The 72,089-nt window shown below is 39.3% G+C and overlaps 1 protein-coding gene across 1 annotated transcript; it reads right to left on the reverse strand.

The window, feature by feature from the left end:
* Positions 1-32,824: 32,824 nt before the first annotated feature.
* LOC148010985 (CDP-diacylglycerol--glycerol-3-phosphate 3-phosphatidyltransferase 2-like) lies at positions 32,825-53,773 on the reverse strand. The gene is made up of 8 exons (XM_087671965.1): positions 52,915-53,773; positions 52,005-52,102; positions 51,844-51,894; positions 33,887-34,000; positions 33,743-33,799; positions 33,566-33,651; positions 33,301-33,463; positions 32,825-33,168 (listed from the first exon to the last, which is right to left on the reverse strand). Exons 1-7 carry the CDS (start codon positions 53,291-53,293, stop codon positions 33,340-33,342), a joined length of 909 nt encoding a protein of 302 aa, XP_087528091.1. The 5' UTR covers positions 53,294-53,773; the 3' UTR covers positions 32,825-33,168; positions 33,301-33,339.
* Positions 53,774-72,089: the final 18,316 nt, after the last annotated feature.

Raw genomic sequence — 72,089 nt, forward strand, 5'->3', positions numbered from 1 at the left:
TTCATGGAGTGCAACGCTTTTTTCCAGCAACTGGTTAGGATTCAGGCTTAACGCAATTCTGGCACAGGCGCCGCACCTTTCCCCTAAGATAATTACTAATCAAGGTTTTAAGACCTGAGTCAATGCTCGACTCTACCTAATTTTTCCTAATTAATGTTTCATTCAATCTATTGAGAGAAGCTCCCAACTTATTGAGACCACCCATCCGTAGGACGGATCCATTAGAGATCTCGCCCACCCACTTCCCCAAAATGGTTTTCTTTAGTTTTATAATTACCTATCACATTAAGTTATGACATATGAAAACAGCTTCGTTAATTAACCTGTTATCACATGTTCCTTCGCATAATTTTACGGCACAACACAAAGACAAAGCAAACAATCTTTTGGCAAAACATATTTCACAAAGTTATTTACAATGCTTTTCCCCTTCTACCTACACAGAAGACAAACCTGTGTTTACCAAAAAATCCCTTTTGTCTGTGTAGAAGAAAACAAACCCTCCAAGATTTCCATCCCTTCACTAATATTGGGGACTCCAGGATCCCATCTTGATTCATGTGAGGGTCAAGCAATTTATAGGAGTGATTGAGAGATTTATGGCCAAAGCCTCCTGGCACTCCTGCCTCCTCTTGTCTAACAGATTCCTCACCAAGCGACCTCTCATTGTCAAGGATGGTCCAAAGCCCATCGTGGTGGTACAAAACAATCCCCCCTTGAAGCAGGGTTCTGTGTCTAGCTGTGGGAAAGGCATAGCGTGATCTTTCCTCTTATTATCTTGATTATATATTTACAATTAGATCTAACTACTACAAACACAATCAATCTTTCTTATACAGCCATCAATGCATGCATAAATCAAAAAAGAAACAATAGCAAGTGTTTTTAGCATAGAAAACAGCCCCACCCAAATCTAAGGTTTCTCTTTTAAGGTCCCACCTTAATCTTAGGGTTTTTCTTCCTACTTGCAACTCTTTTTCGGGATCCGCAATTTATTTCATGAATCTGAAGTCTATTTTATCCATATGAAAAATTTAGTGTTTCGACCCTAAAAGATAATATGGGCATTTATACCTATGGCAGGTAATTCATGCACTGTCCTGCCCTATCCCGCACTTAGCAGGATTTCAAATGCTTTTCCAAGTCTGTTTAGACTTAAGAATTTGTATTGACAAATTCTTATCAATGTCCAACATGTCCTACAGACTTCCAATATTTATGTAATTTCCTGATACTAATAGTTTTAGGATTGTCGAGTATTTCATAGTTGTTTTTGCTTCAACATTCTCGATATTTTAGGTAAGGTTTTCTCTTTGACTCATACATGGGCCAACTCATGATATTAACACTCTTACTAATATAATCATTATTATTAACATTGCATATGTTTTCAACAAGAAAATAATTTTTATTTTATTCTACTCATATTCTATGGTTTAATCGATGATGTCTGACCATCTGTCAAACTTTCAACGTTATCTAGAAAGATCAATTTTCATTTAGCTATATCCTAAGTGCAATGCTAATTGTTTTTCTGAAAACTTTATTCTAAGCAATGTAAAAATCATAAGTGCAATTTTTCTTTCAGCTTTCATACATTGAATTATATTTTCATACACCTAATTTATGCGCATCTAGTATATATTTTCCTATGCAATTTTCTATTGATTTAATGCATTGATTATTTCATGGTATTATCTAAATTATTTTCTATAAATTTTTATAAAACTCATATGCATTTGTTTATCATTAGCAAAATGAAATAGAGATAGTTACTTTCAGGGAAATTTTATAAAACATTCCCTTCCCTTACACCATCTACCTTTTTTACGTTATTATAATCACATGTGTCATTAATGAAATAACAATAAATATCACAAAATAAACCATAATTGAGATATTTTCTTAATGACAAGCATACAATCCTTTTCCAAGTGAAAGAGTATTTTCACTGAATAGTTAATTATTATATTACTTAGGCTATTTTTCTAAGCGGTAGCTCATATGCATTTTTTAAAAAACGTGTTTACAATCATTTAAAGCCAAATATAGTGATAAGCTTATAAAACATTATTTTTTTCCAAACTAACAATATGTTACCTCTATTAGGTTTGTAGTAATGGGGGTTTCGCCAATTCCTACCACGTCATTTTCTCCATCGGCCACGTTTCTTGCTTCGAATGGCCTTCTTGAATTTTGTGACTCGTGGAGCCATGGATATCAGGAGAAATTGACGTGGTAGTTCAGGGAGAGTTTGTGGTCATCTAGAAAAATTTTGCCAGTGTTTTGCTTAGCGATATGGTTGTATGGGAGAAAGGCGTAACAAGGGGTAGAGAAAATGGAAATGAGGTAGAAGAGGGATATTTTCCTCCTTCAAGGCTCAAGTTAGAATGGAAAAGAGAAGTACATAAATTTTTCCATCATCAAGAGGTCTTTCTTCTTGCTTTCTTTATGAAGGAGAGGAGATGTATTTATAACCATGAGGGGGAGCATGCAGTTGACTCATTCTTTTGGCAACTTGTCAAGAGCTAAGCAAGCTTTATAAAAAATAATTTTTGATTGCCTACCTATTGGATGGTGGCATGGGGATGATTTTAAAATACTTTCTCTCCCTCCAGGCATAAAACAGTCATGATTTTTTAAATCTTTTTTTTAATGCATTTTTTCTTCAAAACAACTTCATCTAGTGGTTTTTGGCCAAGTTACTTTATGACTTATCTAGTCTATAAAGTCATGCCATACTCTTTGATACTTAACTTACTCAATAGCATGCCCATTCTTGCTCGTTCTTTGTCTACCGATTAAGGCTTTTGCAATTTATCTTGCGGTTACGAAATCAATGCAATCTTTGACGCATTAAATGGAATCAAGAATGCTAAATCAAATATAATGCGAGAAAATTTATGATCAAGCCATCTAATATTATTTATGAGGCGTCTTTACTTTTTGTTGGCCGAGAACATTGAGGTATCTTCTCATGTTAGATTACAAAATTAAGAAAAATTGCGTGCGGTCACATATGTGATAACTCGACGAGTAATTTTTAAAATGTCTCAAGCTTGAATTTGTTTCTTGATACGAAGTGTTATGGCGGGAACATTACAATATGCTACTGAAAACATATTGTTGAAGATGATGTAAAAGAAAAGATAATTGCAAAAAATGTGGGTCTATAGTCACACACATTGAATGGGCCAAAAGTTTCATCTTCTAGTAGATCTATTGAGAGACCATGGAGTGGTAGGTTGCATGTAAGCAGTACTCCTACAAGTATAGAAAATGTATCACACAATAGAAAAGAAAAGCTGGTTGATTCACTTGGTGTTCCAGATGTTTCTAATTGCTCTTCATATGTAGGTGGTCAGTCTAATGGCTTAGATCAAAGTATGCATGAGAGGTATGGTATTTCAGTTATTTGTATGTGTCATGCAACGAGAACCAAGGCTATTTTAAAGGGATCACAAAGTGCTCCACGAGTGCATAGGTCAATGAGAGTAAGATACACAGATATATGATGGTTATATTACTTGCCATTATGCATATATGGTGAAGGTTATAAAATTTGTTGTGCCCACTTGTTTTGAGGGAGCTATTAGTCATGTGCATTTGAAGAAAGCCATGGATGAAGAAATGTCTAGATTGGATGTAAATTAATAAGCTTGTAATTTGGTACCATTGCCAAAGGAAAAAAAAGCTATAGGTTGTAAGTGGGTTTATAAACTAAAATGTAATGCAGATGGAAGTGTGAGTAGGTATAAAGTGATAGTAGTTGCCAAAGGTTATGCACAAACTTAATGGGATTGATTACAAGGAGACATTTGCTCTAGTAATAAAGATGACAACTATAAGAACTATCATTGCAATGGTTATAGCAAAAGGTTGGGTTTTGTATCAAATGAATATCAAGCATGTATTATTGCATAGTATTACAAGAACAAGTGTACATGGAGCAACCACAAGATAATGAGATTATGATTCACCCCAATTATGTATGTAGTCTATGCAAAGTCTTGTATGAGCTAAAACAAGCACCGAGAGCATGGCGTAACAAGATAGCATAGTATCTTATCTCTATCAGTTTTCATGTTGGAAATACAAGTCACATGCTTTATGGGCATCAAAGTGATAGGGGTATTATTATGATTACCTTATATGTGGATGATTTGATTGTTAGGGGTGATAAACTACAAGAGGTGGAGTATGTGAAGAGTCTTCTCAAGTAGAAATTTGACATGAAAGATTTAGGAGAGTTGAAGTACTTTCTTAGATACGTTGAACTAAGTATTGATGTGGGTGAGATATTGGAGGATCCCACAATGTACATAAACATGGTGGGAATTTTGATCTTCACTACTATTACTAGGCCACATCCTAATTACACAATTGGCTTGGAGAGTCAATCTATGCAGTTGCCTTGTAAGTCTCATTTGGACACTATGAGACATACCTTGTGGTACATTGGATTAAGGTATCTTTTATGAGTCTATCTTAGTGGTGCCATTATTTGGTTATACTGATGTAGATTGGGCAAACATTGTGTCTAATAGGAAATCCACCAGTGGTGGCTATGTATTTTCCTTTGGGAATGGAGCTATGACTTGGAGTAGTAAAAAACAATTGACTATTGCATTATTGAGTATAAAGTCGGCATACAAGAGTGTTGTTATGGTAGCATGTGAGGCAGGTTACAATAGGAAAGCTACTTCATGATTTGGGGATATAGATAGATATGAGAGTTTTCTTTTATTGTGACAATATGAGCATCATGGAGTTGGCTAAGAACCCAATGTTTTGTGCATATACAAAACACATGGAGCGGGTCTTTTCAGGTGGCATAGATCTCATATATGTGAGCATGGAGAAGCAAGTTGTAGATATTTTCACCAAGGCCTTAGGAGCAGAAAAGATTTGGTGTTTTCAAACCTTACTGAGAGTACAGGTCATAGAGTTTTGCTTGAGGGGGAGTGTTGAGATATCAAGCTCAACACGAGCTAACACTCACGCACCTGGATGATCATTTTTGCATTCATGTCATTGATGTGGTTGATACATGTATTAGCATATCATCCCAGTGATACTTTACAGTTGGACATCAATTATTCCACCATCCAAGTTATGGGATATCTATCTAGTCATCTTTCTAGTTAGTGTGATTATACTATGGATTGCATATATATTATGTATGTTGTATTCTCTCTTATTCTTTGTAGATTGCTATAGTGGCGAGGAAGAAGAATAAGAAGAAAGACTACGATTTTTAGCTTCATAACTTGTGTGCACTCTTTGTGTGTTGTGTATCTTGCAAGATCGCAAGCATCCTATCTCTCCCCCATCTTTTCAATGGAGACGTCTTATCAGTCCCACATAGCCTTATAGTTTCCTAGTTGTTCTCTTGAAATTCTTGAATAATACAACTAAATGTTTTCCCTTCATTATAGTATCCCTCTCTTTTTTTTGAAAATCTCAAGTAGTTCAATCAATTACATATCGACATCACATATCTTCTCCCATAACTACCAGGCAATGCCCTTCAAAGACAATATTGTAGAATACCTACTTAGAGAGTGACAAAATGATTATAGATGTACATAACTCATCCAATTTAGTCCAATCCTCTACGTCAAATCATTTGGGCTTTACATCCTCGTGTTGAATGGTTTTAGTATGAGTTATGTGGTTTTGATGCTTTCTGTTGACCTTTCGTAAAACCCTCTATTTTGAGCTTCTATAGAGCCTCTGTTCATGTTCTGTTCTGTTTTGTTCTATATGCCTTTGTAAGTGTTCTCTAGAATATATGTGTGACTTTGGGAAAGTTTTCTAGCCTTGTAAAGAGGTTATATGAGTTCAAAAGAGCTCAAGGAAGTGGAAGAAGCAGTTGTTGAAGACTCAAGAGAAGACTGGGCTGAAGTGACAATGATGAGATGTGAAGAGTCACTGTAGTGGCTCTGGTGACCTTTCATATCAAACACACCTCTTGGAAGGGGCATCCACGATCAAAGAAGGATTATTATGAGTGATTATTGAGTATTGTAGTGAGGAGATGATGTACTATTGATAGAGAGAGAGAGAGAGAGAGAGAGAGAGAGAGAGAGTCCGAGATAGCCAATTCTATGCCAAACAATGTATTGATTTATGAAAGATTGTGAGAGAAAGTTGTGGAAACTTTGAAGATGAATCATATGTGATATTTTTTCATTCAAAGTGGAATATTCTTTTGCGTTTTCTATGTTTATCAAAGAATTCTATGAAGAATATAAAGAGAATGATGGATTTTATTAAAGATAAAGCCGTGGGAGAATTGATTCTATGAAGCTGTGTGAAGATTTCTTGTTCCTAGTGTTGTTTTCTTTGTTGAGATCATATAAAAGATGAAAAAGATGGTTGTTGATGTTACAAGATAGACTTTCTTACAGTAGAAACCCTATTTCCTTGGTGTCTCTTTTGGGGCTCCACTCCCAATATATGTAATTAGTGCCATCCAATTTGTCAATGTTAAATATCCACCCTCCATTTTTGCACAAGATTTGCAAATCAACCACTCTAAGCAAAGAATTAGAAGGAACCTACCAGGCATAGTATCAACTAAAGGTAGCCTTCCCTAGACTACAAAGCAGCATAGATATAGCACTGGCATGAGTAGCTAAAAGTGTGGAAGAGAAAGCATGAAAATGGCTAAATATTATTTGATTTAAAGAATCAACTATTTTGGCAAGTGTGTTGTTAAGAGGAAAAAATTTGAAGCGACAAGCTGAGGTATGTAAGCACATTATAGCCATGCACCAAGAACTCTACAATTAAGCTATATTTACTTGCCATCAAACCATCTATAGAAGAACAGAAGGAGCTAAACTCAAGTATCATTGGTCACATCCTCTCTTCTACATGACTTTGGCCAAGAGATTAAATACTTGTATAAGAGCAAACCAAATGAAATTTGGTGGAGCAACTAAAATTCATAGGAAATGACAACTAAAAAAGATAAAGGAAATTGAATATTAGATGACCACATCCTCTCAAACACCATTAATATCAAGCATCTAGTCCAATCCATATGAGGAGGTTGTTGCAAGAACCATTGTACCACCAAGAGTTGCATCACCATTACTTGTTGACAATGGAGACCCATGGTGAGACGAGTCATCCATGGAAGGAAATGATGAGAAGTCTCATGAACAGCACAACAAAGACCTATGGAGACCCATGGGGAGATGAGTCACCCATGAAAGGAAATGATGAGGAGTCACTTATGGAAGGAAATGAGGAGTCTCATGAACACCATAGCAAAGAGCTATAGGAGGAGCTAGAAATATCCATGTATGATCAAGAGCAGCATGGTAGGATGATTGTACTTTAAGGGCTTAGACACAAAGGGTGCATGATGTTCCATTGCTAGTAGACCTCTTACCATTGCAAGGGTGACAAGACAATGCTAAAGAGGTACTAAAAAAATCTCAAAGTCATAAAAATTTAGAAATTGTTGTCGTGTTTGACATCAAGGTCTCCCAAGGACCAAATCTTAGGAGGATGCAATGCATTTTCACCATAGGTACTCTCATCAAGATTGTTGCAATTATAGGTAGAAAGTGATTGGAGCAGAATAATGTAGCAACTTTTGTTGAGGCATGAAAGAATAAGGGAGACCATAAGGAAAATATTAATATGAATCCCAATGACATATAAAAGTTACAACAAGAGTAGTGCTCCACTCTCCTAGAAACAAGACTTCTTTGCCTTTTGCTACACTACTCCGTTGTAGAGGGTTGATGTGCCCATATCCTGGATAGTGTGGTCTAGACTTGAAGAAGCATTGAAGCTACAACTTCCCCAAGATCCCCAACATGTGTGCCACTAAGGTAGAGAAGATATACTATTCCAACTTAGAGACATTAAGGATTAATTTTCACTTACTAATGAAATTAGCAATTTCCTTTACCCATATTTTATCACCACTTGTAACTGTCTATGACTCCTAATCAAACTACTTGAGAAAAAGCCAACATGGATAGGCTACCAAATCTATTATTCAATGTCATGACTAATGGTATAGCTCCAACTTTGAGCATTATTGTCCCATCACTGCTTGGAACTTCTAGATGATATAGTGAATAGTAGATTTTCCCATTGTTCACATTGATTCTTCTTGCATTCATCTATTCAATTATGGGAGCTTCTCAACAAGGTTTACGTCATCTTAAGTGCAAGCCACCTAAAAAATAGTATTCACTCTAGTTACATCAAAACAAAAGAAGAGAAAAAAATGAAAAATAGTATATTTAAGGGGGGGGGAGGGGGGGGAGAGAGAGAGAGATCAAAAGCTCCAATGTAGAATAAGTGATTCACAATTACTACACTTAGGGGTCCTAAGTTAGAGATACTTAAAGGCTTGACTAGTCAACTCCATCTCTAATCCCCTATCCCTCTTTTCTCCCATAGCCTTTAAGTATCTCTAACTTTCTTGTCAAGCCTATGACCCTTAATTAGACCACGCCATCCAACCATTCCAACAATTGGGTCCCTTACCATCTAAATCGACAATAACTCTTGCTTCCATAAAAAGTGAGGATATTCATGATCAAGAGAAACTTGACACTATCTTATTGTAAGAGATCATGGTCATCCTTGAGAGACTTCTCCTTAATGGGCCATCGAAGGCCTAAGATTGAATAGTTGGGCCACACCTTATCCAATGCAATCTTTTATTAGAAGAATGATCAAAGAGAGTTTGGATGGGGTTTTGTGTGGACAAGTAATCTGAAGTTGCACAAGAGTAGATGGGGGAAGAAAGATAATGGCCCAAATGAATCCCATCACTTATCCTTGCATTCACCTTAGTATACATATATAGCATAACCCATAAGAGTGAAAGACTTAACCTTTACCCTATTTAACATCTCCTCTCCTCTTTCCTTTGACTATCCTCTTCAATAGCATCTTAATGTGTCAGTTATGGACCTCCCTTTTCGAAGAGAGGATCCATATTCTAATTCTTCATCCTTTTGTTACTTGCTTGTTTTCTTGTGACATGCCTATCTAATGAATCCTTGATGCTAAGATTAAGGTAGTAGTCTACTTCATGTTTGTCTAGCCCCAAACTCCAAGCAGGATGTATCCCCACATAACAATGTCTAGTATGCCATACAAACATTGCTTAAGCACCTCCCACTATATGCCATGGCCCCTTATCACGAGCAATCCTTAATCAATTAGGAATTTGACCCGTCGGCCCTCGTATTTACCACAAAACATATCACTTTCACTCCACTCAACCTCACTTATATTCCACTAGAACCACAAACCAAGAGTGAGGAGGGCAAAGAGAGAGTGTGTGTGTGTGTGTGTGTGAGTGAGTGTCTATTGAGTATGAGTGTGTGAGGTTAAGAGTGTGAGGGAGCAATGTAGTGTGTACATAAGAAAAAGTGAGAGGGGCAGAGAGAGAGAGAGAGTGTGTGTGTGTGTGTGTGTGTGTGAGTGAGTGTGTGTGTGTGTGTGTGTGTGTGTGTGTGTGTGTGTGTGTGTGTGTGTGTGTGTGTGTGTGTGTGTGTGTGTGCGCGTGCATGCATGCTTTTGTGTGTGTGTGTGTGTGCGTGCGTGCGTGCGCGTGTGTGTGTGTGTGTGTGTGCGCGTGCGTGGTACGCAGATCGGATGCTATATGCTCGCGTAATGAACGTCGGAAGGTCCCCAAGAACAAAAGAACTCTACTTTTTGCACAAAACTCAAGGTAGAAAGCATGCATGACATGAACAAGAGACCAATTGGGTGCAATCTCCCCCCATGCCTTGTGTGAGCGCTCCACAAAGCATGTATTTTTTGTATTAATCATCTTCAAGCTCAAATAATAGCCCAAATTACAAAATAGCACGCTTTTGGCTTTTGAGTTTGCTTTAGCACAAAATGGAAATAAAGCTAATGGGGACGGGCGGCCAAAGAGTCAGGCATACCCAATACAATGTCCAAATACAAATATCATAATCGTGCGCCCATGCACATACAAAATAATAAATAAATATCCAATGCCTCAATAAATAGGCGCAACAAAATATAGGCGCCATGCCTAAGGTATGCGCCCATCAAAATATAAATGATAACTCAAATACACACTATCCTCCAATGCTTTCCTCTACCACTGCTGCTATCTCTACACATCAATTGAAGCATTCACAATCGTTAGTAAAATAATACAATTAAACCGACAAAAGTGAATATCTAGCAGTCTTCAGTTACATAAATAAATCAACTGGTTAGAAATCAATCCTAACCTTAATTTATCACGAGTGCGCACTCTAAACTCATAAACGTTTAGTAATTTAATATGTATTTTGCGGAATCACCCGCTATTGAATCACCCATGTACACACTAAATTAATGAAATGCCCGAAAAGGATAGGCATCCCCATCAACTTCTCGCACAAAGAATCCACTTTGTGTATGAGCCCCGATCAACAAAGTTTACGAAATCCACCGTAAAACCTCACAGAATCCACCATGGCACGGAATCCACTGTGAAATATGCCTCCTGGCATCATACCCCCGGGGTGGGATAGCAATTGTCCTCAATTGCTATTAGCTCAATGTGGAGCTAACAGAGTGGGAAAAGCATTTAAGTCTTTAGCGTGCATCCATTGGGCCTCTTCAATAGGATGGTTTTTAAACTTGACCAAATATCTAGAATATCTACGGCCAGTTCTAGTGGTCATGAAATCAGTATCTATGATAGCTTCACGTTCAAGTATCTCAGTCTCTTCTTCTAACAAAGGTGGGTTTTCATAAACAGGATGTACAGGTAATTGGCCTCTAAAGGGTCGTAATAAACTAATGTGAAATGTGTTGTGAATTTTCCAGTGAGGTGGTAGTTCTAACTTGAATGCATTGTCATTAATTGTGTGAATGATCTTAAATGGTCCATAGAATCTAGGTGCTAATTTCACAACTAGGTGTTTATCTACACGTTGTAATCTACGTTTTCTATTCTCAACCAAACATAGTCATCAACTTTGAAATTCATGGCCTGTCTTTTCTTATTGGCTTGTTTTGTATACGATTGCTGGGCTTTGGCAATCATGTCTTTAACCTCATCAAAAATAGTAGCGTGCATATTAGCAATATCATCAGCACTCTGAATTCTATTTGATAAAGATGCAACATGTGTAGACAATCTATAACCATAAATCACTTCAATTTGTGCTTTCTTTGTAGATGTGTGTGGTGTATTGTTATATGCAAACTGCAATAAATGTAAATGTGTGTCCCATGTCTATGGCTTAGAAATAGTGTAAGCACGTAAAAGATCTAAAATAGTACTATTAGTGGCTTCTGTTTGTCCATTAGTTTCAGGATGAAATGCAAATGAAAAATCAATCTTCGTTCCTAGGTTAGCAAACAAAGTAATCCAAAAGTTGTTACAAAATCTAGAATCACGGTCAGAAATAATAACTTTTGGTAATCCATGATTAGTGAAAACAGTTTTCAAAAACAATTGTGCTGCCTGAGATGTTGTTAAAGTTTTCTTACATGGAATGAAATATGCTTGTTTACTAAACCTATCTACTATAGTCCAAATCATGTCATGATTAGCTTTAGTATTAGGTAAACCAGTAATAAAATCCATAGAAATCTGTTCCCATGGTCTTGATTGAATAGATAAAGGCATAAGTAAACCATATTGTTTACCATGATGTCTCTTAACTCTTTGACAAACCAAACATTCAAAAAAAAGTTAGATACATCAGTGTCCATATGTGGCCAATAAAAATCTTCAGTCAATGTACGTAAAGTAGATATAATACCTCTATGACCTTGATATGGAGGACAATGAATCTCATTCAAAACAAAGGATCTAAATGGAACTGTAACACATAATCTCTTTTCATAAAACATGAATCCATCATTGTAAGACAGTGAATCAATAGGAATCCAGTTATTTCCAACTAATTTATTCCAATTAGCATGAAAAGTAATGTCCTGACGATAAGTATCTTTCATAGGGATTAAAGAATCAAATGATATAACAGAGATATTATGAATGGTCGGTCTTCTACTTAATGCATCGGCCACTACATTTTCTTTACCTGGTTGATATTGGATAAGGGGATGAAAACTCTGAATAATAGCTGCCCATTTGATATGTCGGTCAGATATTTGAGGTTGACTAAGTAAATGTCTAATACTTTGTTGATCAGTCTTAATCATAAACTCAGAACCCATTAAGTAATGTTTCCATTGTCTTAAAGCTTGTACAACAGCTAATAATTCTTTATCATATGTGGAATATTTAAGTTCGGAGGGTTTCAGTTTACAACTAGAATAGGCTATGGGATGATTATCTTGCATAAGTACGGCTCCTATTCCAGATCCGCTAGCATTAGTAACTACTAAAAAGAATGGTCTATTAAAATCAAGTAGTTGTAATACAGGAGCATGGGTTAATGCATGTTTCAATAAATCAAATGATTTTTGTTGATTATCAGACCAATGATAAATAATGCCTTTCTTTAAAAGTTTAGTCAAAGGCAAAGCAAGTAATGAAAAATTTCGCACAAATTTCCTATAAAAACTAGCAAGACCTAGAAAAAAACGTAACTCATGCACATTTTTAGGTATAGGCCAGTTCAATATTGCTTCTATCTTCTTAGGGTCAACTTTAATACCTTCTGATGACACAATATGACCTAGATATTCAATTTCTATTTGAAAGAACTCACTCTTTTCCGAATTAGCATACAATTGATTATCTTTCAACAACTTGAAAACCAATGACAGATGTTCATAATGTTCTTTCTCATTTTTACTGAATACCAAGATATCATCAAAGAATACTATAACACAATGCTGATATTTCAAAAATATGCGATTCATCATTCTACTAAATGTAGCAGGTGTGTTAGTCAATCCAAAAGGCATCACTAAAAATTCATAATGACCAAATTGTGTTCTAAATGCAGTCTTGAATGTGTTAGATTTATCTAATCTCACCTGATGATAACCAGATTTAAGATCTATTTTACTAAATATGGCAGAACCTTGTAGTTTATCTGTAAGATCATCGACCCTAGGAATTGGATATCTATTCTTTACAGTAATCTTGTTTAGGGCGCGATAATCAATGCACATACAATAAGTATTATTCTTCTTCTTTACCGACAAAACAGGTGCGCCAAATGGAGAACTACTAGGTCTAATCAATCCTCTATTTAATAATTCCTCAACTTGATTTTGAATTTCTTTTTGCTCTATCTGGTTATGCCTATATGGTGCTTTACAAGGTGGTTGTGTACCAAGAATTAAATCTATTTTGTGGTCTTCAGGACGTGAAGGAGGTAATCCAGGTGGTAGATCTTCAGCAAAACAATCTTTAAATTGTGCAACGAATTATTTATGCCTAGGGTGCATATATTTTTCTTTAGCTTGCAGTTCATTTACCCAAATTAGATAAGATATATTACTTTTGCGTAATGCACGTTTAGCTTGAGTATGAGTAAGCAGTGGAAAAGCATTAGATGCATACATACCATACAATGTAATGTGTTTTCCTTGAAAATGAATATTAATTGAATGCGTGGAATAATCTATATCACAATTATGCTGATGACACCAAGGCATACCTAAGATAATATCACTAGACTGTAATGGTACAACTAGAAAATTCCTTCTTTCAGTATATTCACCAATTTGAATTTCTAGATCATGCATCTCTTGTGTTCCATTATACCTTGTGCCTAAGAATGCTGCTTTAATGCGATAGTGTGTAGGAACAGTTTGTAATTTCAATTCTTTCACTAACTTTGCAGAAATAAAATCATGTATACTACCATCATCATGCAAAATAATATTTTTTTTTCCATGCACCAAACATTTCATTGTCAACAAAGAATGTGGAGTTTGCATACCTGGTAAAGTATCCGAAGGAGTAATGTCATCTTCATCTTCCGTAAAGTCAGGCATTTCCTCATGTTCTTCATCTTCCATTGCTCCAAGATAGTTGATATGGACAGGTGGCTTCTTCAATTGGCAATTGGTTGCTAGATGTCCAGGTTGATGGCATTTGTAACACATTATAGGTTTGGCTTTAGATACATTGTTTGCAATGGTAGGAAGTCTAGGAATATTGGGATTTGGCTGTGAAGATGGCTTAGGGTTTTGATTGGTATTTGATGGCAAAGCAGGTGATTTTGTCCAAGACTTACAAAAAGATGATGAAGGAAATCGACTTTGGTTGAATCTTCTAAAATTTGAATTGAATTGCTTAGAACCATGGTTACCATTTGCTTGAAATTGTTGTGGACGCTTGTCTCTTCCTTGAAGCTTGTCTTCAGTGTCATGAGCTAAAGAAATTGCATCTTCAAGAGTTGCAGGCTTGAACATATTGACTTCAGCGTAGTAATGTCCAAGTAATCCAGACATATACTTGCGCTTGTGAGTCGCTTCAGGTACGTCTTCAAGCATGCGTAATTGAAGTAAGGCATTGCAAAAGCGTTCGATGTACTGAAAAATAGGCTCACGATCTCTTTGCTGAAGAAGGTCCCATTGCTTTATGGCTTTTTCATGGAATTGTGGAGGAAGGAAATTCTGCATAAACTTCTTCTTGAAACTCTCCCAGGTAGTGGTACAATCTATACTCTTACGAACCACAGTCCACCAAAGAGATGCTCTATCCACTAAATGATTAGTGACACACTTGATTTTATCTTTTTCAGCGTATGTTCCCTCATAAAAGTAATCATCAAACTGACTGATGAATGCAAGAACAGTTTTTCCATCTCGAGTGCCATTGAAAGTACGAAATTTGAAATTTCTTTTACTTATCTTTGTTTCTTTGCGGATGGATTGAGCTTCGAGAGTCGCATCGATGGTTCGTCGAATAAGATCTTCGGATTGTGGTTCCTCTTTGTCGGTAGTCGATCTTTGTAAATTGGCCAATTGAACTTGCAATGCTTGCCAGGCTCTTCATTCTTCATCCAACTGCATCATAATTAAATCCAACTTTTGTTCCACCGTAGGTTCAAGAAGATCGCCTTCAGCCATTAAATCATCCATATTTTGTTCCATCATCCTGCAAAACTTCAAAAGACCTCACACTCTCAAAATCCAATTAGCGGGATGAGCGTAGCTCAAAGTCGGGTATACAAGGCTTATATATTTTTGTTTGGCTTTCACGGTCTTCATCTTTGGCAACTGCAGGATTTGAAATCTTTGTAAAATCTGTGTTTGACCTTCTGCGTGTGCTGAAACTGGTTCAGCAAGTCTGAGTATGCGAACAGAGTCTTCCAAGGAACAACTTTGCAGTTCGATGCTTCTGCGCAGGAACAGTCCTTATGGGAGTTTTGGGCACAAGTCAGTTTTGACTTTTGATGACTTGTTGGACTTGCAGAGTACCAAAACTTATGAAACTTGAGAAACCTGAAGTTTGTTGTGACTTATGACTTGGGTAACTAAGCTTAAAGCTTAGTGGACTAAAGACGTCAAATTTTAGGGTTGGGGGGGGAGGGCCATTTTCTGACGCGGAAATCACGAATGCTGCCACCCTGCCGTCGTTTTAAAAATTTGAAGCTTATAAAGCTTCTTATTAAGCTCTCTAAGCTTTTGACTTAAGCTTTGAAGCTTGTGAAGTTATAGAGCTTACTGTAGCTCAAAAAAAAAAATGACTTGTTAGAGAATATGCAAGAGTGGTCCTCCGTCGCTTACAGGCCGGTCCTTCACGATCAGAGGCTGTAAACAGAGGTTCTTGACCGCCAGGAATCTACCCGTATCGACCGTTTGCGATGAGACTAACCGTAGAGCTCGATCATTCCAAGAGCTCCGCCTTCGCACAAGATGGGTAGCGATGGCAAGCTCTCGATCTCAGCTTTGCTCTGATACCACTGGTGCACAGACATGCGTGCGTGCATGTGATGAAAATTAACAGTGTAACATTTCAATGGCAATTTAAGGATCTCCTAAGCTATACATGACAAGAAACCTTTGATAATCAACCACATCCATTACCACCTAAATCAACAATATAAGGTTCATTCACATAATTTAACCACGAACACAAAAATAGTAGAAAAGACTCCTTTTGAAAACCACGATCTTTATTTCAAGTTGGATAATCATTATCTTACTACATCGATTGTTAGTCCATATATTGGACTCCACCAAAAGGCAAAGACTACCAAACCACCCTCAACTAGCATCAAGACCTTATGGAAGATCTATTGTAGGCTTGTAGGGGGTTATACTAGTCCTAATATACTCAAGAAATTATGGTCAAAGCCTCGTGTCTCCTTAGCATCTCCTAGCTAACATCTAGCCCCTACAGAGAGACCTCTCACATTCAGAGTTGGTCCTAACATCCGGAGTAGACAAAACAAATCTTCTAGTACATATCCCTCGTCGGCCTGCTTCCCTAAAGCCTTCATCAATCTTGGAGAAACTTGAGAATTCTTGAGTGTGAGGCTTGTAAAGGAAAAAGGACAAGATGAAGGTATAAAATATATCTAGGCAAGGGAGATTCTAACTTTTGGAGGGTGGTTCCTTGGGATAATTTTTCTTTGGCTAATAGAGAATTTGGATTTGAGGTGGTTTTGAATGGATTGAAGATGGAAAGTAAGATTAGAAAGGCCATGGAAAGAATAATTATCAATATAGATATGGAGATTAAGTGATGGGATTCTGGCTGGGGGGTAGATGAGATATTGATAATGGTTTGATGATGAGATAATTGTGAGAGGGGAAGATCAAGATAGGGCCCAATTTGTTGATGCTTCTACCTCTTTGTCCTCAATTTATTACCTTTGGTATACTCTCTCTCTCTCTCTCTCTCTCTCTCTCTCTCTCTCTCTCTCTCTCTCTCTCTCTCTCTCTCTCTCTCTCTCTCTCTCTCTCTCTCTCTCTCTACATTAAAAAAGATTGATTTTTGCTCATCAAAACATTTGAACCATAAGGGGGGAGGCTATTATATAGCTTACCCCTCCCCCTTTGACTAATCATTGAACTCCTTTTCTCTCCCTCAAGACTATCATTGTGTGCTCATCATTTTGTTCGTCATGTCCATGTTAATGGAGGTGTTCAACTTGACAGTGGAGACAATTTGTTTTGTGATAGTTGTAATGATCAATTCAACAGCTTGATGCTAGATTGCAAATTTGTAGGTACTTTTCTTTAGTTAGAAAAAGAAATCATGTGTTATTCTTTTAACCTTAGTGCATTTGGCCCCCATTCACATACAGCATAGGACATTACATTTCTAAATATGGTCTATAACTAGATTATGTTTGTTGTAAACTTGTCCACAAGTCTACACACACACAATGTACATGCAACATAGAGGGATTCAAAAGGTTGTGCCAATTGTACATAGCATTTCATGATTTTATCGAAGTGGAGTTCTTGCTTTATGAGTATTAAGCTTGACCAAAAATTACGTTATGCCATTAAAGATAACAACACCTAATACGAATGTTACCATGTCAACAACAATGGGCCATTCATGGCACTACCAAGTTACGAACGAGAGAACTTTTTATGAAGGAATTTGTTGATTCATTTCAATGCGATTTTTTTTTTCCTCTCCGAAAAGATTTCGGAATCACCGGCAAAGGAAATCTCATCTATCCTGGCGAAAGAGGGGATTCGAACCCCTACGAGTGGCCACACTGCCACCTCAAGGCAGCGCGCGTCTACCGTTCCGCCACATTCGCCAGATGCGTAGATTTTCATTAACATTTATTATATAACTAAACTTATATTCAATCACTACTTGCACGGAGTCGATTGTATCTCTTGGAACCTCTCGAAGGAAAGCCTTCGAAAATGTAAGATTTCCAAAAAGGAAGAACGAAAAGTTTTGTATGTAAAGTTAACTTCAACTCCTCAAGTGAGCTAGTGGCCCATAACACTTGGATTTACATACTCTCATTGAGAAGATCATGTATGAGAAAAGGAATAATGGTTTAGAAAATGGTGTGCGTAGACAATGCATGAATTGTGAGCAAACAAAGGATGCATTGAACAAGACTATGTGTAAGAATCATGCAAGAACACGATGGATCAAGTTTCATGCAAAAGACCACGAATAGCCAAAACATACTTGTAACCAGATCTATAAGTAGAAGTCACCCAACATCTAGAATAGCCATAGTAGCTATGCTAGCTTTAAAAAACTAACTAGCGTTCCATGCACATGCAAGCAACGGTAGGCTACTTCGCATTACCATGTGAAGCAGCTCACTTCTTTCCATGTTCTCTCTCTCTCTCTCTCTCTATATATATATATATATATATATATATCTCTCTCTCTCTCTCTCTTTCTCTCTCTCTCTCTCTCCTTATCTTTTTTCCTCTCCTCTCTTTTTTGTTTTTTTCTCTATCTCCTATTTTTCTCTCTTTTTGTTTTCTCTCTCTCCTCTTTTTCATTGTATTTTCTCTCTCCTCTTTTCTTCCCTCTCTCCTTCTCTCTCCTCTTTTTTCTTTTGTTTTCTCTTTTTTATTCTCTTTTCTCTCTCTTTTTCCCTTCCTTTTTCTTTTCTTTTCTCTCCTCTTTCTATTCTCCCTCCCTCCATTTTCTCTCTCTCTTTCTCTTGTTTTTCTCTTTCCTATTCTCTTTTCTCTTTTTTTCTCTCTCTCTCCCTTTTTTCTTTTATTTTCTCTCATGTTCATTCTTCTCTCTCTCTCTCTCTCTCTCTCTCTCTCTCTCTCTCTCTCTCTCTCTCTCTCTCTCTCTCTCTCTCTCTCTCTCTCGTTTTAGAGAGAGAAAGCATCTCAATTAATGGAGCGAGATTGACCATTATAGTAAAATAAGGGGTTTTCAATTTTGAAATCTATTATTTCATATTTAAATATTTTTGAAATAAAGCATTCGTAGGTATTTTTGGAGCATAAATTTGTGGAGACACAAAATACAATAGGTATTGTTATAATTAAAGATGTTAGGTAGAGACATTTCTTTATCAATCTCATAAAACTTTGCGATTTCTCAATCGTTTTCTCGAAATTCTTAAATGATACACCCAAATGTATTCTCTCCATTGAAATATTCCTCTCTTTTTCTTGAAAATCTCAAACAGTTCAACAAAGTGCATGCCCTCCATTTTTGCACAAGATTTGTTTTTCTCTCTTTTCACTTGACATCATTTTCCCTCAGACTCTACGAGGTGGGTGAGGAGAGGGGGGATATCCCTCATTTTCCTTGCATTATGTGGATCCTGAGGGTGGCCCCCACAACACGAGATGGGAGGCCTCAAGATTTTTGCAAACCCCCCCCCCCTCGCCAACCCCCTCTCATGTTGTGCATCCGTCTTCGAACCCAATGCCCATTGGAGTTTCTTATGTGAGTCATCCTTCAAACCTAATACCCTCACATTACGTGGATCATCCTCCCTTGTGTTGTGTGTCCTAGGGGGTGACTTGTGCGAGAGAGAGAGAGAGAGAGAGAGAGAGAGAGAGAGAGAGAGAGAGAGTGTGTGTGTGTGTGTGTGTGTGTGTGTGTGTGTGTGTGTGTGAGCGGGGGGTTTCACCCCTCCCTCCTTCGCATTGTGTGGATCCCAAAGGTGACCCGCACAATGCAAGGGGAGGGCCTCATGATTTTTGCACCCCATCTCTTCACATTGTGTGGACCCTAGGGGTGACACGCACAATGAGAGGGGAAGCCTCAAGTTTTTGCTTCTATGGGTCCACCTTCAAACCTAATCCCCATTGGAGTTTTTTATGTAGTTATGTATTTGCAAATGGATGCTACTAAATTGCAACATGTGGAGGAGACTCGAGCTTGCAATGAATGAAGGCACTCCTAATGCTCATCTAGAAGAGCCTAGGAGGAGTGAATATAACCCTATTAACATGCTTTTAGATTTCCTTTCTTGAGTGGGACAAGAATATACTTCATACCACCCAAAGACTGACAAGGCATGGGCCCACAGACATCAAAATGCACCAAAGCCAAGGGCTCACTCAAGCATGACATACCAGAATTCTTATGCGTAGACCTAGTCTGCCTGCCATAAAGACAATGGTCACGAGAATCAAAATGAGAAGAGTCATAGGGAGGTAAGTACTGCAAACCAAAAATCATTTTCATTCCCCTAATAGACATATGCCCCAAATGGGCATGCCAAAGAGATACATGAGGTAAAGACCCCATAGACAAAACATGATCAATTGTAGATCTAGAAATAACTAAGGGGTAGAGATTGCCAGCCTTGGCACCTCTCGTAAGCACAAGCCTACCATAAGTAATCTTCCATGCAGAGTATCCAAAAGATACATGATCTCCTACATCATCAAGCTATCCAGCGGATATGAGATTGCGTGTCAATGCAGGTGCATGACGTATATCGTGCATAACAAAATTGCTACCAAAAGGAAACTGTAGCCTGACATCACCAATGCTGACAATCTTAAGAGACCTATCATCACCCAAGCGCACAAAAATCGAAACAGAGCTGTATGAATGGAACCACTCTCGACAAGGTGTTACATGAAAGGACGCACCTGAGTCCAAGAGCCAACATTGTGCATACATAGAGTGTATCTCTGTCATCTGCGAAGCACTAGATAAAGCTATTGCAAGGATATAATCCCCATCACTATCCTCAAGCTGCATAACATTGATCTCTTCAATTTTAACACTTGACTTTGTAGGTACTATGCTGCAATCAGAAGACTTTTTCTACACTTTTTATTTTCCCTTGTCTTTGCACCTTTCATTTTGCAATTCATGACACTGTGGCCTTATGTGGACTTTCTTCCCACAATGATGACAAGTCAGATTTGCATTTCTTCCACAAGACTTATTGCGCGACTTGGACCAAGATTTCTGCGAATCCCGTCCACGGTCATTCTTTGCATTTTTATCATGTCAGCCTCTAATTTTCAAAGCATGAGAAACATCCAAATTCTTAGGGTTTATCTCTTCCTATAGAAGAGAGCTCTCAATATCAGATAGCGTCAGAGTAGTGGCAGAAGCATATAAGGCAGTGCGGAATACATCCCAAGACTCATTAAGAGTTCCAAGCAAGAACAGCAAAGTGACATCCTCTTTGAAATCAATGCCCTACGAAACCAAGCTCTTAAGAATAGCATGAAACTGGCTCAAATGAGTTGACATGGTTACATTCTCTTTCATGAGAAGATTCATAAGCTATTTCAGTCAATAAATTTGACTTGCAGGACTTTGCTTGTCATAGAGGTTCTTGATATTATCCCAAAGCTACCAAGCACTCTGTGCTTCCTCAACCACATTGTAATGCACCTTTTCAGTGAGAGACAAGATGAGGGTGGACTTACATAACTCATCAAGCTCCATCCATTCGTCATTAGTCATAGTTTCAGGCTACTCTCCACTCAACCTTAGTGGATTCATCTGTGATTTCTGCACCAATACCTACCAAACTTGGCTCTTCCAATTGCATAATTCATACCATCAAGCTTAGTGATGTTGAAGATAGCACTATCACTGGAAGAAGATGCCATACTGCAAGCTGAAACAGTGCAAATAGTTCAAAACTATTTATTGTAAAAACTGTAGAAAATGACTAAAAACCCACCAAAACCAAGGCAAAATGGTGAGAAACGAGTATTTAATTATGCTTCCCACCAATTACCATCAAAATTACATCAAACCAGGATGATTGAGCATGAAATATTAATACATGACAGTCCGAATATATATACTTGTTGTAATTTATGACAACAGTGTACAATGAGAGCTGACAGTAGGCAAAACCCAATATTCAAAGTCAATCACTGATTGTCAATGTAAAACCAGCATCAAGCGTGCATAAAAAAGCATGTAACAGTCAACCTGACATGAGCCAACACCCAAGCATATCAGACCAAGTTGGTCAATAAAGTCAGTATACCCCCAATCAACAGGGCAAAATGTACATACCACTGCCAAGACCTAGCACAAGTCTGTGTTTGCTTAGTGAATACAAAGCCGAATAAGCCCAAGTACATCTAGACGGATCTTTTTGGGTATGTTGCTGGTCCACATGGCATTAATGGGATGGAAGGGGGACTCAAGTAGGGCCTAAAGAAGGCCTATACAAAGCCTTGTTAAGCCTAATCAGGCAGGAGCCAAGATATGAAATGGGGAATCTCCAATGGTTGGCTGCCCCTTCCTGTTGTACCTTGCAAACTAAAATAAACACTCAAAATAATGATTCAATACCTCTGAAGGAATGCCTTGAGGGTGCCCAAATGGGTTGGGTAGGTGCTTGAGAAGCCAAGAAAAGATCAGCACAGCAGGGAGTGATCGGAGCTCCGAAGGAGTCAGATATGGTTGCCAAGAGTGAGAACCAATGGTGTAGGGATTCGAATGAATGCTGAAGGAGTCATGGACCAAGCTCGAACGCTCAAGAAACCATGCTCTAACACTAGTTGAAAGGTGAGAAGGATCGAAGCTTGCATGGGAGAGCAAGAGCGAGAGAGAGAGAGAGCCACAATGTGGAAACTCCAACAGTCACAATGTGTGACCAGCCTTCCCTTTATTCATCTGTCACTAAAATAATAAAGAATAAAGTGACAGTGATGGGTGCCCGTCGCCTACAGTGTGCACGCGCGGGATACTATCAGTGTAATAATACACAAGCGACTAGGTGGAGGAGCCTTTGCCCCCAATATTTTCTCGATGGATAACTTTTCTATGGGTCCATTGATGCAATTCTTCCAAACCGTTAGCTTTCTCTACTCCTCCACCATATTTTGTATGATCAAAATAGCTTATACAAGCTTGATCATGGATTTTCTCCATACCTTGAGTTGACCACATTGATAGAGTACCATATTCCTTGGTAAACCAAGGGGTGTGATTATATATCATCTATTGTCAAAGAATTAAAAAATATGCTAGATTAGTACTACACTTTCAATTAAGTAATTATACTTTATCAAGCATTATAAAGACAACATACCATGTAGTGGATAATGTGTTGATTTGTACATGCACTAACCATTGACTTTTTAAACTCCTCCAATGTTGTTTCAAAGGCCTAATAGTCTAAAGACTTCTAAATGTTTGTCTTGCATGATCATACTCTATCAATAACAGCATGGTCAACAACTGCATTATGGATACACTTCCACCTCTATTGAATTGAATTCTTTGAGTGAACTTTGTTAGTTTGATAAGAATTATCTAAGGATTGTACAAATATAAATCTTCATGCTTTCACACCTCCAATGAAAATTTTTCTTGGCATGTCTCGACCATCTTTTGATCTTTTCTCATCCCTTTCAATCTTCACATTTCCACCATAAAAACCAACCTCTAACAATGCCTTCTCAAGCATTGCCATTGCCTTGAGCTATGCCGACTTAGGTCACATTGTCCAAGCAAAAACATATACAATAAAAATAATTTCTCAATGATTCTACACAAACCATTAAATGTATAAGTATGGACTCTAGAGACTAGGGAATATCCAAAATTGCTCAAAAATCTAGATCTTGGATGTGCCTCTCAAGTACCTTTAACCAATTCTTTTTATCAAGTTTCTTCGTTGCAGCACACATGCAGTATATAATGGGCTCTTCAAATTGGATCCTTTTTTGAGAAATTGTGCATACACTTCAAGGTCTTCAAATGATTTGGGGTATACTCCGATTCCTTTGTTCACTAATGATTCTCCTATTCTTTTGTTCACTAATGATTTGGGATATACTTGTCTTATGGAAAATACAATGCAAGGTTTCAAATTTCTCAAACATAACCTGAAATACACATATATTATTACAAGCATATGTCACAACCACACCATTAACATAAGTAGACCTCTAATATAAATGTATTGCTTACCTCAAAGGATCCTACATAGAATATATTGTTCTCAAATTTGATGCTAAACCATTTTGGATTTTGCTTTGAAATTATCAAATCGAGTGCCCTATTCATTAGGGCGATGGTGATCCATTCTAACTTTATATCATTTACAATCTAGCACTCCTTGAGCTTAAGTATAAATCTTAGAACATCATCACATTCATCTAGAAATACCTTGAATAATTGAACAAAGTGTGATTATAAGGCCTCCAAGTTGTAAAATATATTATTGTATTTGTTATAAACCATTGCCCACCCTTTTGCTCCATAGTACATATCTTCGATGTGAAGTGGAGCTCATAGGACCTATATAGAACTTCATCATTCACTTGTTTTGGCATTCTTATGAGTGATGTTAGGTTTGGCAACATTGATCCATACATCTTGGATTCCCTTATCTTCAATTGAAGGGTTTTGTATATAACTATGTATCCCTTACTAAATATACCTATCTCATCCAACAAGGCCTTCATATCACTTGACTTAACTTGATTTCCTTTCAAGAAGGCCTCAATCTCTTTTTTTTTAATCTTTTGGTACATTTGATCCTTCAATATCACTTTGATAGGTTTATTATTGAAAAGCATTTTAATGTGTGCAATCGATACATCCATGATCGCATTCTTTTCTTCATTGGGATGTAGGATATCTTGGCATTCAGAATCAAAATGTTCAACTATTATAAAATACTTCAATGTTACTTATGAAATGGAGAAAGATGTAACAAACAATTTACTTACTTCACTGTGTGTATCCCTTTATTAATGCCACCACTTTGTAACTTCATATCTTGAATATTTTAAATAGCTTCCTTATTGAGAAACATTTTAGCATGTGCAATTGATGCATCCATGCTCGAATTCTTTTTGTCATTAGGTTGTAAGATATCTCTGTATTCAAAATCAAAGTGTTCAATTATTATAAAATACTTCACAAATACTTTATAAAATGGAGAAAGATGTAACAAGTAGCTTACTTGCTTCACTACTTGTATCATTTTCTTAATACCACCACTTTGTAACTTCATATCTTGAATATGTTAAAGTTTTATGCACTATTTGTGAACCCCTAATACTATTTCTTTAAGCCTCAATTTATCTCTTTGTTTCTTTAGATCTAAAATCCTCCCTTTGTTTTGCTATAGTTTGCACTTATATCGCTTTAATATTAGCCTCAAGGAAGCATTTTCCTTCTCTAATAAATGTCTTTCTAACTTATGTACATTGTTAATGGCATCCAAATGTTGTGTGCATCCTAAGAGGCCATTAAAACCAACCCACTCTCAAGCTCAACATGGAGGTGATATACTTCTCTTATGTACCTCTTTGATGAAGAGTGAGCCATCACCTTCTCTATTTGTGACGTTGATTCCACCCCAACCATCTCCATTTGTGATATTGATTCGGCCCTAACCTTCCATGTCGATTCCACCCCATCCATCTCCATTTGTGATGTTGATTCTAGCCCTAGGCATCCCTATTAATTCCACACTAGCCATCTTCATTTGTGATGTTGTTTTGGTCCCTCCCTATTTGTGTTGTTTGTAAAGTTGCTTTAGAACAATGAGATACGTGGAATGTTTCAAAGCGTAATGTAGCAGGTACAACTCAAAGCTTCACACAATCTTTTGTCTCATCTTTTGATAAAATTAAACTATGCAATTAATCCCAATCAATCTAGATACAAGTTGTCAAATGATGAGCATCGAGCACTTAATTCAAATCACTTAATCTAGAGAGAGAGAGAGAGAGAGAGAGAGAGAGAGAGAGGAGGGCAAGGGGGGAGAGAATGCACTATTTGCTTCACTCTACAAGGAAGAGAAAGAAAGAAGCACATATTAAAAAACATTTAAGACATTTAATGGTAATTTTGGAGGGAACTTTCAAATTAGATTTGGAAGTCTTTGTTAGGTTCAACATCATTGTGATGTTACCTTTCCCATAGTCAAATTAATAACGTAGTATAGATGTTGCCAATGCTAACGAAAAATTAAGTAGAATAGAACAAATGAACTACTTATAGGTATATATATCAACAAGTAGATCAATGAGTCAATAATCATAAGGCTCTTCTTACATAGATTCTCAGTGAAATGCCATCACCTCATTTATGCATGTCAATGAAAACTAGGTGTCTAGATTAAGTTCACCAACATAATCAACCCATCTAGATAGCTATCACCTATTCATAGTTTCAAACACCTCTCAAATAATGAGTTCCTATATAGATAAATGCTTTAGCCACATTATTGTAGGCGTGACGATAAGGGATTTGCATGTGAGCAGTCGGATTTTCTATTGAGCATTTAGCATATCCTATATAAGACAAGTATATAATCACCTCAAGTATCTATTTGCTCAATAAAATCTAGGCTTCTCAAGTGCTAATTCTTGCATATCTTATTGGGGGTTAAAGGTCGCCTATGCATGACCCCTACATTTACTTGTACTTACTACTCGTACACATGTATAGTATAGGTGGGAGCTTCCCATCAGTGTTACTTTATTCTTTATTCTTTCTATGACAATAGAATAAGGGAAGGCAGGTCACACGTTATGACTACTAGAGTTCCTACATACCATCTTGCTCTCTCTTGATTGAATCTCCATAGCTCTTGCTTATCTCTTGCTTCTACTTGTGCTTCCACTCTTGCTCCATCTTTCAACTAATTAGTATTAGAGTGGGCATTCAATGAGCTTCACCAACATTCACTTTAGCGCACGAGCACTTAGCTTAGTGGTTGCATCAGCCCCATTGCTTTCAGATGAGCTCCCCACCTTCCTAGACCATTTCTCAGCACCCAAAGGTCTTTGTGAGTGTTGAGAGCCCTAGCACTACCACTAGCAGCTAGGCAGGAGAGCAAGGTACAGAATGCATTTTTCAACACATTTTTAGGGTTGCTCGCTACCTATCTCACCTACCCTAGTTCATCCTATTGCTCTTGTTGGTCATTGCCAAGTACTTTGTGATTCTTCCTGGCTTCCTTCAGCTTCGTATCCCACATCATTCGAAGAGTTTTGGATCAACCATTGCTCTAAGTTCATGGCTGACTACTATACACTATTTGGATAGTAAGCTTTTGACCGGTTAATACTCTACTGATGCTTATGGGGCAATTTTGCAATGCTTAGATGAGATGTATTGATGCCATGAAAGACTTTTGGACGAATTAGAGCTTGTTTAACTCAGCTTTTGAAGGGTCCTTTGCTATAATATCCTATGGGCAACAAGCATTCATTGTTAAAGCTTATGTATTGAATGCCTACACATGCTTTGGGAATGTAAATTGATGTATTGATACTTGGCATTGGTTATTATGCCCAGATATGCTTATATTGAGCTCTAGACTTTGGTTTTAAGCTCTGTTTGTTGCATATTCACAGTGGGCTACTTGAATTGAAGTGTTATTGGTTATGGGCTTGAAGGCTTATTGCAAGTATATTCTCCCAAATGTATTGCTTTATGTCATTGGGCACATGGATGCTATGAGGCATATGTATTGAGCTTTACTTTGCTCTTGGACATTATAGTTTTCTTCCATGGGAGCACTTTGGTTTTTTCTTTGCAAAGCTTGGACTCTTGAGTCAGTGGGAGACTCTACTTGCTTATCTATTTATACTCAATTTTATTATGCTCTATATTGTTTATGCAAATACCAATGATTGTGGGCTGATTTAGCTTTGGTGTGTGCACCCAATACTTCCTCTTGTCAAAGGGTTTGTCAGCTTGGATGCATTTTGGTTATGTACTTGAGCTTCGATGTTCATATGCAATGAGTTAGTTTTGCATATTAGCGAATCTCTATTTCTTTTGTAAGATCTCATATGCACAATTGGGTTATGTATATGCTACTCATCTTCTTGGGATTGCATCTATGTCTCCGATATCTTTAGATCTCTCATAGTATTTGGTATATTAGTGGTTTATACTCTATTTTGCACTGTTAGTTTTGCACTATATATCCTAATTGCTACCTAAAGATTCCTAGCACTGAGAGCTTTGTCTTTTGCTCATTTTCCTACAGTTGTACATTTGCTTACTATAGTTTTATGACCAACCATGCTGAAATTTCATGCTTGAGCAATTCTTTAAGAGCGGACATTTTTTATAAGCACTCTACATCTTTTTTTTTGTGGACAGCTATATCTTGCATTATACCCTACCTCTTGCAATTAGTTTTGGGCTAATTTTGGGGCTATTTTAGTGTTATTACAGCATCCCTTTTACTCTTTGCTTTGCAGTTATCATAGCATTTGTACTCGGGATAGTGCCATCTTTAATATAGACAAGTTGGATGGCAACAACTTCAATTATTGGAAAACTCTGATTTAATAGGTGTTGGTACAAAAGAGGCAAATTTGATTGCTATGCGAGTCCACCATTATCTTGTCATTGTCCAAGTAGGTTTATTTCAATGTTATTGAGAGAGAAGGTGGTGGTTATGATGTATGGCAAAAGATATCTGATCTTTATGACAAGCAAAATCCTACATCTCCATTGTATTGGCTAAAGAAGCTTGTGGACCTTCACTTAAGGGAGGACACTTCTATATCCACCCATTTGAATCAGTTCCACTCCATTATCAGTCGGCTTATCTCATGGGGCATTAAGTTTGGGGATAACATAAAGTCTCTATTCTTGCTTGTTACACTAGCTAAGTCTTGGGATACATTCCATGTACTGCTATTAGTGCTAATCCTCCTAAAGGTGGGTTTAAATGCTCTGATGTAGAGTGAGCTTTCTTTATGGAAGAAGTGAATAGGAAGAATATTGATGCAGCTTGTACGTCTCATGTACTTACAATTAGAGGTATAATGGAAAAGGGAATAATAACTTTGATAGAGACTCACATCCCAACAAAGGAAAGTCTTAAGTCTCGTGGGCAATCACATAGTAAGTTCTGTTATCCTAAGTCCTCACTTGTCATTATTATGGGCAACAAGGTCACATAAGGTTACAATGCCATAAGATGTGCAATGATAGGTGTGAGAAAGGCAAAGGAAAAGTGCAAGATAATGCTAAGTCTTCTTATGATCGCACCATTGTTTCTAAGTCCAATGTTAAGAAAAAAGAGATAAATGCCTTGGAATACATCTCAAATGATTATATACTTGCTATTTCATCACTTGATGCCACTCATTACTTGATGTTGACACTACTTACTCTCAGTGTTGGCTTCTTGATTCACGGGCTTTCTTTCATGTTACCCTACATCATCATTGGTTTTATACTTAACATGCTTTTACAGATTTAGTCAGATTGGGTGATAATCATGTATTTGACATTGTTAGCATAGATAATGTGAGACTACAATTTGGTACTCCTACTCCATTTGCACTTCATGATATACTTATATCCTACCTTTGACTAAAAGCCTTCTTGTCAATCATTAGGTGGTATTAAGTATTTTTTCATATTTATTAATAATTATTCACATAAGTTTTAGGCATATCCTATCAAATACAAATCAAAGGTGTTACCCACTTTTAAATGCTTTCTTGCTATAGTTGAGAACCAATCTAGGTATAGGTTAAAATGCTTATGATCTAACAATGGGGGGAATGTCTCTAAGGCATTTGAGTAATTTCATGATGAGGGGTATTATGTGTTAGTTGATTGTCCCTTACATCCCACCCCGGAATGGTATTGTAGAGCACATAAATATGACTATTTAGGAAAGAGTATGCATTATGCTTAGTTAAGCACACTTACCACAGTACTTTTGGGCTAAGATGGTTACTACTGCAATTCATCTTATTAATCCATCCCTATACACTGCTCTTGGTGGTAGACCTATAGAGGTATGGCCTGGTAAACTTCCCACATATGTACACTTGTAAGTCTTTGGATGTAAAGCTTTTTGCCATATTCCCAAAGACAACTTCAATAAGCTAGATTTGCACATCTTTCTTAGATATGGTGAGACAAGTGAGATGGCCATTTGGGATCCACAAGCTTTGAAAGTTATCTGTAGCTATGATGTTGCATTCCATGAGGAAAAGATACATATGAGACCAAAGCAAGTAGTTAAGATATGCAAGATGATCTTTTAGGAGGAGCCTCCTATTACAGTATAGCAAATCCCAATTAATTAGTCTATAGCTATTGATGATGTAGTGGCTCAAGATCCTTGTGTTGTGCATGACCATGATCCTAGAACAAGAGGATAGGCAATATATGCCCCATAGCCAACTTTGAGATAATCTACTAGAGCCTCGCATGCTCATGACCGTTTTGATTCCTCTATGCATTCTCATAGTGAATGATTCTGATAAGCCCCTCACTTATGAGGACGATATGCGCAAAGGTGATAGTCGCTCTTGGAAAGGGCCATGCAATATAAGTTTAACTCGCTACAAAAAAATCATACATGGGATTTGGTTTCCTTGCCATATGGTAACCATGCATTGTCGTTCAAGATATATTAAGTTAAAGAGCACCCGTGATTGCCCTAAGCCAATGTACAAGGCACATCTAGTTGCTAAAGGTTTTAAACAAGAAAAGGGAGTTGACTTTGATGCAATATTCTCCCATATGGTCAAGATAGCTACACTTCACTTGGTATTAGCCTTAATTGTGCAAATGGATCTAGACTTGTATTAGATGGATATTAAGATGACTTTTTTACATGGAGATTTGCATGAGGATCTATGCATACAACAACTTAAGGGCTTTGACGAAAAAGACAAAAAACACCTAGTGTGCAAGTTGAGGAAGAGTCTTTATGGACTTAAACAGACACCTAGGAAGTTTAATCTCTTTATGTGTTCATAAGATTATTCCCACAGTGATATGGATCTGAGATCTTACACGAAGGCCCATGATAGAATCCTATTGGCTGCGAATTACATTCTCATATAAAGATCGACTAAGCACATTCTCTAATTAAATTATAAGAAGGTGGAGATGGCGAAGATCCTGTATACATCCACAATGGGTACATTGATATATGCCATGATAGCCACTAGACCTGACATAGCATTTGCAGTGGGAATTATAACTCATTATATAACACCTCACAAGTAACACTAAGGTATCATAAAGGGTATCATGAGATACCTTAAAGGCACGACAATTATGTGCATTTGTTATGGTGGCCAAGATATTTGAGTCACTCTGATTATATAGAACATGTAGATAGTAAAAAGTTTACTTTTGGTTATATCTTCACTTTCATTAGAGGTGTTCCTTCTTAAATGTCCAAGGTGCAAAAATGCATGACCTTATCTACTATCGAGACTAAATATATTACAACCCCACTGAGGCTTACAAGGAGGCCCTATAGTTAGGTCGTCTAGTGGTAAACATTGGTATGACTATGATTCCTACATTGCATTCGAACTCTATGAGTACCATATAGTTAACATGTTTTATCTAAAGACCCAAGTATATTTGAGACCATTATCACTTTATCAAAGAGGTAATTGAGAATAAGCAAATAAAACTCGATTGACAACAATCCTATAGATCTACTTACTAAGCATCTCTTAGAGGAACATTATGCCTTCCTTAGCAAGATGATAACCGTAAGATAAAATGATCCTATTATACTTATATGTATATCTTATACAGTCACTTTTTTCCTTGTTTTCTTCATACTCAAGAACATTCGCATTTAAGTGAAACATTGTTAGAAATTAAAGACTACCCATGCCTAACACCTACATTTACTAGTACTTACTACTACACATATATGCACTACAAGTGACAATCACCCATCACTATCATTTTATCCTTTCTATGACAATAGAATTAAGGTAAGTCACGCATTATGATTGTTGAAATTCCCACATAGCATCTTACTCTCTCTTCCTTAAACCTCCATAACTCTCATGTTTCTCTCACTTCCACTTATACTTTCATTATTGCTCCACCTTTTATATCTAAGCACCTCAAGTAGTGTGCCATAAATAAAATAAGTAAATGCACAATTTAATCCAATACTTGAACATCATTGACCAATCAAAGGAATGGTGATTAAACAATATCAATATAAAATCAACACTATTACATATTTATAACCAAACTTTGTATTATAGAGTATACCAACATATAATGAACATTGTTTGTACAATCCTTCTCAATAAACTAAAGGATCACCATTTAAAAGCCTTATGCTTTGAATACCAATGCACATGCCTTATCGTTCTCCTTTTAGATTAATCAAGAGACATGCCTTCATCTAAGAGATCAAATGGAAATTATGAGAAGTTAAATTTATTTAAGCCATCAAACAATGTAGACTGAGCTTTCTTGAGTTTGTAGACCCTCACCTTAAAGCAAGAAAATTAATATATAATATTGTGTTAAGCCAAATTACATATCCATCCTCACAATGGTTCACTTATACCTTGCAAGTCATATAACTCAACCTGGTAGTGGACTCATGCATGCATCTCACAATTTTATTTGGGATCCTTTAGTCCTACCAGTAACGACTATCATCCTAGCTATGTTGCATCTACAAATTTTTAGATTGTGTACTAACCCCAATAGCTAGTGTAGCACTACTTACCATTCCAATTTAGTACTTTAGTACTACCCTTTGTATTCTCCTACCTCAAAATAACCATGCCTCACTTCTTTTGTCATTAAGGCACTCAACATATCACCTACCCAAGTGTCCTCTTACAAAGACTGGAGTTCCTGAAATTCTATATGAACTAATGGCAGCCTCCCTGAAGACATTCCAAACCTTCATTAAGCCCTCATTGAGTTCGCCTGCATCCCCGAATAGAATCATCTTGGCATTAACTTTGCACCAAAACCAGTAGTCTCTATCCAGCTGCCGAGATGCCTCCACAGACCATTTGACCTTGTTTTGAGAGATGTGGAAATCATAATATGGGAATTTTGGTCTTACTTTGTGTATTTCCCAACATATCACTTAAGATCTACAGCTTAAATCAAGATTTGGAAATATCAACATGCAGATTACATGGTGTCTTAACACATCTATAGATTGAAATTGAAATCCAGTTCTATGAGAAACAAAACAAACTGTTAAAACACTTTTGCAGAAGGAAGTTAGAAGTGGTGCCTTCTGTTTGTGCTGAATATGATGTGTGCTTTATTAGAAACCGTTCAAATTGGTGTTGTATAATATTGAGACCTCTTAATAGCATAAGTAGTTATACTCCTGCTTTATCTTTACATATACCAGTTCTGGGGATCCCTCAAATTTGGCTAGATACACACTCCAATGAAAGACATGGAATTGTATTGCTCTATCTCAGCTCAAAGTGGGGACCAATAGAATCATTTTGGCTTTGCAGCAGTCGAGTTCCATATCGAATCAAAACAACAAATATAAATCGTATAAGTAACTGAAGATAAAAATATATCAATACTCGTTCAAATGGTGATGGAACATCCTGAATACAGATGAGACACGTGTAAGTCGTAGTTTGCAAAAACAAGTTGATGATAAAGCAAATGAAGTCAAAACATCCTGAATACTGGAAATACACATGAAATCAAGATACATTCTACTTGAAATAACTCACCATGCTGCAACTGCAAATGATAAGATCAGATACGCACATTCACTTCAGTAATACTCCCCAAATGGCTTTCATATAGACTGCGAGTGATAACAATGCAAGGCCAGCAGATATGTACAGCATGCTCACACCAAATGCTACAAACATTGCAATCTGACCATTTTGGCTGCAAAAGCAGATAGGGATGACTAATTTCGCACAAGTTCCAACTGAAGCTTAGTACAATGCAAGGATAAAGCCAATAAAGCACATTGTCAATTTGTGTTACCTGCAGTCCCTGGTTGCCAAGAGGACAGTCAAAGCTACCATTTGAAATGCTGTCTTCCATTTACCTAGCTTATTCACAGCAACAGCCTGCAGAGAACGTAATCAATCCCCACAAACTCAATGACTGCTCTAGTTCCAAACAGATGAAGAAGACAATTCAAGGTTGTAAAGGAATTACTCTTTGCAGGTTTTCGCCTTGACTAGCAGCCCATTCACGAACAGCAGACATAGTAATCTAACAAAAGATCAGTTCCTGAATTGTCAACAGACTGAAGCGATAATGTTCAACTAAAATTTAATAAAGAACTACATTATCATTAACCTCTCTTCCAATTATTGCTGTTGAAGGTAGAGGGATAAGCCATGGAAACTCTGTGGCCCAGGTAACATGAAGAGGCTTGGTGCATAAGAGAACCAATGTAGTTGCCACCATCAGCTGCACAAAAGGAAATACGAAATTGGATTGTAAATAAGGCCAGCAATTTCAATATGTGCATCCAATACATACATCATTTCATGTAAAATGAAAACCCTACCATTTTATGATACAAATGTTTATACAAATATTGGACCATCTCCTAAGAAATCTCACTAAACACAAGACCCTCACTTTGGAAAACTTTCAAACAAATAGCTAACAAGACCTTTCATAATTGTGATGAATCAAGGCCAAAGAGATTGCTAACATATTAAGAAGTCATAAAACCTTACATCTCTACATATATCATGGCTTCTAAAGTTAAGCAAGATGCATGTAGCAGAGCCCACAATCCTGCAGAGGGACTCTGAAACCGACCTTCCTTCTCGGATAGGATGGTGAATCCAACCTGATTTAACAGTAATTACAGAAGCATAAAATTCACATAAACTGCAAATGCAAATGTTACCACTTAATCTTGGACATTGGACACCTGATTGGCCCCAAAATTTATGCCCTTTGCAGTATTTCTATAAATTGTATTGCTTAAGGTTGAAGTACACAGAGATCCAACCTAATCTCCTTCAATCTTCAATACATCTTGCTGCCCATAGCAACCAACAAGCCTTCAAACCAATTTGCCCCTTGGTTTGCCTCAAGATTGGCCTTCAATTCTGCTCCTTGGATGAAAAATTCTGCCCCAAACTTACTGTTAGTTGGCTAGCCTCCTGAAATTCTCTGAAATTCCCATATCTCAACTACTGAATTTCAAGTACTAGGCCCCCATTTTTTATCACTCTTCCCAAGGTGGCTGGTAAACCCCAATTTCTGCTGTAGATTAGGGTTACCAGCAAAAAATCTTCAATTGCACCCTCTCGAGACTGAATTTGGCTAAGATCTCTTGAGGAAAGCTGTCAATTAGCTAAGAGAATGGAAGGAAAGTTGGAGAAAGAAATTTCAAACTTTCGTCACCAAAATTGGCTCAAATTCAATGCTGCCCTCCTGTGAATGAGGAGCTCCACATGCAATCACCTACCCTTGGTGGGTCCCAAACTAACTGTCATCTACTTGTAGACAGCCTACAAGGGCTGCCACTTGCCTCCAATGGCCTCCTAACCAACTAGGGGCAGCTCTTTGACAGTCTCCAACGGCTGGGCTGATTACCAATGGCTGGAAATTTGCAGTAGCAGCTCTCTCTCTTCCTCCCTATCTTTGCCATTCTAGAATGAGGCTCCTACAGCCTCATATAGCCTTTCCCTCACTTGTATGGGAAGGTTTTGCCAAGTGGCAACCCTTTGATTGCAGTTTTCAGCCCAATTAAATTAATTTTTAGAATATTAATTTAGAAATATAATTTAATTATTAATTCTTGCTTAGAAAATTAACTTTACCGACCAACAATTAAACTAGCTAGGCCAATTTGTCATCCAAGTATTCATAACCATTTATTAGCCCTTGAATTGGCATTAATTTATTTATTTATTAATAATTAGTGCCTAGTTCCTAATGTCACCACTGACATTAATAGCTAATAAAATCTTCTAGGCCAAAATCTAACACCAAGTACCTGCCAAGGAACTTATTACAACTTTTGTCTTTGACACCCACTAACATCTCGAGGTCCTTGGCCTGTCATTGTGAAATAACTAACTTGCACATCACATGTGCAACTCACACAGCAATACATCAATATTTCATGTCCTCGTGACAAACTCCATGCTGAACACACAAGATAGACTCGGACAGGATATAGGACAATTGCTACTAAGCTGGAAAACTAGTGCACACTCATGTATCTCAAGATGGCTAACCTGAGCATGGATTGATAAAAATAAGTATGGAAGACATCAAGTTAAACCTCCTAAAATACAAACAATCCCAATAAATTGCAAAAAAACAACTTAAACTATTGTTGATCAGGTGTGTTGGGATATGCATGATACTCAAGCACTCTCTTTAATTATTCTTTTGATCAACAGACTGATTATTCAGCACATCCACTCATGTGGGATTGTGAAGAGTGCTTGGGATAAGCTCGAAATTTCTTTATCACATCAAGAATGAGGCGTATGTTGCTTATTTGTGGAAGCAATTCTAATTTTTAGCTCCGACACACATCCCAAGGCACATCAAGTTGTTGGTATGAGATCAACATTTCATTAGATTTTCACGCTAAAGTATAAGATCTCTTTAATTTCTTAGAATTTCTTTGTGGAGATTTGGGGCTTTTGCTTGGCATGCATCCCAAAGCAATAAACAAGTGTTGGAACAACATAGTCTTACTATTTGTGTCAAATTGGGCATATAAATTTGTACAGATTTGAAAAATTGCAATAAAATTTGGGGATTTTCAACATTAAGTTGCTGCATTTAATATTGGGCACATATATCAAGGCATACGCAATTGCACAACACTAAATCACTGTAAATTGTAGATTGGGTGTTGTTTTGTGCAAAGTGGGCATGCTTTTCAAGGAGATTGACAATTTTGACAATTTTTCTTGCATGCGTATCCCATGTTGGGATTTTGATACTCAGTTGAGTACATTTCACACTTCAGCTTGGAAGTATTTGACTACTAAATTTGTGCATTAATTTGCAGCAATGTCAAATAAAGATACCCGAGATCGCAACAACACCTCACTCAAGAGGATAAGCTAGATGGCACCAACTATCCCCTATGGAGCTTTATGGTGCAGAATCTACTTGTTGCAAAAGTTCTTTGGGACTAAGTCAAAAGTCATTTGCAAAGACTAGGTGAGCTTCCACCTTACACACCTCAGTGTGGTGCTAGATAATAGCTAGCTGCTCTTGTTGCTGCTCCTACTCCTCTTGCAATGGATCAAAGGAGAAGGGGTTCAAAGGATGCACACGCATTGTCATTGATTACCTTGTCAAATAAAAGAGCTATCATACCTCATGCACGATCATGCAAGACCTCTAGAGCACCTTGGGATGTCTTGGAACGCATGTTTGCAACATGTGATGAAGCCAAAATCTCTTATATATGAAGAGAATTGGCTAATGCACATATGGATGAGGTTGACAACATGGTTGATCACCTTACACACTTGCAAGACTTACATGAGCAATTGTTGAATATTGATGAAGTTATTTGGATATAGAAATGGTGAATATTACTCTGAATTCACTTCCGAAGTCTTATCTTGGCTTCCACACCTTGTTGAATTTGTCTTTGAGAGGGGGCAACAGCCCCTTTTGAGGAATTGAAAGGCCTCTTATTACAAGAGGAAGGGACTCCGAGAAATATCACTACACACTCAAGTGATGTAGCCATGTTCTCTAAATATAAAGGCAAGGGTAAAGCAAAGCAATATGTCAAAAATCAGCCCAAGGCTGATACGGGACAACCATCTAAGAAGGCTGCCCAAGACATAGAAAAGACAAAGAAAAAGGGGAAATGCCACTACTATAAGAAACCAGGGCATTACATTGACAAATGTAGGAAAAGATTGACCAAGGAGGACTCTAATTTGGCTGCCCAAGAGACATCCGCCACTCAGTCTTCAGATGGGGATGCTACAACCAATTTTGTAGAGGAGGACTATGCATTCTTAGCATGTAGTTACGACACTTCCATGGCTAATTCTACGTTTAATGCTGCTGAAACGCAGCACACTTGGTATTTCGACAATGGGGCATCCAAGCACCACTTCACAGAAGTATTTGTTCACATCATTGCATTCAGCCCCTACAAGGAAGCATGTTACATGTGCTAATAACAGCAGTTATGATGTTTGCGGCATTGGTTCAATGCTGATCGCTGCTGCAGACAGCTCAAATTTTATGCTTCTAGATGTCTCATTTGTGCTTGGTATCACAAAGAATCTGGTGTCGTTCCTGCTTTCAATAAGCATGGATTTCAGGTCATCTTTGAGGATGACAAGTGTATTATCAAAGGCAAAGAGCTTGACTATGCTCTTCGATTGTCAATAGCTTGTATAAGGGCCTTTTCTTGTTGGACATATGAGAGGAGTTCTCATGATGCTTTGGCAGTTACCACTCTTATGCCTACTATGCAAGATATGGGGCTATGGCATGCCCCATTCAGTCATATGAGTTTTAGCAATTTGATGACTCTTCAACGTTGTGAAATAGTGAATGCCTTACCTCCTACGGAGGCCCCATCTCCCCATGCAAGTAAAAGGTGTATCATCGGTAAAATGCATAGGTTTGCTTTCAAAAAGGATGGTGCAGTGCGTGCTATCTAACAATTGCAGCTAATACACTCGGATGTATGTGGTCCTATGAGGACACGAGAACTTGGGTGTCCTCTCTATTTTGTCCTACTCACAGTATACTTGGGTATATGGGCTAAAAGTAAAATCTGGCATATTCACACATTTGATGAAACAATACTATATCTCAATGTGGTTGGACTTGGCATGGAATATGAGATTCCATGCCAAAGCAATGCAGCTCTCATTGTCACAATGAAGTGTAGTAGAACCTATGGACAGCCAAGCTCTCCTAACAACATCCTAAGTGAAATCGGTCTATGACTCACATGAAGTGGTAGTCCCTTCAATTAATAACTGGTCTTTTCACACGCACACACACACACACACACACACACACACACACACAAACAGAGACCTCACTCCCTCGCTCAACACCACATTGGCCCCGAAGTCCAGCGCCCCTTTCAATATTTCTTTATCAATTAAAAGATGGAAAGTTACAAAATGTTCCAAAGTACAAAGCCTGTGAACAGTTGGCTTTCATCTTTTCTGAGCAAATTTCAGTTGCATAAGGACAGTACAGCATGTCTAGAACAACATCCCAAGTAGGAAAACACTTTTTGTGAACATAACTCAATGATTCAAGTGTAGAATTGCAATCTGAAGAACTCTGTATTTATTGTTTTTCACCTGTTTCTTGACCTATTCTCAGCCGTGTTCCATCTCAGATCTGTTCCATGCCAGTTGGACTACAAACCCTTTAACCCTGGCATCATTCCACCAGTAAAATAGTCCCACAAACACCACTAAATCAGAGCTGAAAACACTGCTCCTATGTGGCATGGTCATCCCTTTTTTTAGTTCCTGCATCGGAGAAGCAATCAACTGCTCCTAAACCTGGACAATGAGGCTCTTGCCTCAACAAAAGAGCAAAGAAAACACAAAACTATACATTCGATTGAATCAGCCCATCATGCAAAGAATTTCCTCTAAAAGAATAGAGAGAGAGTTGACTAGAGAGAGCAAGCTCTACCTTCGTACATGAGTCAGATACGAAGAAGTACTCTCCATAGCTGATGTACTTGCAACAATCTGCCCTCAGCCCACGCTCAGATCTGCCTCTCTTGCATTCAACGTTTTTTTTTTAATGATACTCTCTCTCTCTCTCTTTTGGGGATTTGTGCCCAAATTGTGACACATGGCGTACACATAATTGCTTTCCCGTTTAAACCTTCCGATCTAAAATTTCCATGATCGGTGCAAATTTTGACCTCAACACAAACCAAAGAATTAATCCTCGTGCAAAAACGAAGTTAATGACACGAACAGATTCTAGGGTCCAAAAACAGTAACTCCCTAAATTTTAGAGATGTTGTTCTGAGCAACTTTTATCATTGCAACCACATTAAAAAGTGTAATGTAGCTCAATTATGGTGACTTTTATTCCGTGGGCATTCTCACATGTACATCTTCTGTCTTGGCCATAGACTCATTGTCCAGCATCATCTCCAGTGGCTAAGCACACAATCCTAAACCACTGGCATTCTATTCTTTAGTGCCCATTCAATATGGTCCCAAGACTCAGACAAACCATTAGTCCAATTTGTCCCAATGGCTACCTCTTCTAGCCATGCCAAGATCCCTGCTTAATCCAAGAGAACTCTAGGGATAAAAAGCAACAGCAACTAAAGAAAAGAAAAAATAAAATATGTATATAAGTAAATAAGGAAAGCAACTGCAAAAAGTATCACCACTTGGTGACATATCCCCCTCTTGAAAGAAGTAAGTGACCTTGATTGCATGCCACACATGCTAACGGATGACACAAGACGATAACAAGATTCTCCATGTTATTAGTGTCATCGCATGTATCACTTGCTAACAAATGACACGGGGAGATGGTAGGAGTTTCACCACTACCATTTGTGCCATTGCAAGTTTAAGTCTCACATAGGTGGAGGATCACATCCTGTATCCAAGTATGGTTACTGGGAGTCTTTCTAATATACATGTTTCCGAATGCACGTATCCCTCATGTTAGATGCCGGTCAGTATTAGATGCGGGAGACTTCTCATAAGTGACCCCTCTCTTATCAATCATAAAGCACGAGAGAGTTGTCTCTGTTTCTCCTCCCAACCACATCTAGGAAGTGCTGGCTAGACTTTCCCCCAAGTCGTGTCTTTCCCCCAAGTCGTGTCTCTCCCCCGCCAGCCGTCTCCTTAAGGTGAGTTATACTATTTTAGAGCTCACTCACTTCCTAGACTCCCCTTGTCCCCATTCGGGTGCCCAAGGCCCCTCGACGGTCTTCTCACGCACTTGTTCCCCAATATTACACCATAAATGTAACATTTCCTCCCCCTTAAGAATTGGTTTTGTCCTCAAAAATGATACTTGGAAGGTCCAACTGTAAATTGGGAAACCTTTTCCTTAAAGTACTTACTCGCTCCCATGTTGAGCTTTCTCCTAAACAATCTTTCCATTTGACCAGATATTCTTGATAAATAGTATTCCTTGTTCGTCTGTTACGAACATTTAAAATTCTTTCTTGTTCATGTGGATTAGATTGGTAATCTAATAGCTTCTCAATGTTATCATTTAAGATTAGATTATGTATATCACCCAGCTTCTTTCTTAGCTTATTTACATGAAAAACTGGATGTGTTTTACTACCAACAAGTAGTTGAAGCTTGTCAGCCTTTTCCCCCACCCTCTTAAGTAATGTGAAAGGACCACAATACCTAGGTGAGAGCTTTGGACATCGTCCCCTTTTCATGGTTTTAGTTTGTTCAAGCACCTTAAGATGGACCAATTCTCCTTCCTCAAAGGAGATGTCTCTTCGATGAGGACCTGTATAAGCTCTTGCTCCGTTTTGAGCTTTCTTAATATTTTCTTGAGCGAATTTTAACACATTATTCATATCCTCTAAAAAGTCCTTGGCTGCCTGAACCTTTTCCTTATCCAGTCCTATTGCATGAGGAGATCTGGGCTGAAACCCATACATTAGCATAAATGGACTATATCCAGTGGAAGAGTGCTTGGCACTATTATATGCAAACTCTGCTATCGGTAGATACTCTTCCCAATTAGTTTGCCTTTTACTTACATATGCTCTGAGCATATCTTCAAGGATTTGGTTAACCCTTTCAGTTTGCCCATCAGTTTGCGAGTGCTCCACCGTATTCATGCTAAGTTTAGCATCCGACTTTCTAAATACAGCACGCTAAAATTGACTATCAAATTTTCCATCTCGATCAAAAACTATATTTGCCGGAAGGCTTTGCAAACAATCGGTATATGTTTTCTATGAATAATCTAGCCAATTCTGGTGTTTTAATATCAGTTGAAGTTGGAATAAACCTAGCCATTTTGGTCAACCTATCCACAATCACCCACACAGAGTCGTGCCCCCTCTGTGTTCTAGGTAACGCAACAATAAAGTCCATGGAAATACTCTCCCATTTTCCCGAAGAAATCTCTAATGGGTGGAAAAGTCCCCCCATTTATTAACCTAGCATTTATTACATTTGACCACATAGTCAAGGACGTCCTTATTCATTCCAGGCCAATAGAACTGCCTGTTAATAAGACTATAAGTCTTATTAACTCGTGGATGTCTCGCACTAGGGGTATCATGACACTCAAAGAGTATCTGGCGCCTTATTTCTTCATCTTTCGGGACACATACCCTACCCTTGTAGAGTAAATAATCATTATCAATGGTAAAATTCTTCCACTTGAATCCCATTTGAGCAACCCCTGATGCTCCATTTCCTTGTTGAACATCCTTAGATATTCCTTCCTTAGTGGAGACCCTTCCATTTGGATCCCCATTTTCTATTGCTTTCCATATGTTTGAATATGCCGGATCAACCTGGCATTTCCCTTTTAAGGATTCAAGTAAATCAGAAGTGAACTAAGTAAAACTCAATTCATTTATGATGGGTATTTTGCTGAGTGCATCAGTCACTATATTGTACTTTCCCTTTCTATACCTTATTTCGTAGTCGAACTCTTGGAGGAGTTCGGCCCATCTAGCTTTATGCCCTTGTAGATCCGGTTGGTCATTAAGCCACTTAATACTATCATGATCGACAAGATCAAAAGTTTGGCACCGTACAGATAGTGCCTCCATTTCTTCATTGCATGTACTATTGCAGACAACTTCCTCTCATAAACAGAATAATTCCGTTTTGCACAGTCTAAATTCTTGCTTTCAAAAGCAACTGGTCGACCTTCTTGTAATAAGACCGCGCCTACTGCCCTATCACAGGCATCAGCTTCAACCACGAATGATTTTTTGGGATCCACAATTAATAGTACTGGAGCTATAGCAATAGCTACCTTAAGTTTTTTAAAACTTTCATTTTGGTCTGTTCCCCAATTAAAGCTCTTCCCTTTCCCTTTCCCTTTAAGTTGGTCCGTCATTGGAACAGCTATCTTGGCATAATCTCGAATGAATCTACGATAAAATCCAAATAAACCTAGAAAGATCTATTGCTCTTCCAGGTTCCTTGGAGATGGCCATTCAATAATTGCCCTTGCTTTTTCTGGATCCATCTTGATTCCCTCTTTCGAGATAATATGCCACAAATATTTGACCTCTTGTGTGAAGAATTCACATTTAGTTTTCTTCGCATAAAGGGAATGTGTTCTTAACAATTGGAATACTAATCATAAGTGTTCCAAATATTCTTCTCTTGATTTACTAAAGATCAAGATATCATCCAAGAAGACTACTACAAAGTGTCCTAGATAGGGCCGTAACACACTATTCATCAGCTTCATAAAAGTAGCTAGTGCATTAGTAAGGCCAAAAGGCATCACCAAAAAATCATAATGCCCATATCTAGTATGAAATGCTGTCTTAGGAACATCCTATGCCTTAATTCTTACTTGGTGATAGCCTGATCTTAAGTCAATCTTTGTGAAGAATTTCGCCCCTTGTAATTGATCAAAAAGATCTTTCATTTTGGACATAGGAAATTTATTCTTCACCGTTATTTTATTAAGTGCTCTATAATCAACACAAAGTCGCATAAAACCATCTTTTTTCTTTACCAATAAAATTGGCGAAGCCCAAGGTAAATTACTGGATTGTATAAATCCTTTATCAAGGTAATCCTTAATTTGTCTTTCGACTTCTCGGTGCTGTGTTTTACTTAGCTTATAAGGTGGTTTAGAAATAGAGTGTGTATCCCTATCTATGTCAATTGGGTGATTTACCTCATCTCTATTTGGTGGAAGGCCACTTGGTAAATCAAAAGGAAACACATCTTTAAATTCATCTAACAAACCATTTAATTCATTACTTACATTCAACTCACAAACATAAGAAAATTGTTGCTTTATATTACAAAAAGTAAAAGTGCCATAACATATATACCTCACAAGCTTCCTTCTTTATCACCTTCTAAACTTCAATGGAACACATCCAAGGGTCATCAAATACTTCATGTTCACCTTGAATCACAAAAGTTTTACCATCCCTTTCAAATTCCAGTGTATTATGATGATAACTACGCTTTAAGGATGGTTCCAATCCCCATAGCCACTCCCTCCCTAAAGCAATATCGGCTCTTCCCATATTCATAATTTGAAAATCAAGTTTATCTTTATACCCTTGGATCTCAATTTCCAAATTGAATACCATTGTATCCCATATTTTATTATCCTGACCTTGCATCATACGAACAACATATTGATTCCCACTCTTTTGTTGGGGAAGTTTCAATTTTTTGACAAGTGTATAATTTATGAAGTTGTGGGTGGCAGAGTCATCAATCATGACTCTGACCCTCTTTCCAGCTATCAATCCATGCACTCTAACTAAATCATGTGGCCCGAAAGTAGACTGCCACATAGAAGTTGACATACAACACCTGTGTTGTACATCCTTGTGCAAGACCTCCAAAGATTTATACTTTTCATGCCCCTTTAATTCCAGGGTCTGCACTACATGGATTTGTTTCTCTTTTCCCTTGCCCTTGTCCTTATCCTTTCCTTTATCTTTCCCCTTTTTCCTTTGAGGGCAATTCCAAGCAGCATGGTTAGGGGATAGGCAATTGAAACACAGCCTTTCTTTTTTAGCCTTATCAAAATCATCTTGACTTAACTTCGGCCTTACATATTGTTTCTTTTCAAAGGGTTGTTTCTTACCCTTAAGAAATGGCATTTTCCTTTTAAATTTGCCTACAAATTTTGAGACTTAAAATTCCTTAGTCTTGGGCTCCGTATCAATGAGACTAGTGAGTGCACCTGGACGTATATTATCTTCATTGATTAATGCAAATTTAATTGCCTCTTCAAGTGTCTTAGGTGAACGCCTTTTCACTTCCTTTTTACAGGCCTTATCTAGTCCCCTTATGAATCCTCTTGTCTTTTGAAATTCATCTATTTCCTCCAATTTAAGGATTATCTCACGATGCTCCTCGAGATATGTCAGCAAAGGTCTTCCCTTTTTTCTGACAAAATCCCAATCTTCCCAATTTCTTTCATTTCACTTTCAGGAAGGAATTCTTTCAAAAAGACCGATTCAAATTGAGCCCAAGTTTCAGGTATTTTATTTGCCTCCTTTAAAGTTCTCCACCATTTATATGCCTTTGGCCCCAAGGTTAAACTAGCCTCCGCCTGAAGATATGGTGGAGTATTCTTTAATTTATGCAAATCTTTCCATTTTTGGAGGAAATTAAAGATAGTATCTTTATTTCTATCCTTTTCCTCCCCATGAAACTGAGGGGGTTTCATATCTTTTAACACTGGGTTATCCCTCAGCTTTTGGTGGAATTCCCTAAAGTCTCGCATAGTCACATCTAGATCTTTTGATGAAGATGGAATGTCTGAGGTTTCTACCTTACCTTTATCCCTTTCTAGTAATAAGACTAATTGAGATTTTATTTCTGTGAGTGCTTAAGAGTTAGCAACTCCATTTGAACCCCCTGTGCTTGCACACGAGCAGTTAGGTCGTCAAATTGTTCTCGTGTAGCAAAAAATTATTCCCATTGTTCTTCTTGTATTTCCGTTTCACGGGGATCCACCATAGGATGGTCCCCGGAATTAGAGCCTTCGGTTACCCCCTCTCTCTCTTTTCCCTCCATTAATACACTGGAATTAGAAAGCAAATATAATAAATTTGCGTACAAGATGAGGTACTTCCCTGATTACTGTAATAGGGCAGATGTCAATTGCCTTTACAGCTTAGTGATAGCAAAAGACGTGAGGAACAGTGCGGCTTTCCTCCAATTTGAGCAAGTCGAGTGGGAATAAGATTTGTCGGGCAGGAACGCAGGATAAGGATGGGATTAAACACCCCCCCGCCAGGTCACGTATGAACAAACTGTGACCATTGTTGTCACTTTAAAGCGGGATTTCGCCGTCCCACAACTTGCGCCATCCCACCGTGATCGCGGGACGAGGACACGACTTGAGCCATCCCACCGTGATCGCGGGACGAAGACTGCAAACGAAGCGCGATTGAAGCAGCTGAGACGGGTCCCGATCACGTTTCAACGAAACAGAAACTACTTTGATTCCAATGTAAGATGCCGGTCAGTATTAGATGCGGGAGACTTCTCACAAGTGTCCCCTATGTTATCAGTCATAAAGCACGAGAGAGTCGTCTCTATTTCTCCTCCCAACCACGTCTAGGAAGTGCTGGCTAGACTTTCCCCCAAGTCGTGTCTCTTCCCTGCCAGCCGTCTCCTTAAGGTGAGTTATACTATTTTAGAGCTCACTCACTTCCTAGACTCCCCTTGACCCCATTCGGGTGCCCAAGGCCCCCGGACGGTCTTCGCTCGTACTTGTTCCCCCAGTATTACACCATAAATGTAACACCTGAACTATTAGTATCACAACATGTATAATCATTCAATTGAAGTGTAACAAATACAACTTCAAAGCACTAAGTTTTCATTCAATGATACACATGTTAATGCTAAGTGCAAACCATACATTGTGCATTATTCAATGAGATGCAGTATTCAACTGTACAATAGAGAATGTACATTGCTTCAAAAAGCATTCTAAGTCACTGTAGGTTCCAGCAAGAAAGCTTCTCGATAAAGTTGAAATGACTGAGGCGAATCTACCAATTCAACCTCTTCCATCCATTTGGCATCCATTGGTAAATAGTTCTTGAACTTCACCAAAAATCTTTTTATAACTCTACCTTTCACTTTCCTATCCTTATGTGCCAAGATCTACTTAGGAACTAGAATCTCATCTAATTGCTCTACTTCAGGCTATTCCTCTTGAACTATATCTTCTCGCACTTCACCAATAAAAGGCCTCAATAGGCTCACATGGAATGCATTATGAATTTTCCAATTCTCTCACAATTTCAGCCTATATGTCACGTCATTGATCTTCTTTGAGACTTGAAAAGGGCTATAAGTCCCTTCTGTTTTCTCAAACGTGCCTTTTCAAAATGCAATAAGACCCAATGATCCTTTTTTAACAAGAGTTCCTAACGATGACTATTAGCAACTCTTTTCTGTTTAGCTTGTGACTCCCTTAAGGTATACTTGACCTTTTAAAATGCTTCTTCCCAATGTTTTACATAATGATCTGCTTCAAAAATGTTATCTTTTGTCTGTAAAATGGGAGGTAGTTTCTTTCCACCTTCCACAATCTCAAAATGTGCTTTGCAAGTAGATGAGTGCAGTGTATTATTGTATGCATACTCAACCAATGGCAAATAGTGTGCCCAAGAAGTCTTATGGTCTGAAACATAACACTTCAGTAGATCTAAAATAGTCGAATTTGCTTCTTCAAACTGTCCATCAGTTTGTGGATGGAAAGAAGATGAACATTTCAGCATAGTGCCCATGTTGGCCTTTTCACCCAAAACTATCCAAGCTTAAATTCTTACAGAAAAGAATTCAAATCCCGAGGATGGAACCATGAAACCGGTCTATGACTTACAGAAAGCGGTAGTTGCTTCAATTAATACCTGGTCTTTTCACATACACACACAAACAAAGACCTCACTCTCTCACTCAACACCAAATTGGCCCTGAAGTCCGGCGCCCCGTTCGGTATTTCTTTATTAATTAAAAGATGGAAAGTTACAAAATGTTCCAAAGTACGAAGCCTGTGAACAGTTGGCTTTTATCTTTTCTGAGTAAATTTCAGCTGCATAAGGACAGTACAGCATATCCAAAACAACTTGAAAATTGTTCCAACTTTCTTTAGCCTTAGCCTAGACATTAAATGTTAACTTTTGTCTAGTCCAAATGACACAAGTCATTTCCTAAGGCCCCTTTAATATCCTAGACCAAATACCTGTCCAGCGCAGCTTGTCACAACTTTTGCCAAAGTCCCCCACTGACCAACTTAGGTTTTGGACCTATCACATGCCAAAAACTAATTTGCACTTCACATGTGCACCTAACATGTGCATAACTTAACTATACCAAAACAAAGCATCTCACAATGAGCTAATATGCTAGTTATAGTCTTTTTTTAGTACTTACACGTTGGGTTTTATATTTCACTTGAGGACTAACATTGCTAGTTTGCACCGATCCTTACTAGGCTGAACACATGGATTGTTAACCATTCCCTTGTAGTTTCAATCTTCCTTTGAGCCTTATTCATCTATCGACATGGAGGCTTCATCTCCTAAGGCAAATCTTCAATCGTCTCTTGATGCTACCACAATTGCTTCTCCCTAGCTCTTCCAATTATGGTGCTTCTTCTTCCTTTGTCACTTGATCCTCGACACCACACAAAGATCAATATCCACCTCCTCTTCCTTCAGCATCGATATCCATGATTGAGAATGGGTTCCTACCCTTCGTTTGGTACCTGCAAGTTTTGTCATTGTCTTCTCATCCTTGTCATCTTGTAAAAGGGCACATGGGCAAGTGAACAACTTCCCCACGAGGGACACTATTCATGTGTGGCACCTTGTTGCATGAGCATCCTCATTTGCATTATATAGCATACTTATATGCATCTCATTGTGCAAAGCACCCTTGCTCTCACCTCACATCCCAAGCAATCTCCACCAATGGTGTATACCTCTACACCCTTACTTTGTCATCGACACCCTTGCATAGTTGTGCCCATGCTATCTGTTTTGTGATTTGTGAGTCAACCATCTTTTTTCCCAACAAAGACAATTTTGTGAAAACAAACAAAAACTTCAAAGTGATTTTTGATCGCCTTTGTAGGTCTTGGTAAACCACTGGAAAGCCAATGTGCACCCTTTTTCCAATGCCTACAACTCTCTACGCTTGCCCTTTGGACTCTCGGGGGAAGATAACCAACATATTTGTAGTCTTCATTAGATAAACGTAGGGTGTGCTAGACAGTCCTTGGTTCCAATTTTGGGCTTGAGAGGAGTTAAGCTAAAAAATGTGCAGTACACATTAAACCATGATTAGCTCACTTAGACAGCCCCAAAACTCAAACTTTAATGCTAAATTTGTTTCTATGTCCCAAACTTTGGTCGATTCCTCATTTATAAATAGATGGTGCACATAGTCACTTGCATCCTATTCCACCTCATCACATGGCTGCCAGCTCTATCATTTGCTGCTGCAACCCTCTTTCAGCCCCTAGCATGGTCATCTTCAACTGCTGCCTGCCCTTCTAGAGGCTCCTATGCTGCGGTTTCAGCTCAGCTGCTAACTCCAGCTCCTTCTACTACTCCATGACCCTCAGGCTGCTGTGTTTCAGCGCTTCCAGCCATTGCCTGCCTGCCGGTCACTATTTCCTTCCTGTTGGACAGCTGCCTTGACTGCCCCAGCTCTTAACAGCCTGTTCCTAGCTGCTGCCCTGCTCATCCAGCCACATGGACAGTTTTCAGGCCTGATCAGTTGCCTAATGCTGGACAACTCTTGGAGGTCACACACTGCTTCGCCGACACTCTTCTACAGGCTGAGTTTTGCTGCCTGTCCACTTCTCCATTATCTCTCAGCTCCAACTAGTGGTTTCAGCACTCAAGATCTATCTCTAGCATAATCACCGGGGACAAGGGACGGGGACGGGGACGGGGACAGTGGGGATGGGGATGGCGGAACGAAAGAAAATATGGTTTAGGAGAGAGGGATGAGTAAAAGCGACAATTGTCAATGCCAAATGGTGACCTAAGAAAAGCTATGACATAAAGTTTGAAGTCCAACAGTAAACACTAAATAATGAGTACTTGCATTGAAGACTACAAGAAACAGTATAAACTGAGAAATGTAGTAAAAGTTAAAATTGAGAAATCACAAATGCCATATGACATAAAGACTAAAGTCCAACGGTAAACACTAAATAATGAGTACTCAAACTCAAGATTACAAAAAACACTACAAGCTGAGAAACAGTAAAACTAGTGGGTTGAAGACTACAAGAAACAGTGCAAATAGTTCAAATCCTATAACACATGGAGTCCCCTACATCCTATTCCACACATCCCCCCCCCCCCACCGAGCAAAACGGCAGCCCTGCATTCTGAGCCCGTATCCCTTGCATCCTTTGTGACTATGGTCTCCAGTGGATGTCACACTCTGGCATCTCTCTCACTTGACTCCCCTTGACTCTCACGAGAGCCATCGACTATTGAATAGCTCTACCTTTGAGCATTGCATACATACATTCATTTACATTCAAACATTCATTCAATTTCACCAAAGTCTCTTCCCCTATTTGGTGTTTCTATGTTTTTTCCCGAGTTATTGTGCCTTGGTTATGTCCGTACATTTTGTGATTTCTCAATGCAAACCCTAGCATATCTTCACATGTCTATTGCCTTCATCAACAAATGGAATGAGATGAAGACAATATGCACACAACAAAGACTTTGAAAGGATAATGATGAGTTGATTGATGGTCACCACCATAAGCATTCTACTCTCACGGATTTCTTATGATACATGGTTGCATATGTGTAACAAAGTTGTTGCAGTCAAAAGTAATGATTTAAAGTCATGATCCTCAATCACTAAAATAAATTATCTTAGACCATTAGACCACATGGAAGCAATTTCTTCCATTGGTGGAATTTTGCTTAAAACAACACCATTCATAGTTCACTACCATGGCTCCATTTGAAGGTGGTGAGAAGGTTCCACCTAGTCTACATACAAATGATAAAATCTTTGAGGCTAATAAGTATGTTGAAAGCATGAATCGTGTACAAGAGAGAAAAGCAAGCTCTTCAAAGGTCACAAGAAAAGTATTAATAGAGCAATATATCATCACCACAAACATATAGAGCTTGTCAAGGGTGATTGGGTTATTGTGCTTTGAAAGTGTAAGGCTTAAGACGAAGGGAAAGGAATGCTAAGCATATTGAAGAGGGTGACTTAGCAAATTTACCTCAATTGTTGCAACTTTACCATAGAGACATTTGAACTTAAAGCCACCTTGGTTGGGGCAAAATAGGTATAGCAAAGCATAGATTTAGAGCATTCCAACCGCAAGTAGAACGAAGCACAAATTAGAGCATTCCTTGGTGCTCAAGGAGGGGGTCACATTTTCGCTATCACGGAGTTAGATTGGCTTCAATATCTAGAAGTCACCTAATGATGCAAGCATGGACAATTGGCATAAAAGCTGCAAATGTTTCATGGAGCACTCAATTGCATGTATTGTCAAGGTACAACTGTCATTTTAAAATAAAACTAGGAAGCGATCAACAACACTTGCTAGTTTTCAATAGGGCATATGCCATGAGGACGTGATTTATCTTAGAACTATCTTTGGTGGATCTAGAACATTGTATGAGTTGTCTTGGACATGGACACGTCCATCAATAAATAAGATTATGTGAGTAATAGCGAAATTAATTCATGTGTGAATTTTATACAAATATTAATTCACTCAATTGGAATGAACCGTAACAAAAGTTTCATTTGGTTTATTGAATTCAATCATGAGCCAAAGTTTTAAGCTAGGACACCTAAGTTGGATTAATCAAAGGTTGACTAATCAAATTACAATAATTAATCTAAGCTTTCTTGCAAAAAGCTAACACAACATAAGAAAAGTAAAAGAGTGGGAGGGACCCAAGAGGATTAGGTCAATGCCCAATAATGAGCCACCCAACTACCCATTAAAGGAAAATGACATACACATATTCATCATGCTATAAAAAGGTAGATCTATATGATTCTATGCTATCAAGATGTAGGATAGCCAAGTGATAAGAAAAGAGAATCAGCCCCACTAACAAGGGTGCCAAACACATGATGACTTAATGGAAATGGCTTTGGTGACAAGGGTGCCAAACACTTGGAAGGAGAGAACTCTAGTGACAAGAACGTCGTGTACCACTAGTAGTACCACCTGCTACAAACCAGTGAAAAGAGATGACCTTTGTGGAGGCATCATAGAGACTCAATACTTGACCTCAACAAAGGAACAATCTATTACTTCTTATTGGACCAAGATCATGGGGCTGAGCACAGAGAGAGGGGGGGGGGGGGGGGGGGGGGGGGGGGGGGGGGGGGGGGGGGGCGCGGAAGGGGTGGAGGGAAGGATAACAGTTTTTGAGGGTATTTAAGTATGTACCAGTAAATCACCACGACATCTATTTCAGAGGATGATAGTAATAGAAAAGGAGTGCTTACACAAACTCAAATCACAAAAACTCAGAAGTAAACACAAACAAAAAGCCACAAGATTCATGTGTAACAAAGTGCAAGCGAAATATCTAATATATATACCTTATCAGCAACAGGATCCAAAAATGCCCCAAACGTCGAGTTGGAACCCATCTACACAAAAACAACGAAATGAAATTCATTGACTGAGAGTCCTGTAGAGCCTATTGAACATACCAAACTGTTCTTGTGTCTTGTCTTCAAGCAATTGAAAGATTGCCCACCTTTCTTGCAAGAAAGCCATCAAGCCAATCTGTTATAGCTGCCAGTATAAAAATGCAAGCTACAGCTGCTGTTGCCCACCATTCATTTGAATAAAAAACTGTACAACAGTATTAAGATTTGGATTAGTGGCATATCGCTACAAATATACCATCCATTGCTTTGGGACAACAGTAAACACATTGACTGCTAGGCATTGAAAAAACCTAATGAAAAAAATAACTCCATTACATCTCATGCTGTTGAGATATTACTTATTTGCAATCGACTCACAAATCAAAGCAAAGAACTTGGAACACCCAACTCAGGTTCACATCTGAAGACAGCATCAGAACATGAGCGATGATGTACACCATAGAAACATAAAGCCCACAACAGAAAAACAATTTACAATTTTCTTTTTCAATAAGAGATAAGTAGAACATCTTAGCCAGAAAAGTAGCTACAAAATGATGCGCTCTTACCAACCCCTAACTACGTGACACTTCATACAATAAGCAACAGCCCCACCCTAACTACGTGACACTTCATAAAATAAGCAACAGCCCCAGGCCTATTGTATTAATTGGGATTAGAAGGTCTTAAGCCTGGGTTGTACATTACATAATCCAGTCTGAAAGCAAAGGCATGCCGTAATGCACCGATCTTATAATTCAATCTCTACACAAGCAGCTTATAATTCAATCTCCTTTACATAAGCAAGTGAAGTGAAAAGATTCGCATATTCAGAAGATTTGAGAGTGGAATTATTAGAAAATCCATCTACATAAGATAAGAAGAAATTCTCAGCACCTCAAATTGAAGCAAGGGTAAGTCTTAGCTTTGTGAGTCTTGATTCCTCACATATCAAACATATGCACAGATTGCAATAAATCTCCAGAAATAAACAAAAGCCTGAGTTCTGCACCTTACCTATAATCAAAAATGGGATGGCTATGACGCGCCCTAAAGTTAGAATTGTTGGAAGAGTTAGGACTTTTGAAGACAGCTCTGTACAAGTTTCATCTTTATGAGGGTCATTCTGCTGTCTATTAGAACCCTTTGCTGCAAGAAGCATGGCCTTCTGATCTTCACTCGAGTCTACTTCTCCACTGCAACACTGGCATGGTCGAGGGCCTCTATGTCTCTTCAGGGCCACAAATGTGATTGGCATCCCAATTGAGATCGACGAGAATTTCACCGTAACCGAGTTGCTAGAGACACCGATGCAGCTTGAGAGAAACAAGCCCCTGCTTGTGAGATGCTGATTGAAATCGAGCGGGGCAGGCGAGACTTTTGCCGAGACTTTCATGCCAATGCAGCAGTTCGGAATACAGCAGCCATTGAGATTCTGAATGATCGGGTGTTATTCTCAAGGCTGACACTACAAATTTGTCTTGCTGTGTAGGGCGTGGCGTGCAGTTTCCAAAATGCCTTCTCTGAGCGACAGGATTACGTATGCCTAGTGGGAGCAGCAGGATCACTCTGTAACATGAACTCTCTGTTAAGGAGCCTGTAGCGTTAACTCGCTTGTGGCTCTGAATATGGTACTGTGGCAGGGACCCCACTGGAAGCCGCCTCGATCGAGGCGATCGAACGCCAAGTCGCCTGCGCAAGCTGGAGCTGCACAGGCGAGTGCTAGGGTTCGACAGGCAGCGATGGAGTCGAAAGAAAACACAGACGGGAAAGTGTCGTAATGAGACAGGCTAACGAAAGAGGAGGAGAAAGTCACTGTTTTCTAAAAGACGGAGCGTCGCTGTTAACTTGTCGTCCCGTCATCAATTCAGGAGGTCTTCCAATCCTAATATGAAACTAGATAGTCGATGTGTTGTTATTCCACACACGAAGATTGTGACATTTTCCCATGTCCTACAAGGGGCTCTTCTCCCTTGCTTTTTCCTATAACATTCAACATCATGAGCTTCTCCTTGTGAGGGGCACTTAGCTAGGTATGCAGCCCCTCCCTCATAGCAGCTCATGATGTTATCACAATGCACAATGTGGGAATTATCATAAAAATTTGTCTAAAATTTCTTGCACTAAGGCTTGCTATATGACGTTGCTCATATAGGAATTAGGTGATTGCATATGTTTTTAAGACCCATCAAAAGAAAAATGACACTTGTAACATTGCAAAAAACAACTTTTTATGCAACAGTATAGGATGGAAGTTAGCTAGACTCAAACCATGTTTGTATGTATATATATACGCACATAAATCCTTTGAATTGAAGTGATGATAGTAACAAAGAAAGCATAAATATGACATGAGGAGAAGGTTGTTCTTACCTATGAGAAAATCTTTACATGTTCAATTAATATAATTTTCTATCTTATTGTCATTTCAAATTTACGTTGCACTTGAAGAAAAATGGGAGACCCTAAGAATGAGTGCAATGGCTTAGCCCTTGGTAGGCCAAAAAGACGTGGAATAATAGATTTGAGCAATTCTCAATAAAACTTAAAAAGATAAGGCTATGCTCTCTTCTATTGATTGGCATGCACATTGCCCTCATATGTGCACTTCAAGTCACTTGCTAGTATGAGTCCCATCTTCCTAATATCCCAAATGTTATAACTTGCCTCATCAAATATTTGAACCAAGTCTTCCTTGGCATGGTTGTCAACAATTGATAAGCATCCAACAAGAGACGATGGAGTCAGAACATCATGATGACCCTAATGACCAGAAAGAAATGAAAGCAACTTAAGAGTTTGTGTTGATTTTTGGAAATTGAATGTAACTATTGTAATAATTCCATTTTTGCCACCTTTTGCTTATTAGATTCTAGATGATGTTGCTAGCCATGAGATGTACTCCTTTTTGGATAGCTTCCACTGTTATAATCACATCCAAGTGCTATCAAATGATCAAGACAATACCTTATTGTGACAAAATGGAGAAATACTCGTATAGTCATGTGGTATGGGTTGAATAATACCATGGTTGCCTTCCAATGTCTTGTGTAATATATGTTTGGTACAACTATGATAGAGTGGGCAACCTATTTGTATAAAAATATAGACTACATTGAAGAATGTCCCCTGTTGCCTTCCAATAGCTTGTGTAATATACATTCTTTTACTGCTTGCCAATAACTTGTGTAATATGTTTTTGGTCCCTATTTGACAAATATCATGAGGGTTGTTCTTGGATGAGTTTAGCATGCTTGAGCATCAAGAAGAGTACCTTCACCACTTGACATTATGTCTACAAAAATGCTGCAAAGCTCAACTTATCTTAAATGCTATGAAGTATGCATTTGTAGCTCAAAGCAAAATGTTTCCACAACATAGTATATCTCAAATCAGAATTATAATGGATCCCTCTAAGGTTGCGATTATTTAGAAAGCCCCACCCCCAATTAATCAGAAGGAGTTGGACCATTTTCTAGGCCAAGTCAAGTGGCATAACTACATGCTACCCCTCATTATTTGTTATAAGGAACCTAATTAAATCTAGAGTTTAGAATGTAATCAAGCTTTAAGACACTTAAAGTTCTGACTGGACAAAGCCTTTCCATGTTTTTGCTCGTGCATTATTTTGTCATTGAGCAAGAAGCTCTTGAGAACATATTCTCCATCAACAAGTTTTGATATTTATTTGCTGAGCAATGATGTTATTTGTGCATGTTGATTACTTATTAGTACATGGTTGATAAACTTAATTTGGTGGGGAAGTTGGCCCAATGGATTATGCTTCTTCAATATTTTAATTTTTGAGTTATTCATTGTTTGGAAGCAAAGCATTCTATTGTTGGTTATTTGTCCCAATTGGAAACATGTTAGCCTTCAAATGGTGTGGTTGATGATTTTCTCAATGTATAATTATTTGTGGCCAACCTTGAGAATGGTCCAACCAAGCATTATATTCCTTGACTTTGTATGAAGCAATGATATATTTTCTAACAAATAGTAGTGTGCCCAATCACTTCTCTCAAGACTAGTGCAAGCAATTGCTATTATGAATTTGGCACTTTAGGAATTTTTGAGCCATATTAATAAGCATTTGATGGGTGGAGCACTCTTGGCATTGTATGCCTATCCTAAAGCAAAATGTCATTTTGATTGAGGCTCATTAGGGCATAAGTGATGAACATTTCTTAGGCAGGTCAATGATGCAAAAAGTTTTGCGAGGATTTATTGTGGTCAACTTTATTTGGTGATGCTTGGTGGTTTTGTAAAAATTGTGATGTTTGCCAATGACTTAGTCAACGTACACACAAGGATTGTATGCCACATCAAATTGTGCTTTTGCTAGAGCCTCTCTAAGAGTATCACTTGGATTTTGTTGGTTCAATTAAATGCACTAAGTGGGTTGAGGCATGGGCCTTAAAGGATAATGCAAACAAGTCCATAGTATGCTTTCTATACAAGATCCCTATTACTAAGTCTTTATTTGACAATATACCAAGTGAGTTAATAAGTATTGGATAGATTAGACAAGCTCTATGTATTCATCCTTATGGGCCTATCGAATGGCCTTCAAGGTAGCTATCAAATATTCTCCTTTCAAGCATGTTTGTGGTTTGGAAGTTGTGATGCTAGTGGAATATGTAGTCTATAGCCTCTTGATTGTGATTATTACAAGCATCACGAAGGAAGAATCCCTACATTTTTTCATATCAATCAGCTGGATCAATTGGAGGAAGTGTTTATGAAGTCATTGGATTTCTAGAGTGGTTCAATATAGATGTAAATTTGGGGAGATCACAATTGAAGTTTCAAAATTTCTAGAAGGTTGATCTAGTTTTGGTTGTCAATACTAAGATGGGTTAATGACTAGAAAGTTCAAGTATTGGTGGATGGTAATTCCATTCTAAATTCTTCGAGCCATGAACGATGGTACTTTCTAGCTTGAAACTCTAACTAGAGAAATTCTTCCCAGGCTAGTGAATGATTATTGTCTCCATAATTATTCAGGTCCACGATAAAAAAATCATTTCCAAGTACTATAGGATGTATGGAAAATGATGAATGGTTCAACTACCCTAGGATTGACTATTAACATGATTGTATCATTAATAAGGAATTATTATTTGCTATGGCTTGCTTCTATCATGACAATTTTGTGAAAGTGGCTTCTTGTTCCATCATTTCTTGAATGTTGACTTAGCGCACATGCATGGTTGGATCCTTTACAACTATCGTGTGTTATATACTTGACATCTTGGCACACATGCTTTACTCTTTCATTTCCTTGCGTTATCTTCTTGTTTATGTTGTTTGTTCTTTTTGAATCCTTATTGTGTTTCCTACTTCGTCTCTTCGTCCTTCATTCTTCTATCTACTATAGTCGACTATGGCCTCCAAGAAGATTTGGTCTCTTTTATTAGTGTTCACGATGTGTCACAATAGTCTCTTGAGTAGCCCTTCTAACTCTCATGTTATTGGGCTTGTATACAATAGATGGGGATTTGGATCAACTCTCATTCTTTTAAAAGATTTTCTTCTTAAGATGGTTTGAGGCTATGCCTCATATAACTAACTTGCATTCTAGCTTTGAACTTTTTATCCCTCTCCACTCAATCCAATGAATGTAAGAAATGCATAAAAACTTTAATTTTTGTAGTATAATTACCAAATTCACATTTCTCATTATAGTCTTACTATTGAAAGAAAGCTTTGTGGCTCCTCTTGTGCTCTCCAATCATTGATCTACAACAACTGTTCCACTTCACTCAAAGAAAGCTTTGTGGCTCCCCTACTTGGTTCTTCTTCTTCTTCTTCTTCTTCTTCTCTCTCTCTCTCTCTCTCTCTCTCTCTCTCTCTCTCTCTCTCTCTCTCTCTCTCTCTCTCTCTCTCCACACACACACACACACACCCCAGTTTTCATGTAATAAAATACTCCTCTATTTTTACCACAAACTCTAATTGTGTCTCAATAGCGATGATAAAAGTCAGTGTTAATGAGGTGTTGTGTACACCAATTCATAAGTGAGAGGTACTTGAAAGCCCTTCCAAATTTATAAAAACTATCTTTGTAGTATAAGACACTATTAATGAGGTAGTGTACACCAATTCATAAGTGAGAGGTACTTGAAAGCCCTTCCAAATTCATAAAAGATATCTTTGTAGTGTAGGATAGCAACAAGGACTAGCTTGATGGACAATCATGTGGCTGGTGCGCAGATCGGATGTTGAATGCTCGCGTAGTGAATGCCGAAAGGTCCCCAAGAACAAAAGAACTCTACTTTTTGCACAAAACTCAAGGTAAAAAACATGCACGACATGAACAAGAGACCAATTGGGTGCAATTTCCCCCCATGCCTTGTGTGAGCGCTCCACAAAGCATGTAATTTATGTATTAATCATCTTCAAGCTCAAATAATAGCCCAAATTACGAAATAGCAAGCTTTTAGCTTTTGAGTTTGCTTTAGCACAAAATAGAAATAAAGCTAATGGGCGGTGCCCAAAGAGTCAGGCGTACCCAATACAATGTCCAAGTACAATAACATAATCGTGCGCCCATGCGCATACAAAATAATAAATAAATATCCAACGCCTCAATAAATAGGCGCGACAAAATATAGGCGCCATGCCTAAGGTATGCGCCCATCAAAATATAAGTGATAAATTGAATACTCGCTATCCTCCAATGCTTTCCTCCACCACTGCTGCTATCTCTACACATCAACTGAAGCATTCCCAATCGTTAGTAAAATAATATAATTAAACCGACAAAAGTGAATACCTAGCAGTCTTCAGCTACATAAATAAATCAACCGGTTAGAAATCAATCCTAACCTTAATTTATTACGAGTGCGTACTCTAAACTCATAAACGTTTATTAATTTAATATGCATTTTGCGGAATCACCCACTATGGAATCACCCATGTACACACTAAATTAATGAAACGCCCGAAAAGGATAGGCGTCCCCATCAACTTCTCGCACAAAGAATCAACTTTGTGTATGAGCCCCGGTCATCAAAGTTTACGGAATCCACCGTAAAACCTCACGGAATCCACGGTGAAATATGCCTCCTGGCATCAGTGGCAGTTAAGTATGCTTGGGTGATAACATTGTTAGGCTGGGTGACCTCATGGAAAGTTGTTCCTACAAGCAAATTATTGCACCTTATGTGCAACCAATGATGTTAACAATGAAGCTTTCATAGCCTCACTGTGAAGTATACCAAGGCCAAGATGCCAAGGTCTATGCCTTGGTCACTACCTTGGTTGTAAGCTGCAAGAGTGACTCTTGCCACAAGATCTCTCGAGTCCGATTCCACTAGGTCTATATATCCAAGCTTATCTACATGGGCTTAAAGGGGTCACAAGAAAGTCACATTTGCATCCTCCATGAGTTGTTTGATACTACCAAGGAATGGTGATCGGCTCATCATGTTGCAAGAAAGACCATGAATTCTCTAGTACCTCCACTGCACTTGTCTAAGATAGGGACTCCCCCTCATTAGGCAAAGGTACATCCCCCTCATAGGAAGAAGAGGGCTCCTCCTCAAATGGCTCAAGACCCCTATAAGACACTTGAGGGGATGGGGAAGGAGTAGGAATACTTGATGACAAAGGAATAGAAGGATCTGTCACATAGATAGAAGAGGAGCTGAAGGGGGAGAAAGAGGGGATGGAGGGGAAGGGTCAAAGACAAAGGAGGACTGCCAATAGGTAATGGAAAGGAAGTGAACAGGATGATGTTGAGGGGGTCAATCAATGACCATGAACCATTGTACAAGAAGCACCGTCAATCGAATCATTGGAGGTTGTAGCCTCATCAAAGAGCACATCCCTCCTCACATCAATCTTTCATATATTTGGGTCATAGAGCATATAGCCCTTTGTGGTCATGTTATAGCCCATGAAGATTAGCTCCTTTGACTTTGAATCGAGTTTGCTACTTCTTTCTTCTTATCTACATGGACATAACTATTGCACCCAAATATGTGAAAATGGAACATAGAAGTCTTCTTTCCAAAGAAAACCTCATAATCAATCATATCTTGCAATGTTGAAGTTGGAGATCTATTGTAGCCATGTAGAAATCGCCTCGTCCCAATGAGAGCAAGGTAAACTCATATGATCTAAATTGATCAGGGCCATCTTATGGATAGTTCGATTCATGCACTCCACCACACACAATCTTAGATGGTGTATTTGGATGGGAATATTCCATTCAAATGCCATGATCTTTGCAAAAATTAAAAAAACCATTAGAAGAAACTCACCATCGAGGTTAGCTCGAATATCTCGATCCTTGAAAGTTGTTTATGTATCCACAAGCACCTTCCACTTTGGAGTATACCTCACTCTTATACTCTAAAAAGTATGACCACACATAACTCCTAAAATCATCAACAAGCAACATCAAATACTTGGCCTTCCCAAGGGAGGTTGTGCTTGTAGGTCTACAAATGCCTATTGTGCCTACGTTGTATTTTGGGTATGCTACATGTCTAGGATGATGTCTAACATTGATGTATGAGCTTAAATATGGTTATGGCATGATTTGGCACTTGGATTTGAGCTACATTTGATGTACTTAGGCTTTGGTTAGTTGCTTTGAGCTTTTGTGCTTCCTCACTTACGAGTATTAAAGCTTCATTGGACATTTATGCTCTCAGATGTATTTGTGGTGCGCTTGGGCTTCTTGAATGCTTTAATGTATATGTCTTGAGCTTTGCTTGCTCACTTTGCATTCAGATTTGCTTCTAGTGGGAGATGCTTATACTTACTTAACATAGCTTGGTTCTTTGACACAATGGGACTCTTGGTTCATGTGTATGCTCTCTTGTATGCTATTGGATGCAATTGCTCTCGCTTGTGGGCTGATTTGATTCCATATGCTTTGGATACCAATACCTACCTTTGTTAGCAAATTGTTAGTGATGTATATGCTTATGGTATGGTTTACTGACAAATTGATTTTGTGATAGTCTTTGCCACCAGTGGTCTATGCTTAGTCACTACTAGTTGCATTCTTTATATTCTGATTGCTACTCGAATATTCTTGGTAGTGGGAGCTTTCTTTCTTGGCTATTTGCCTAGAGTTGGATTGACATTTACTAATGTTGAGTCAGCTGCAATAATGGAGCTTCTCTGTAGAGATATAGGTTGAGAGGGAGAAGAGACAAAGACATAAGATTTGTGGTACTGAAGAGTGTACCTCAATAATGATTTTAGATAGGTATATGTACTATGTACTACTTGGCCCTTACGAGGGGACATGGGCACTGCCCTTTATCCCAACAACCTCCCCCCTAAAGGCAATGTGCCCAAAGGTAGAGGAAAAGAATCAGCTAAGTTTAAGTATGTACAAAGCTAAAGAGACTATACCTATCCAATACCCATCATCTGCCATCTCGGCAAACCTCTCTGTTGGAAGACCTTTTGTGAGAAGGTTTGCAGGGCTATCATCAGTGCACACCTTGACTAGCTCAATGCTCTTGCTGTCAAGTACCTCTCTAATGAAATGATACTTCACATGTATGTGTTTTGTCTTTACATGAAAGATAGGGTTCCGTGCTAACATGATAACACTTTGACTATCACAATGGAGGACAAGAACCTCAGCAATCCCAAGCTCAGAAACCAAATGTGACAGCCATAAGGCCTCTTTGCATGCCTTAGTGGTGGCCACATACTTTGCCTGCGTAGTAGATAGTGCAACACACTTTTGTAGCCTAGATATCCAAGAGATAGACCCCCCTATGAAGTTAAACACATACCTTGTAGTGGACTTTCTACAGTTTGCATGTCCAGCATAGTCTACATCCGTAAAGCCAACGACAGACGTTTTCTGCTTATCAAAGCAGGATGCACAAATCCTTCATGCCCTTGAGGTATATTATAATACCTTTCACTACTTCCCAATGCTTCTTGCCAGGGTTTTCCATGTACCTACTAACCATTCCTACTGTAAAGGCAATGTCAAGACGTGTAGCAACCATAGCATACATTAAACTGCCAATGGTTGAAGCATACAAAATCTTGGTCATTTCAGCCTTCTCATCATCAGATTTAGGGTTATCCTCTGCACTGAGTTTCACATATGGAGGCAATAGAACTCCGATTACTTTTCCTGAAAGGTGAGAAGGATCGAAGCTTGCACGCGAGCTATGGCGGGAGAGCAAGAGCAAGAAAGAGAGAGACAAGAAATGGGAACTCCAACGGTCACAATGTGTGACCGGGCCTTTCTTTATTCAAACTGTCACTAAAAGAATAAAGAATAAAGTGACGTGACGGGCGCCCGCCACCTGCAGTGTGCAGTGGCTGGTACTGTCAGTGTAGTAATACACGGGGTGGCACGGCGGAGGCGCCTTTACCCCCAACAACCTCCCACTTAAAGGCGAATCTGCCCTAGTGAGAGAGAAAAGAAAAAAGAAAAGACAGCACAAATGTACATAGGTACAAGGGATGAGGAAAGGCGACATCTCATCCAACGCCCATCAACCTCCTGAGGAAGGCAAAGTGCTCAGTAGTGAGGCTCTTCGTAAGCAGATTTGCAGGTTTCTCGTCATTGGAGATCTTGACAAGGTCAACAGACCTGTCCTCCACGACACCATGTAGGAAGTGATATCTCACCTCAATGTGTTTCGTCTTCGCATGGAAGACCGGATTCTTAGCCAACTGAATGGCACTCAAAGAATCCGAATGCAGTGTAGGTGTAGCATCAATCCCAAGGTTAGCAACTAGACGGCCTAACCATATGGCCTCCTTGCAAGCCTCAGTGGTGGCTGCAACATACTCGGCCTCAGTGGTAGACAAAGCTGTACACTTCTGAACCCTGGATATCCAAGAGACAGCCCCTCTAGCATAGGTGAATACATAGCCAGAAGTGGACTTCCTACTATCTGCATGTCCTACGTAATCGGAGTCAGTGTACCCCATGACCCCTGTATCCTAGCTGCCATAGCAAATACACATATCTGTTGTGCCCTTCAGGTACCTCATGATACCCTTTACAACATCCCAATGTCTGCTGCCAGGTGTAGCCATATAGCGTGCCACAACACCAACTGCATGCGCAATATCTGGACGAGTGGCTATCATGGCATACATCAAACTGTCCACGACTGAAGCATAAGGGATCTTGGCCATCTCGGCCCTCTGCTCATCTGTCTGCGGACAATCGGCCTGTGATACCTTCACATAAGAAGGTAATGGACAACTAATAGGCTTTACGTCCTGCATGCGGAAGTGCTCAAGGACTTTATGAATGTACTCCCGCTGTGAGAGATACAAAAGCCCCTGATGCCTATCGCGCTTAATGCGCATCCCAAGTATATGTGAGACCTGTCCCAAATCCTTCATCTCAAAGCTTTTCTTTAGCTGAGATTTAAGAGCATCTAGCTCATCATGAGCTTTCCCTACTATCAGCATATCATCAACATAGAGTACCAAGATAAGCAAACTTCCATCACGGGCTTTCTTCGTGTAAAGACACGGATCCATAGCACTCCTGCTGTAGCCCTGTGACTGCATAAAGGCATCAAACTTATGATACCATTCCCTAGGTGCCTGCTTCAAGCCATACAAGCTCTTCTTCAACTTGCACACTAGGTGCTCCCTGCCAGGTTCTGCAAAGCCCTTAGGCTGATCCATATAGATCTCATCATGCAAGTCCCCATGTAGAAAAGCCGTCTTGACATCCATCTGATATAGATCTAAGTCAAGCTGTGCAACCAAAGCCAAGACTAAGCGCAGGGTGGTCATCTTAACCACAGGAGAGAAGACCTCATCAAAGTCCACACCATGTTCCTGCTTAAAACCCTTTGCTACCAATCTAGCCTTGTATGCCTGCTTGGGGTGTCTAGGGGTACTTTTCAGCTTGTACACCCACTTGCATTGCAAAGCCTTCTTGCCCTTAGGCAAGGCAATCAAATCCCAAGTCTCATTCTTATGCAGGGAGTCTATCTCAGACTGCATAGCCCTCTCCCAGCAGTGACTGTCACCCCTGCGCATAGCCTCATCATAAGTGAAAGGCTCTCCTGCATCTATAACCAAAACATAATGCATAGAGGGCTGAAATTTGTCAGGTGGATGTCTGTCTCTAGCAGACCATCTCACCGCAAGCTCTGATGCCTGTCTAACTACTTGTCCAACACCCTGGCCCTGTGGAGGAACTGCTGCAGGCTGTACTACTGACTGTGCTGGAGCTCTAGGCTCCTCCTGAAAGATCACTCTGCGGATCTCAACCACCTTCTCAGGCTGCCTGTGCATCTTGTCTTCATGGAAGACGACATCAAGGCTGCATACTATTTTCCGCGCCTGCGGATCCCGTAGGCGATAGCCCATCTCTCCTGACTCACCATAGCCAAGGAATATGCATTTAATGCTCTTTGGATCCAATTTACTCCTCTTGTCCTTGGGCACATGGCAGAATGCCTCACATCCAAAGACACGGAGATGCGCATAAGAGGGTGGCTTACCAGCCCAAACTTCCTCTGCAACCTGGAAATCCAATCCACTGGAAGGCGATCGGTTTATGACATGCACTGCCGTACTAACTGCCTCAGCCCAAAAACTCTGGGGTAGGCCTGCATGGCTAAGCATAGAGCGCACACGCTCCTGAATAGTCATGTTCATGCGCTCAGCCAAACCATTCTGGGGTGGGGTGTAGGGGGCGGTCAATTGACGCTTAATACCCCTGTCATCACAAAACTGCTCAAAAACATGTGAGACATATTCTCCCTCATTATCTGTCCTAAGGCATTTCAGCCTATACCCAGTCTGGTTCTCAACAAGAGCAAGCCATCTCTGAAAAGGTGCCAAGACATCGGACTTTTGCTTTATGGGATAAGCCCACACTTTCCTAGAAAAATCATCAATGAAGGTAACGAAGTACTTCGCGCCACCCATAGCCCACAAACATTAGAATGCACCAATGCCAAGGGCTCACTCATGCGTGGCCTACCCGATTTCTTATGCGTAGACCTATTCTGCTTACCATAAAGACAATGATCACACGAGTCAAAACGTGCATAGTCCAAAGGTGAAAGATACTGCAAACCAAATAACATTTTCATTCCCTTCAAAGACATATGCCCCAAACGGGCATGCCAAAGTGATACATGTGGGATAGAGCCCACTGCCAAAACATGGTCTACAGAAGACCCAGATACAACAAGAGGATAGAGGCTGCCAGCCTTGGCGCCTCTAGCAAGCACAAGTCTGCCTTTGGTAATCTTCCAGGCAAAATCCCCAAAATAGACATGAAACCCTGCATCATCCAACTGTCCTGCAGACATAAGACTGCGCGTAAGCGCAGGTACATGACGTACATCCCTGAGCAAAAAGGAACTGCCAGTGGAAAACTGCAACTGAATATCACCCATGCCCACAATGTCAAGAGACCTGTCGTCTCCAAGTCTAACTGAACCAGATAAAGTGCGGTAAGAGTGGAACCACTCACGGTAAGGCGTCACATAGAAGGATGCTCCTGAATCCAATAACCAGCACTGTGCATACATACTAGATGTCTCAGTCAAGTGTGAAGCATCAGAAGAACTACCTGCAAGTATAAACTCATCACCCCCATCGGACTCCTCAGTCTGCGTGACATTAATTTCCTCAATCTTGACGTTGGACTTCGCAGGTACTATGCTGCGATCAGAGGACTTCTCCTGCACTTTATCTTACCCCTTATCCTTGCGCAACTCATGACATTGTGGTCTAATATGGCCCTTTTTTCCACAATGATGACAAGTGACATTAGTGTTGCGCCCACACGACTTACTACGCGACTTTCCACGAGATTTAGACCGACCCTTCTGCGAGTCACGGCCACGGTTATTACCACGATCATTCCTGTCATTCCTGCCTCTAACTGTCAAAGCATGTGAAACACGAGAGGCATCCAAGTTTTTGCGATTAACCTCTTCCTGCAGAAGAGCACTCTCAACATCATTCAGTTTCAGAGTAGCACTAGAGGCACATAGGGCAGTGCGGAATACATCCCATGACTCATTCAGAGTCCCAAGCAAGAAAAGAGGAGTTACTTCCTCTCCAAAGGTGATATCCTGCGAAGTCAGGTTCTTTAGTATAGCATGGAACTGGCTCAAGTGAGCAGACATAGTCGCATTATCCTTCATGCGCAGATCCATAAGCTGCTTCAACCAGTACATCTAACTCGCCCGGACTTTTCTTATCATAAAGATTCTTGATCTTATTCCATAGATCCCATGCACTCTGTGCTTCCTCAAATACATTATAATGTACCTGTTCAGTGAGAGACAATACAATCGTGGACTTGCATAGCTCATCAAGTTCAAGCCGGTCGTCATTGTCCATAGTTTCAGGCTGCTCCCCACTCAACCGAAGTGGCTTAGTCTGAGATTTCTGCACCAAGACCTGCCAAATTTGACTCTTCCAATAAGAGTAGTTGGTACCATCCAACTTTGTGATGTTAAATATGGCATTATCAGTCGAAGAGGATGCCATAATGCAGGCTGGAAATGCACAGACAATGTAAAACTGCTGGTTGTTTTACTACAGAAAATGCCCAAAATCCATTGAAATGAGCTCCAAATGGCGAGAAAAGTGTGCCAAAAGATGCTACCCACTTAGTACTAGGTGTGGTACACCAAATCAGGATATTTCAGCATAAAAAATACTGCTCAGTCCACCAATAACTGCTTGCTGTAATAAATTGCAGGTATGCAGTCTAGAGAGCAAACTATCCCAAAATAGGATCCAATGTCAAGCAAACAATGCTAGGTCCAAAGCCGGCATGAAACGGACATAAGCAAGGCCAATGACAGTGAAAAGAACATGAGCTCAACACCGAAGAGTGTCAAAAGAACATCTGCCAGTGAAAGGCACACCCCCAGACACTCTAGGCAAAGTGTTCTTGTAACTGCCAAAACTTGACACAAATAGGTGTCTGCTCAAAGAGAAAGATCCAAATATGAGACTCAGCTCATAAGCATCCTGTGAACCAAGAGTACATCAATGCATATCCATAAAGATTGGAGTATGATCCCAAAGTCTCAATGCGTATGTAGCTGCTCAAGACATAAACTGCTCCAAATACATGTAAGTGCTCCAATAGCATGCAATTGTTAAAGGTCAAGCAAGCATGTAAAATGCTCCCACTAGCACAAAAGGCGTACAAAGCGAGCTCAGAAGCTCAAACAACCCAAGAGAAAGCACCAGTGATAAGTGACCCTGTCAATGCATCAAGCGCATCCAAGAGAGCATGACATACATGAAGCACCGGTCGTATTAACCATGAAGCAATACATAAGCCCAAATAAGCTCTCGGTCAACTCAATGACATCCAAATAGCAACCAAGATCAGTGATCAAGTAAGCCGGGAATGCTCAAATACATCCAAATCCAAGCTCCAAATGTTGGTATGGCATACACGAACCAAATAGCATATATCACGAACCAAAGCATGTAATGCAAAAGCCTAACTGTCAAGCAAAGACATGAGGCATAGGCGGTCCACGAGCATGCCAAGTCGGTCCAAATGCCAGTGAAGACGGAGCTAATGCAAAGCTCAAAAGCATCCCATAATCTCATACATATGCTCCAAATCGTCCCCAAATGTTAGAGACATCATGCCAAAGCTTAAAGCATACATCCGGTATCGGTAGGTAAGTGCCAAAGCATGTAAAGTACCTTCAGCCCACTGTTATTCCAGCATGTTTTTATTGTTCTAAACAATAGATTTCAGCCCCGAATTCAAGCCAAAATCATGGTCAAACCAAATGCATACATCCCCAATACATCCGGGTAGAAAGTAGACCGCATACGGGCATCAAATAGCTCCAATGGAATGAGGCATAAGCAACAAATGTCAGTGTCAAGGGTGCTGCCCTGTTTCCAGCACTGTTATGCAGTGAATGACAGTTTCAAAACTGAGAATGATCAGCTCCCAAACTCAATGTCAAGCCAAAGCATCAAAATGACATCCAAAAAATGGCTCAAATGCCCTCCAAATAGGCCAATGATGAGTGCTCCATGAGCAACAAAGCATTCAGTTGTAAAACATGGAGGTCAAAGTCTGAAAATGGGCGCCATATTCAGCGTGTTGAGGCCTGGAGTGCTGCTGCCAATCACGTGGAGTTATGATGGTTGGGGGGGCTCAATGATGGCCCAAGGTAAGCACATACCAAGCCATGAAGGCCCAATGCAAAGGGGAGGGTAGATATGAGCTATGGAGCTCAAGAAGAGTGGCTGCCCTTTGTTCCTGCCCTGTTTCAAACTGAGAATACACTCAAATGCCTGCAAATGCTGAAGCAATACCTCAAGGGCAAGGCCTTGATGAAGCTCAAGAAGGCCGGGATGGAGCTCAGGAAGCCGGGGAGAGTCGGGAGCTCGAGAGGTCGGCTATGGCTGTCGGGATGGAGACCCAATGCGTGAAGCCAGCCGATGCGAAGGTCGGAAAGCACCGAGTTGAGCTCGAGCAAGAGAATGCCAAGCTCTGATACCAGATGAAAGGTGAGAAGGATCGAAGCATGCACGCGAGCTATGGTGGGAGAGCAAGAGCAAGAAAGAGAGAGACAAGAAATGGGAACTCCAACGGTCACAATGTGTGACCACGCCTTCCTTTATTCAAACTATCACTAAAAGAATAAAGAATAAAGTAATGTGACGGGCGCCCGCCACCTGTAGTGTGCAGTGGCGGGTACTGTCAGTGTAGTAATACACGGGGCGGCACGGCGGAGACGCCTTTACCCCCAACATTTCCCCCCTCCATATTGAAATGTTGCAAAACCTTGGATACATACTCCTACTAAGATAGATAGAGTAACCCCTTCGATCTATCTTTGAGTATCCGCATCCCAATAATGTGATTGGCATCACCAAGATCCTTCATCTCAAAGCTGCCATGAAGACTTTGCTTCAATGAATCCAAGCCATGAGTATCCCTGCCAACAATTAGCATGTCATCAACATACAAAACCAAGATAATCAGGTTGCCATCTACTGCCTTCTTGGTGTACAAGCAGTGATGAACTTGACTTCTTTGAAAGCCCTGAGACTACATGAAAGTATCAAACTTATGATACCATTTCCTCGATGCCTGTTTTAGCCCATACAAACTTTGTTTCAGTTTACAAACCATCGTCTCTTTGCCTTTAGCAACAAAACTTTCAGGCTGCTGCATATATATGTCCTCATGCAGATCACCATGTAAGAATATAGTCTTTACATCCATTTGTATGAGCTCTTATCTTCAACTACAACCAAGCCCAAAATGGTTCTTAGAGTAGTCATCTTGACTATGGGAGAGAAGATCTCATCAAAGTCAATTCCATGTTTCTGCTTATACCCCTTTGCAACTAACCGTGCTTTGTACTTTGGCGAAGAACCAGAAGTGACCTTCATCTTGTAAACCCACTTGCATGGAAGGGTGTTCTGCCCTTTAGGTAGTTGCACCAAGTCCCAAGTACCATTCTTATCAAGTGATTCCATTTTTGACAACATGGCCTTGAACTCGCCTTAAACCACTTCTTGCTGTCTAGTCTAGTCATTGCTTCCTTGAAGCATGACGGTTCACCACAATCCATCAACATGACATAATTTGTAGCATACTGCACACCAGGAATAAACTTATTTGGCTACCTTGAAGGTTGGGTTGACTTATGCAGTGAAGGTTTTGCATTTGCTGGCTACTACTGGGCCTGCAAATATGCATTTACAGGTTGCTGTCCTGAAATATGGGTCTGTAATTCTACATGTGCATGTTGCTATCTTGAAATACGAGCCCGCAATTCTGCATGTACAGGTTGCTATCTTGAAATTCCAACATGTTGTCATGACAGTTCCTATTTGGCTAACTTGAAGGTCAGGTGGTTGACCTTATGCAGTGAAGGTTTTGCATTTGTTGGTTATTGGGCCTGCAAATCTGCATTTACAGGTTGATGAACTAAAATACAAGCCCACACTTCTGCATGTACAGGTTGCTATCTTGAAATTCTAGCATGTTGTCTTGATAGTTCAAGTTGTTATAATAAATGCATGTTTTCAGGCTGAAATTGTGGTGTTTTTAGGAGTATTTAAAGCAGGTATATGCTGTTGTCCACCACTAGGCACAAATGGCTGTCTAAAAGGTACATCCTCCCTGAAAACAATCCTCTTAACTTCCTTAGTCTTCTCGGGCTGCTTATGCATGCAATCTTCACAGAAGATGACGTCATTTTTGCGTATATCTTTCTTTTCTCGGGATCCCAAAGTCTATATCCCATCTCACCCTCACCATATCCTAGGAATATGCATTTATAGGACTTTGGTTCCAGTTTGATGTGTTCTTCTTTTCGTATGTGCACAAAAGCCTTGCTAGCCAAACACTCGCAAATGAGCATAAGAAGGTGGCTTGCTCAACCACTCTTCCTGAGGGACTCTCCCTCCCAAAGACCTGTTCGGTGACATGTTAATCAGATGAACGATTGTCATAACAGTCTCTGCCCAAAAGCCATGGGGTAATGCGACATGAGACAACATCGTACGGATCTTATCCTATATTGTCCAATTCATGCGCTCTGCAACTCCATTTGGGGGTGGATTATGAGGGGCAATGAGCTCCCTCTTTATCCCCTGATGGACCTAAAAACGGGCCGGCACTGGCTCATGCACTAGCCGGACCTCGTCACTATGCGCAAGACAACCCCTCGGCCTCGCGGCCAGGAGCGTCTATCAAAATCTCTGCCTTCCTAAACATTGCGTTTGTAATACGTTGTAGTCCAACTGATCCTAACCCAATATTACTCCTCAGAGGGAGTCCCTTTCACATAGCCAAAAGGCTCGAATCACATACACATGGGGTTCCTCCTACGGCTTAATGCCGTCAACCCTCTGCGACTCTCCTACACCTTGGGGATTGGCCCCTCGATGCGCCGCTCGACATTTAGACATTTCGCACAAACGTCGCTCAAGGTACCAAATAAACGTATCCAGGAATGTACCATTGTCCTTACTTGACTTCCCCGTTATGATCCCACGACTAGCCTACAGTATAGGAACCTCACGCTCTCAACGGTGGGTCACAGGCCTACTGAAAACAATTGCTATGCGTATCCAGGAGCTAACTCTGATACTTTTAATTTCCTCTAAATGATCATGCAAAGAGGTGGATGCCTAGTGCTCAAACATTTTAAAAACCAGCAGCGTGCAAGTGCAAAAACATCTCTTTCATGCTTTTCTTTCTAACCGCTTTGTGCTTCGCTGCAACACCTAGCACCGAAGTGATCTTCGTGCTACTAGGTTTTAATTTTTATCATTATTATTCCGCCCTAGATGCAATGCATATAAAATCAGCAAATTATTCCTCATGCTCAGCGTCATTTAACCATTTTTTCCACAACTCTACCCTCCCCCGTTGATAGTGCATCATTGCATTCATTTCTTTTAGGGTTTCCTTGTCATTTTATGTGGAGAAAGGAAGGAAACACGCACCAAAACATATAAACAAGGCTGAACTGAAGCATAACTTCATGCCCCAGCCTTGTTATACATCAACAAACATAAATCCTATTTTTCTATATTTTTCGTAGCCCCAAATGTATTTTTTCCCTATTTTTCATGGTTTTTTTATCATTTTCCCCCATTTTCTTCATTTTCTTGTATTTTTTAAATTGCTGAAAATGAAAACCAGTTTGTGGGCTGTGGCCCTTAGTTCATTTGCAACAAAATTGAAAGATTAGTTGATGTGTATCGACGATTTTCCCCATTTATATGCCCAAAACCCTTGTTTTTCCCCCTTTTTCATTCGTTTTCGGGTTTCTTGACATTATTTCGAGCCATGAAATGCATGTTTTTCATAATTTTTGGTTATAAACAGTAAGAATTCAGAAGAATCAGCAGCATAATCAAATCTTAGTCCATATGAACGGCATTCCATCAATCAAAAGCATAAAACACTAAATTTTCTTTGTAATTTTTTGGTTTACCGCTTAAACGCGTGTTTCAGGTTTTTTTTCCATGGCTGTAGATTTGGAAAATAGCAACACTTCATGTCCAGCAACATCACAAATCACCATTCTCAGCCCGTGGAGCAATCCGGTCCATGCCGGACAAGCCTCCATCATTCTTTCTTCTTCCTTCTTCTCCCCACATGATCTTGCCTTTAGAAGAGAGAGAGGGAGGAGAGAGAAAGACTAGAATCAGAAATTTCAAACCAGGCCACCATTCGACGGGCG

This window comes from Lygodium microphyllum, chromosome 29 (assembly GCF_053477565.2).
Source record: "Lygodium microphyllum isolate KBCC chromosome 29, Lygodium_microphyllum_v1.1.10, whole genome shotgun sequence".
In the NCBI taxonomy this organism is placed as follows: Eukaryota; Viridiplantae; Streptophyta; class Polypodiopsida; order Schizaeales; family Lygodiaceae; genus Lygodium; species Lygodium microphyllum.

Excerpts from the sequence above, each read along its gene's own strand:
- LOC148010985 (XM_087671965.1), bottom strand. The coding sequence starts at position 53,293 with ATGAAAGTCTCGGCAAAAGTCTCGCCTGCCCCGCTCGATTTCAATCAG. Across the intron at positions 51,895-52,004 it reads ATGGCTTTCTTGCAAGAAAG|ATGGGTTCCAACTCGACGTT; the intron begins GTGGGCAATCTT and ends GTTTTTGTGTAG. Across the intron at positions 33,652-33,742 it reads AAGGCGAAAACCTGCAAAGA|GCTGTTGCTGTGAATAAGCT; the intron begins GTAATTCCTTTA and ends CGTTCTCTGCAG.